Genomic DNA, 59,889 nt, shown 5'->3' on the forward strand with positions numbered 1-59,889 from the left:
GATCCTAGCTTTTCCTTATCTAAATTTGTTTAAATTACTACACAGAATATGTCCTAGAACACACTTAATTGTGTGGCAGTTTATAATTTTTTTCTGAGCATTGGCAATGGCCATTGCCAAGTCCAAATTCTGGCTAGAACTTCAAGTTTTAGCTATAGCCAAAACCTTTGGCTAGGTTAATCCACATTAGACTAGCCACTTTAAAGTTAAAATAATAATATAATATTATATATTTAATAATATTTTTTTTAAAAATTAATATTTTGTAAATACATTTTATATATTAATTAATAATTTAATTTTTACTTAAAATTGACCTATTACATACTACTTAATACTTTTATTAACCAATAACTGCCAAAAACCTCCTGTTCTTTGGTTCATAACAGCACATGTTAGCTTTGTATCACTCTTGTATACACAGCTTTAAAACATCAATAACCCTCTAAAAGCAGAATTGCAAAACAGTAATTAGTTCTTCACCAGGCATGTTGCTCTTGCTCATGAATTGGCACTTGAATAAGGTGAAATGCCAACTGCTAATATGATGAATGAGCTCTGGCTCTTGCTCCAGCATGTTAATATCATACTGACCTTCCACGAAAGATCTTGGGCCATGCAATTCAGGATCATCTCTTTCAAGGTAGGGGTGCCATAGGTTGCAAGAGCTCTCTTGACAGTTGTTGCTATTGCATTCACATCAGCTGGATCAACTGCAACTATTATCCAACAAGAATAATTCAAGTTATAATTTTTCTATTGCATTCACACAACAACTATAGTCCAACAGTTGTTGCAATTGCATTCACACGAATTTTTCTAAAACAGGATGTGATGATGCATGAAATTATAATTTTATAGTTCAACTACATATGACTTATCACCCAGTTTGCTGTCCAGTTTGCTTTTTGGGACTCAATCAGATGGCACCCATTATCAAATAAGTTTGATCTTATTACCTCAACAACATGAATCTTTTTTTATCATTACACAGCTCATGTAGGATGTAAGATAAGCCTTGATACAAAGGTAGCAAAAAACAAAGAAGTTTGATCTCGTATGCAAAAAAGATAAACAGGGCTCATGAAATTCTAGTGTGTCCATATATATGTGTTCTGTTTTGCACAATTTCAATCAACTAATGTCCAATAATGCACAAACAGGCTACTAGACTTCAACTCCGATTGAATAACTGAATTGAATTGAATTGAATTAAGAAGGGCATGCACAAACTTCCTGAAAACTCTGATTTTTTGGATAAACTCTTCAATAAGAGGATTTAAACAAAAGAACATTAAACGACCAACACTAGAGCAACTACAACTGATGCCGCCCTTCACACTTTTCTGAATACAAGGTCAATCAAAGGGGATCCATAGCAAATCAAAAACTGCAAATTATCACAAACTACATCCCCTAGGCTCCATCTAAAAACATTAAAACGATGGTGGAAGGAATATAAAGACGATAATCTAAAGAAAGTTTTAAAAAAATCAATCTTCCAGTTAAACTGGACCCAACAGCACCTTCTGACCCAGATAAAATCTCAATCGAATATGAAGTTCACAACAGATAAAATATATTACCATTGCATACTAAATTGGATATATACTGACTTTAAATGCAAAAATATAGAAATAATTAAATCTCAGAGTCCACACAATTTTTGCAATTTGACTATGCTATATCCTCAGTGGTATGATAGACGACAGAAAAGACACTAAGTGCCCTGGCTTATCATTCATTGAATGAAAATTATCCTATAATTTACTAATAAAATATGCAAAATCATATGAAACGTAGGATTTGAAGTTGTAAAACTTATCCATTTCTTCATATAGACTAATAAACCTCCATTACATTAATGAAACCTTGAAAAAGAAAGATGGCAGTACATTTTAACGACTAGCGCAAACCAAGTGTTGGAAAAAAGGGCGAAACTTCCATTTATTTTTCAGGACGAATTATCAGCAGCCAAACCGGGAGAACATAATTATCAAGCTAATTGATTGGAAAGCCACCATAATTTCATACATTGCACATGCCAAACGAAATAAAGGTGTTCAGATATTATCTATCAAATAAAAAACTAGAAATTGTAAAGACAATAAGAAAACTCAAGGCAAACGGAAGGTGTAAAATCGCAAATATTTTTCAAAAGAAGAAGGGATTTTGGGGAGGAACAAATGACAAAACTGTGAGAATTAAGATTTGAGACTCGTGGCTTCGATTTCTCTCTACCTGTAAAGTGTGTTTGAAGCGACGATTATAGAAGAAAGCACTGAAAACCCTAGGAATCGCAAAACAGAAGGAAGAGAAATGTGAGGGAAAGAGAGAAGGCAATTGGACGGAAAGAACAAAATAAAGGTTTGGTCCTTTTACAGTGCCAATGTAGGAATTTTTTTACCTCACAAAAATGTAAAATTTAGAGTTCACTGGCACTTGGCAAGATGCCAGTGCTGTTAAACAAAATATGTCACAGAATGGCTAGGGGTGTTCAAATTTCCAACTCTTCCTATTCCGACTCGTTCCCTCTGAATCCGATTTCTGAACACTCCAACTTCCGACTATTTATTTTTTTTAAATTTAGATGCAATGGATGTCATTTTGCATCTGAAATTTTTTCAATTGATTGACTGGAACGACACAATTCCATTTAAATGGGAGCAAAGCCGTTTTGCACACCTCCAAGCCACTCCTCAAATTTCCTCATTCCCATCTTTCTTTCTCACTCGGTCACTCAGCTCTCAGCCTCTCACCATGATTCTCCTCTCACGCCGCACAATGCCACATCCCACGACCAAGCACGATTCCACCGCTAACGTCACTCCGCCGTAGATTGCTTCACACTGTCGTCGCCACAGTGCATTCTTCCCCCCAGTTTTGGCCAATTGGTAATTTTAATTTTTAGGGTTTTAAATTTAGGAATTTGCTATGAATTTTGGATATTATTTCTTATTTAAATTGAAAATTCGATTGTGTAGATTATATAATTGTGTAAACGAATGTATTAAGAAAATGGTCGTGATGTTTCATTTGTTAAAGTTCTTGATTTTAGAATATGAACGTAAGGTATTTATGGAAATGTCACAAACAAAAAATAAACATGTTTGTCTCTTTTGATCTATTTTCCCATTATTATTATTATTATTATTATTATTATTATTTTGTTCATTTTTCCATACGGATGAGCATCCAAGCATGGCCATCATTTTTTCCCATTTTTTGTTCATTATTATTTATTCTTTTTCCTCATTTGTCAACGCAAAATAAGATTAAATTTTTTGAATGTCCTCCCAGTTTTCTTTCATATAATACTAACATGTATAGATGCCCAATTAGCCTTTATTATTTTAATTTGCATGTACATTAATGAATGAATACTAGTATGCAGATCATGTCTATATATATGAATACAGTAGTATGCAGATCATGTATGAATGAAAATGTATGTCTTTTATATTTTTACGACATGAAATTATACTTATTGAATATTAAAGAAGGAAAGCTCTTATCGACTATATTTGGTTAGAAAAACAAATTCATCATCATTTCAATTATCATCTTCTAAACATCTCATGATGTGTCATTAAATAATTTACAAATAAGTGAAATATAACAAATAGTTTTTCAATCATTTAATAACACAATCATTTAATAGTACATTATGAAATGTTAAGAGTATAATGATACCAATATAACATGATATTGATAAAATAATATTGTTAGAATATTATTTTTTTAATATTATAACTGTTAAATAGTTTAGTATATTTTGTGCGGGAATTTGAAAAAGTTATAATAATAAGATAAAATAAAATAAGATGAGATGCTTTCTAAATCCATATGAGTGAGGCTGGAGGGGTTGATAGTGAGAGAGCGTGAGACTATTCTCCGTGGAAATAAAAGAAAATAAGGAGCGAAAGTGACAAAGTTGGAATAGGTGAGAGTTGATGGAATTTGTCGCGGAAAATAAGTTTGGAAAAATGTGTTTGAAGTCAAAATTTTTCAAAATTTATAAGGCATACGTGAATGATACGGTAGGGTAAACGACACCAAGTATATATTTGAATGTGTCCCATATTTATTTTCCCATATTAATATACATTTTGCTGCACGCAAATTGCATTCGTTGATTGAGTTGGATTAAATTCAAAGAATTTGTAGTGAAAATTGGACATTCAGTCTAAACCCATTTTAGACGATGCATTCTTACTTTTTAACAAATTCTCTCCTAAAACTGGTTCACAAATTTTTTAGAATCTCAATTGGTACACATTAATTCTCTTTTATTTTGGCAGATAGTGAAATCGTGCATCAAATTTATTTTGGCACTTTATATATTTTTATTTATATATATTTAAAAGTTCACATAATAAGTTCTACCATGCGACAACGGATGACATGAAAGGCGTCTATTTTTCCGAGCAAAAACAAAATTTGCAAATAGAATTGATTGCATTGGTCCCCTGGAATTAAAAAGTCACTCTTGTCGCCATCTTGCTAAATAGACCTAAGATTGATTTGTTTTTAAAAATAATCTATCTCTTCTCATCTAATGTATATAATTTTTTTAGACTTCCAAACAAAATACATTAAATAATTCAAATTTCTTAAATCTTAAAAAAAAATTTAAAAATAATATTCTTACAAACCATCTATCTAATCTCATTTAATCTTTATAACTTTTCTAAACTTTCAAATAAAATACAATAAATAATTCAAATTTCTTAAATCTAAAAAAAATTAAAAAATAATATTCTGTCAAGATTTTATTTAATTTTCAATTTTTAACTTTCATTTCATCTTATTACATTCGTGTAAGCAAGTGTAGCCTTAATTTCTCTAATTTATCTACCAAGCCAATTTTTACCACCTGGCTAAGGAAGGCATCTCTAAGCAAGCGACCGGTAGTTCAAGAGTATTAATAAAGAGGAAATTAGAAGAAAAAATAAAAAGTTTAAAGAAATTAGAAGAAATAAAAACTTGATCCCAAGGAGACAACCAAATATGGAAATTAGCAATAAGCTATTTTTTATTTGAATTGAATTAAGAATTAATCCTCGTTGCTCTTCTTCTATAATTATGAATTAATCCTTATCACTCTAAAAAAATTTTATCATAATAATTTTTCAGATTACTAAAATTATTGTGGATCATGAAGTTTTGTCCCTTAACTTTTTGTCCCTTTATGTTCCTTATCAGTGACGACCATTGACCAAAATTATTGATGACCCAAGTCCCACATTGATCATATACTTTTCAACATTAAAGAAGGAAAGCTCTTATTGACTATACTTTGTTCGAAAAAATTATAATAATGAGATAAAATAAGATGAGATGCTTTCCGAATCCAAGTGAGGCTGGAGTGGTTGAGAGTGAGAGTGTGAGACTATTCTTCATGGAAATAAAAGAAAATAAGGAGCGAAAGTGTCAAAGTTGGAATATGTGAGAGTTGATGGAATTTGTCGTGAAAAATAAGTTTGGAAAAAAGTGTTTGAAATCAAAATTTTCCAAAATTTATAAGGCATACGTGAATGATACGGTAGGGTAAACGGATGATGTGAGTAAACATCATGAAAATGACACCAAGTATATATTTGAATGTGTCCTATATTTATTTTACAATATTAATTGACCTTCTGTTGCACGCAACTTGATTTGTTGATTGAGTTGGATTAAATTCAAAGAATTTGTAGAGAAAATTGGACATTCAGTCTAAAACCACTTTATACGTTGCATTCTTACTTTTTAAAAAATTCTCTCCTAAAACCGGTTCACAAATTTTTTAGAATCTCAATTGGTACACATTAATTCCCTTTTATTTTGGCAGATGGTGAAATCGTGCATCAAATTTATTTTGGCACTTTATATATTTTTATTTATATATATTTAAAAGTTCACATAATAAGTTCTACCATGCGACAACGGATGACATGAAAGGCATCTAATTTTCCGAGCAAAAACAAAATTTGCAAATAGAATTGATTGCATTGGTCCCCTGGAATTAAAAAGTCACTCTTGTCGCCATCTTGCTAAATAGACCTAAGATTGATTTGTTTTTAAAAATCATCTATCACTTCTCATCTAATGTATATAATTTTTTTAGACTTCCAAACAAAATACATTAAATAATTCAAATTTCTTAAATCTTAAAAAAAAATTGTAAAAATAATATCCTCATAAACCATCTATCTAATCTCATCTAATCTTTATAATTTTTCTAAACTTCCAAATAAAATACAGTAAATAATTCAAATTTCTTAAATCTAAAAAACATTAAAAAATAATATTCTGTCAATATTTTATTCAACTTTCAACTTTTAACTTTCATTTCATCTCATTACATTTGTGTAAGCAAGCGTAACCCTAATTTCTCTAATTTATCTAGCCAGCCAATTTTTACCACCTAGCTAAGGTTGGCATCTCTAAGCAAGCGACCGGTAGTTCAAGCGTATTAATAAAGAGGAAATTAGAAGAAAAAATAAAAAGTTTAAAGAAATTAGAAGAAATAAAAAGTTGATCCCAAGGAGACAACCAAATATGGAAATTAGCAATAAGCTATTTTTTATTTGAATTGAATTAAGAATTAATCCTCGTTGCTCTTCTTCTATAATTATGAATTAATCCTTATCACTCTAAAAAAATTTTATCATAATAATTTTTCAGATTACTAAAATTATTGTGGATCATGAAGTTTTGTCCCTTAACTTTTTGTCCCTTTATGTTCCTTATCAGTGACGACCATTGACCAAAATTATTGATGACCCAAGTCCCACATTGATCATATACTTTTCAACATTAAAGAAGGAAAGCTCTTATTGACTATACTTTGTTCGAAAAAATTATAATAATGAGATAAAATAAGATGAGATGCTTTCCGAATCCAAGTGAGGCTGGAGTGGTTGAGAGTGAGAGTGTGAGACTATTCTTCATGGAAATAAAAGAAAATAAGGAGCGAAAGTGTCAAAGTTGGAATATGTGAGAGTTGATGGAATTTGTCGTGAAAAATAAGTTTGGAAAAAAGTGTTTGAAATCAAAATTTTCCAAAATTTATAAGGCATACGTGAATGATACGGTAGGGTAAACGGATGATGTGAGTAAACATCATGAAAATGACACCAAGTATATATTTGAATGTGTCCTATATTTATTTTACAATATTAATTGACCTTCTGTTGCACGCAACTTGATTTGTTGATTGAGTTGGATTAAATTCAAAGAATTTGTAGAGAAAATTGGACATTCAGTCTAAAACCACTTTATACGTTGCATTCTTACTTTTTAAAAAATTCTCTCCTAAAACCGGTTCACAAATTTTTTAGAATCTCAATTGGTACACATTAATTCCCTTTTATTTTGGCAGATGGTGAAATCGTGCATCAAATTTATTTTGGCACTTTATATATTTTTATTTATATATATTTAAAAGTTCACATAATAAGTTCTACCATGCGACAACGGATGACATGAAAGGCATCTAATTTTCCGAGCAAAAACAAAATTTGCAAATAGAATTGATTGCATTGGTCCCCTGGAATTAAAAAGTCACTCTTGTCGCCATCTTGCTAAATAGACCTAAGATTGATTTGTTTTTAAAAATCATCTATCACTTCTCATCTAATGTATATAATTTTTTTAGACTTCCAAACAAAATACATTAAATAATTCAAATTTCTTAAATCTTAAAAAAAAATTGTAAAAATAATATTCTCATAAACCATCTATCTAATCTCATCTAATCTTTATAATTTTTCTAAACTTCCAAATAAAATACAGTAAATAATTCAAATTTCTTAAATCTAAAAAACATTAAAAAATAATATTCTGTCAATATTTTATTCAACTTTCAACTTTTAACTTTCATTTCATCTCATTACATTTGTGTAAGCAAGCGTAACCCTAATTTCTCTAATTTATCTAGCCAGCCAATTTTTACCACCTAGCTAAGGTTGGCATCTCTAAGCAAGCGACCGGTAGTTCAAGCGTATTAATAAAGAGGAAATTAGAAGAAAAAATAAAAAGTTTAAAGAAATTAGAAGAAATAAAAAGTTGATCCCAAGGAGACAACCAAATATGGAAATTAGCAATAAGCTATTTTTTATTTGAATTGAATTAAGAATTAATCCTCGTTGCTCTTCTTCTATAATTATGAATTAATCCTTATCACTCTAAAAAAATTTTATCATAATAATTTTTCAGATTACTAAAATTATTGTGGATCATGAAGTTTTGTCCCTTAACTTTTTGTCCCTTTATGTTCCTTATCAGTGACGACCATTGACCAAAATTATTGATGACCCAAGTCCCACATTGATCATATACTTTTCAACATTAAAGAAGGAAAGCTCTTATTGACTATACTTTGTTCGAAAAAATTATAATAATGAGATAAAATAAGATGAGATGCTTTCCGAATCCAAGTGAGGCTGGAGTGGTTGAGAGTGAGAGTGTGAGACTATTCTTCATGGAAATATAAAGAAAATAAGGAGCGAAAGTGTCAAAGTTGGAATATGTGAGAGTTGATGGAATTTGTCGTGAAAAATAAGTTTGGAAAAAAGTGTTTGAAATCAAAATTTTCCAAAATTTATAAGGCATACGTGAATGATACGGTAGGGTAAACGGATGATGTGAGTAAACATCATGAAAACGACACCAAGTATATATTTGAATGTGTCCTATATTTATTTTACAATATTAATTGACCTTCTGCTGCACGCAAATTGATTCGTTGATTGAGTTGGATTAAATTCAAAGAATTTGTAGTGAAAATTGGACATTCAGTCTAAACCCACTTTAGACGTTGCATTCTTACTTTTTAAAAAATTCTCTCCTAAAACCGGTTCACAAATTTTTTAGAATCTCAATTGGTACACATTAATTCCCTTTTATTTTGGCAGATGGTGAAATCGTGCATCAAATTTATTTTGGCACTTTATATATTTTTATTTATATATATTTAAAAGTTCACATAATAAGTTCTACCATGCGACAACGGATGACATGAAAGGCGTCTATTTTTTCGAGCAAAAACAAAATTTGCAAATAGAATTGATTGCATTGGTCCCCTGGAATTAAAAAGTCACTCTTGTCGCCATCTTGCTAAATAGACCTAAGATTGATTTGTTTTTAAAAATCATCTATCACTTCTCATCTAATGTATATAAGTTTTTTAGACTTCCAAACAAAATACATTAAATAATTCAAATTTCTTAAATCTTAAAAAAAAAATTGTAAAAATAATAGTCTCATAAACCATCTATCTAATCTCATCTAATCTTTATAACTTTTCTAAACTTCTAAATAAAATATAGTAAATAATTCAAATTTCTTAAATCTAAAAAATATTAAAAAATAATATTCTGTCAATATTTTATTCAACTTTCAACTTTTAACTTTCATTTCATCTCATTACATTTGTGTAAGCAAGCGTAACCCTAATTTCTCTAATTTATCTAGCCAGCCAATTTTTACCACCTAGCTAAGGTTGGCATCTCTAAGCAAGCGACCGGTAGTTCAAGCGTATTAATAAAGAGGAAATTAGAAGAAAAAATAAAAAGTTTAAAGAAATTAGAAGAAATAAAAAGTTGATCCCAAGGAGACAACCAAATATGGAAATTAGCAATAAGGTATTTTTTATTTGAATTGAATTATGAATTAATCCTTGTTGCTCTTCTTCTATAATTATGAATTAATCCTTGTCACTCTAAAAAAAATTTATCATAATAATTTTTCAGATTACTAAAATTATTGTGGATCATGAAGCTTTGTCCCTTAACTTTTTGTCCATTTATGCACCTTGTTAGAAAAAATTAAAATAATGAGATAAAATAAGATTAGATACTTTCCGAATCCAAGTGAGGCTGGAGTGGTTAAGAGTGAGAGTGTGAGACTATTCTCCATGATAATAAAAGAAAATAAGGAGCGAAAGTGTCAAAGTTGGAATAGGTGAGAGTTGACGGAATTTGTCGTGAAAATTAAGTTTGGAAAAAAGTGTTTGAAATCAAAATTTTCCAAAATTTATAAGGCATACGTGAATGATACGGTACGGTAAACGGATGATGTGAGTGAACATCATGAAAACGGCACCAAGTATATATTTCAATGTGTCCCATATTTATTTTACAATATTAATTGACCTTCTGCTGCACGCAAATTGATTCGTTGATTGAGTTGGATTAAATTCAAAGAATTTGTAGTGAAAATTGGACATTCAGTCTAAACCCACTTTAGACGTTGCATTCTTACTTTTTAAAAAATTCTCTCCTAAAACCGGTTCACAAATTTTTTAGAATCTCAATTGGTACACATTAATTCCCTTTTATTTTGGCAGATGGTGATATCGTGCATCAAATTTATTTTGGCACTTTATATATTTTTATTTATATATATTTAAAAGTTCACATAATAAGTTCTACCATGCGACAACGGATGACATGAAAGGCGTCTATTTTTCCGAGCAAAAACAAAATTTGCAAATAGAATTGATTGCATTGGTCCCCTGGAATTAAAAAGTCACTCTTGTCGCCATCTTGCTAAATAGACCTAAGATTGATTTGTTTTTAAAAATCATCTATCACTTCTCATCTAATGTATATAATTTTTTTAGACTTCCAAACAAAATACATTAAATAATTCAAATTTCTTAAATCTTAAAAAAAATTGTAAAAATAATATTCTCATAAACCATCTATCTAATCTCATCTAATCTTTATAATTTTTCTAAACTTCCAAATAAAATACAGTAAATAATTCAAATTTCTTAAATCTAAAAAACATTAAAAAATAATATTCTGTCAATATTTTATTCAACTTTCAACTTTTAACTTTCATTTCATCTCATTACATTTGTGTAAGCAAGCGTAACCCTAATTTCTCTAATTTATCTAGCCAGCCAATTTTTACCACCTAGCTAAGGTTGGCATCTCTAAGCAAGCGACCGGTAGTTTAAGCGTATTAATAAAGAGGAAATTAGAAGAAAAAATAAAAAGTTTAAAGAAATTAGAAGAAATAAAAAGTTGATCCCAAGGATGTGATGACCCGCTTTTAAATGTATTTTCGCTTAAATAATTGTTTTTATTTTAATTAATATATCAGTTATTTATTTTAATTTATTTGCGTTTTAAAATTTGTTTTTAATTTATTTGAGGTTGTGTTTTATTTCTTTTAGATGTTTTGTGGTTTTTAATCCCTTTTCGGCGGTTTGTTTTGTTTTCCGGAGTGAGGATTGGACCTCATTTCTTTTTGTGCATCTTTTCCTTTTTTTCTCTTTTTCCTTTTTCTTTTTCCCTTCTTTTCTTTTTTCCTTTCTTTTTCTTTTTTCTTCTTTTTCTTTTTTCTTCTTTTTCTTTTTTTCTTTCCTCTCCCCCGCGTCCGAACCCCCCCCCTGAGCTCTCTCTCTCTTCCCTCTCCCTCACGCCGGACGTCCCTTCAACAGCCCAGACCGCCGCCGTCCGGCCACCGTTTGGCCCACCACCAGTCCCATTCTCTTCCCCTCCCTCCGGCGCACCACCCCTCCAAAGCCCACCCCCAACCGGCCGGCCGTTTGGCCGGAAAGGCTCCAAGAAGGGAGCACGGATTTTGCTCCGTTCCGCCACTGTCGCTCTACCTCTGGCCACCACTTCATCACCGACTCCTTTCCATCCTAACCCACCCATTTCCGGCCTCCAACGACCACCGGAACAGCTCATACGAGCTTAGTTTCCGATTTGGGTTTTTTGGCCATTTTCCTGCGATTCCGCCGCCACCCACGGCCGTTCATCACTTCCAATAGCTTCACAACCATCCCTAGGCCATTCCCTATCAATTTTGTGTCCTAGATTGTCCCCGTTCAAAAGTGGGTTTTTCAAACCCACGGCCACAGTGAATTTTCACTGTGACGTTGCTGTTTTTCCGCCGTTTGCAACGCCGCTTATTTTCTAAAATTGCCATATAGCGCTGTAAGTATTTTCCAAACCCTATTTTCAGATTTAAATATATATCGCTCATACAATTTATTTATTGTTGTTGGTTGTTGATTCCGGACTGAGTCCGAGGAGTTTCGGGGGTCGGATGGATGGAGGACGGAGTTGTCTGTTTAATTGATTTATGTTGTTTGATCATTTTATTATGCATTGTTATGGCATTGCATGGTGCATGCACGTGTGTTTGTGGAATTGTGTGAAAAGCCTGTGTATTGGCGTGAGTGGTTTTACAGGTGCGTGTGTATCACGAGCCCAAGCCGGGATGGGTTATTATCTCGGTGGAGCTCCTCTGGTCACTCGGGAGCGGAATAAACTGAGTGATGTCCCCTGAGTTGTCGCTAGACAACGGGAGCGGGGGCTAGGGGTTGCTTGGCTACGAACGCGCCGGGCGCGGAACCGGGCATCGCCCTACGCACCGACTCCGTGGCCCTTCGCTGGTGAGGGCTAGAGGATGCTTGGCTACGCACCCGCGGGGCGCGGAACTGGGCATCGCTTGTTAGGTGTCACACGCGCGGTGGTACTCTACGGTGTGGCACTGGAGCCAGGGTGTGCGGATGACCCCTAGGGGAGGTCATGGTGCACGCGGTTAAAATTGGATAATGGTTTGAGAGGCCAAATGGGACTTTTGGCGTGGTATTGGGCCAAATGGACTTTTGGCGAGATATTGGGCCAAATGTGACTTTTGTCATGTTTTTGGGCCAAATGGGTTTTTGGCGTGTGTGGAAAACTTGCGTTTTATGGGCTTTGTGCATTGGGCATGTTTCATGCATCTTGTTTGAGTTTTATGTGTTTTTATCTGGTAGTGTTTGGGTTTACTTACCTGCGGTACCATTCTTGGTTCCGTAGCTTTTGGTGCAGAGTTAGAGGACGAAGAGGAGGAGGCTGAGCCCGAGGATGCGGCTCCGCTGGGTTGCTGATGCTATGTTTTATATTTTGTTTAAAACTGTATTTGTGTTTTTGTAATATTTTATCTATGTACGTTTTAAACAGCTTGTATTACGTTAAGAAAAATTCTGGTACTTAGTTCTGACTTTCGTTATCCGCTGCGTGTTCTTTCGTGCACATTTGTTGCATTTGCACACACTTGGCTCCCGTCGATAGGATGGTGATCCGGGTTGTCACCATCCGGACGTCTCGATTTCCCCGTGTTCGGGCGTGGGGATTTGGGGGCGTCACAAGTGGTATCAGAGCGGTTTGGCTCTGGGTAAAACCACATGTCCCGTAGGTAGTACCAGAATGTTTTTTAAAGTTGTGTTTTGAAAATTATGTTAAGTATAGTTGTTTTATTTGTTTTATTTGTTTGGGCTTGTTTGCTTGTTTTTATTTTATTTAGTTATGTTTTGGCATGCTGGTTTCTTTTGTTTCTTGCTGTGTAGTGCTGTTTTTGTTTTTGTTGGTTTTATGATGATTTTATTTGTTTTCTTAAAGGAGGGTCAAGAGTGGTGTTGTGACAGGAATATGGGGAGACCGGGGAGACCAAGGAAAAATACTCAGGAGCCACGAGACAATACCTCCAGGGATGACTCCATAGCCGAAGCAATTTGGCAGATGACGGAGTTTATGCAACAGAGTGCGAGGTCTCAACAGGCAGGGCCTTGGCCACCACAAGGACCTTGGCCAGCACAAGGGGGTCCTTGGCCACCATCAGGAGGGCCTTGTCCACCATCAGGAGGGCCTTATCCACCGTCAAGAGAGCCTTGTCCGCAACAAGGAGGGTATTGGCCACAACCAGGAGGTCCCTGGCCATATCAGGGAGGGCCTTGGATGTATCCAGGAGGGTCCAGTAGCATGGTGCAAGCCGGATGCACCTATGAGCGCTTCCTGGCGCATAGGACTCCACACTTCACTGGAAATGAGGATCCACTTCAGGCTGGAAAATGGATCAAAGATCTGGAGAAGACTTTTGAGGTGTGTGGGTGCACTGAGGCACAGCAAGTACTTTACGCCAGCTATCTCTTGCAAGATACCGCTTCTGATTGGTGGGATACCAAGAGGGTGCTGTTGGAATCTGAACTGGGATCTTTCGCTGCGGTGACCTGGCAGCGTTTCAAGAAGGAGTTCAATGACCGCTTCTTTCCTGCATCGGTAAGGAAGCAAAAGGCAAGAGAGTTCTCCAATCTGGTCCAAGGGGGCGCGACAGTGGAGCTGTACGCCCGGAGGTTCATAGAACTTGAGCGGTTTGCTCCTCACCTTGTCGCCACTGAGGAGATGCGAGCAGATCGTTTCCAGGAGGGGCTGCGTCATGACATACGCCGTATGGTGGTCAGCCATCGGATATCCACTTTTCAGGAGTTAGTGGATGTGGCCACCCTTATAGAGCGGGAAAATAATCTGAGTATGGGCTCCCCTCCAGGGCAAAAGAGGCGGAGTTTTTCTGGTGAAGGAAGCAGCTCGGGTTCGCCTCAGAAGTTTGTTCAGCGGACCGGAACTCGACCTCAAGCATCCTCAAGTGTTCGCATGGGAGGACGTGTGCCTGTTTGTGGAGCTTGTAATAGAGCTCATGAGGGCGAGTGTCGGACGAGTAGCGGACCCCAGTGTTATCGGTGCGGCCAAGTGGGACATATTGCTCGGGATTGCCCCGTCAGAGTTCAAGGAAGCCGTGGAGGTAGACACGGTGGAAGAACCAACCCGAGACAAGCAGTGCAAGCCCGGGTTTATGCTGTCACACCCGGAGAGGTGGATGATGAGGCACCAGCGACCCATGATGCTGGAGTAATCACAGGTATAGATTAATTTAATTTTTAAGTTGGATTTAATTTTTGGTGTTTGTGGTTTATTCTTTGCTTTTTGGATTTCATGGGTTGATGTGTTTGGTTCAGGAAGAGTCCGTTTGTATGAGTTTTATGCTTGTACTTTGTTTGATTCCGGTGCTTCACGATCGTTTGTGTCTTCCACGTTTGCTCGGGTGTGTAACTTGGTCACGGAATTGTTGCCGAAGGCTATGGTAGTGGCTCTACCCGATGGTGAGATGGTGTGGTGTTCCAAGGTTGCTTTGGGATGCCCGTTAAATTTTGAGGGAAGGTTCTTGGATGCTGATTTGGTGGTGTTCAAGCTGTTGGGTTTTGATATCATCCTCGGGATGGATTGGCTATACCGATATTCTGCGAGTATTAATTGCAGAAGTCGGATAATTAGCTTTCAGCTTCCAGATGGTGATCGTCTGGAATTTGTGGGGAGTAGATTAAAAGAGAAACCGATAATTATATCGGCGATTCAGGCAAGACGAGAGATTGCATGGGGAGCGGATGCATTCTTGGTGCAGATGGTGTCCACGCCGTCTGAGAAGAAGTCTTTGGCAAACATTCCAGTTGTGGAAGAATTCCCCGATGTGTTTGTGGATGACTTGCCCGGACTACCTCCTGTTCGGGAGATGGAGTTTGTTATAGACTTGGAACCTGGAGCGGCTCCTGTGCATAAAGCTCCTTATCGCATGGCACCGGCTGAATTGAAAGAGTTGAAGACTCAGTTGCAAGAACTGGTAGAGAAGGGATTTATTCAGCCTAGTACGTCGCCGTGGGGTGCACCAGTTTTATTTGTTAAGAAGAAAGATGGAACCCTCCGTATGTGCATTGACTATCGGGAATTGAATAAGGTGACCATCAAAAATAAATACCCTCTCCCGCGGATTGATGATTTGTTTGACCAGCTTCAAGGAGCAGCCGTGTTCTCTAAGATTGATCTGAGGTCGGGATACTACCAGCTGAGAATCAGGGACCAGGATGTGCCTAAAACTGCTTTCAGGTCGAGGTATGGGCATTATGAATTTAAGGTGATGCCGTTTGGGTTAGCTAATGCCCCTGCAGCGTTCATGGATTTGATGAATCGAGTGTTTCGACCTTATCTGGATTCCTTTGTGGTAGTATTTATTGATGATATACTGATTTATTCCCGAGATGTTGAAGAGCATGTGTATCATCTTAGTCTGGTACTTGAGAGATTGAGAGAACACCAGCTATACGCCAAGCTCAGCAAGTGTGAGTTCTGGTTGGAAGAAGTTAAATTTCTTGGGCATGTAATTTCCCGGGGCGGAGTGGCAATTGATCCTAGTAAGGTAGAAGCCATATTGTCATGGCAGCGCCCGACAACAGTGCGCGAGGTCAGGAGTTTCTTGGGGCTCGCCGGTTACTACCGAAGATTTGTAGAGGGTTTTGCTCGCCTATCCGGACCTCTCACAGCTTTGACTCGGAAGAATACAGAATTTGTTTAGTCAGAGAAATGTGAGAGAAGCTTCCAGGAATTGAAGAACAGGTTGACAACGGCACCAGTGTTAGCACTCCCAGAACCGCATAAGCCATTCGTAGTCTTCAGTGATGCGTCTAAGTTTGGTTTGGGTTGTGTCCTTATGCAGGAAGGACGGGTTGTAGCCTATGCATCTCGTCAGCTAAAGGACCATGAAAAGAATTATCCGACGCATGATCTAGAATTGGCTGCGATTGTTTTTGCCCTTAAGATCTGGCGGCACTTCTTGTATGGGGAAGCTTGCGAGGTATTTACTGATCATAAGAGCTTGAAGCATTTGTTTTCCCAGAAAAATCTGAATATGAGGCAAAGGCGTTGGCTGGAGCTAATCAGTGACTATCAGTGTGAGATCAAGTACCACCCGGGGAAGGCTAATATAGTTGCTGATGCTTTGAGCCGGAAGTCTCATTTGGAAGATGAAGCCGAGCCGTCAGAATTAGAATCGTTGCTTTGTGGGATGAGAAGGCTCCTTATAGAAAGTTCGCAGCAAGTAGAGATTTTGTCTTCAGTTCTTGATATTCGGGTAACTGATTTTGAAGAATTGAAAGCTCTCCAAAGAAAGGATCCGAAGCTGCTGAACATCAGGAAAAGAGTCCAAAAGTCTCGAGGGCCGTTGCACTATAGCATGGATAGTGATGGGATACTTCGGTTCCGAGATCGCAGAGCGGTCCCAAAGGACTCAGATTTCAAAGAACGGATCATGGCGGAAGCTCATGCGGCCCCGTATTCAGTTCATCCCGGCAGTACAAAGATGTATCGAGACTTGAAGAAAAATTACTGGTGGGATGGAATGAAGAAGGACGTTGCCTTATATGTGGAGAAATGCCACACGTGCCGTCAGGTAAAGGCCGAGCATCAGAGACCTGCAGGTATGCTCCAACCCCTCCCTATTCCTGAGTGGAAATGGGATGATATCACGATGGACTTCGTGGTGGGTTTGCCGAGAACGCCTAGTGGGAAGAATTCTGTTTGGGTGATTGTGGACCGGTTAACGAAGAGTGCTCATTTTCTGCCTGTTAATAACACCGACTCTTTGGGTAAGTTGACCCGTTTGTATGTCAAAGAGATAGTGCGACTACACGGCGTACCAAAGAGTATAGTGTCGGATCGAGACCCGAGGTTTACGTCGCAGTTCTGGAAGAGTTTGCAGGCAGCTTTGGGTACTAAGTTGAAGTTCAGTACTGCTTATCACCCGCAGACAGACGGCCAGTCAGAGCGTACCATTCAGACCCTGGAAGACATGATGCGAGCATGTGTCCTGGAATTCCAAGGGAGTTGGGAAAATCATTTGCCGCTCATTGAGTTTGCCTACAATAACAGCTACCATGCGACCATTCAGATGGCTCCCTATGAAACTCTTTATGGGAGAAAGTGTAGGTCGCCCTTATGTTGGGATGAAGTTGGGGAGAGTAGGGTAATTGGACCCGAAATAATTCAAGAAATGCAAAGCCAAGTCCGGATCATTAGAGATAAAATGGCGGCAGCTCAGAGTCGCCAGAAAAGCTACGCTGATATCAGGAGGAGAGAATTGTCGTTTGAAGTTGGTGATTGGGTTTATCTTAAAGTCTCTCCCATGAGAGGTGTTAAGCATTTTGGTAAGAAGAGGAAACTAGATCCGAGGTACGTCGGCCCTTTTCAGATTCTGGAGAGAGTAGGGTCCATCACCTACAGAGTTGCTTTGCCAGATTATTTTGGGGATGTTCATGATGTCTTCCACGTATCATCCCTGAAGAAGAGCTTTGGACAGCAAGAGCCACGTTTCGTCGACCCAGCAGGTATTCAGTTGCAACCGGATCTCACTTACGAAGTTGTTCCGTCGCAGATTTTGGATTGGAATGAGCAACAGTTGAGGTCCAAGACGATACCTTTGGTTAAAGTGGCTTGGGGAGATCCGTTAGCACAAGACTTCTCTTGGGAGCGAGCAGCGGACATGAGGGAGCAGTACCCGTATTTGTTCGAATAAGGAAGGTATGTGTTTTAATCTTGATCTCAGTTGGTTTATGAGCGTTTATGTGGCTTGCTTTAAGTTGGTGGTTGATTTGCAATTTCGAGGACGAAATTGTTTTTAAGGAGGGGAGGATGTGATGACCCGCTTTTAAGTGTATTTTCGCTTAAATAATTGTTTTTATTTTAATTAATATATCAGTTATTTATTTTAATTTATTTGCATTTTAAAATTTGTTTTTAATTTATTTGAGGTTGTGTTTTATTTCTTTTAGATGTTTTGTGGTTTTTAATCCCTTTTCGGCAGTTTGTTTTGTTTTCCGGAGTGAGGATTGGACCTCATTTCTTTTTTTGCATCTTTTTCTTTTTTTCTCTTTTTCCTTTTTCTTTTTCCCTTCTTTTCTTTTTTCCTTTCTTTTTCTTTTTTCTTCTTTTTCTTTTTTCTTCTTTTTCTTTTTTTCTTTCCTCTCCCCCGCGTCCAAACCCCCCCCGAGCTCTCTCTCTCTTCCCTCTCTCTCACGCCGGACGTCCCTTCAACAGCCCAGACCGCCGCCGTCCGGCCACCGTTTGGCCCACCACCGGTCCCATTCTCTTCCCCTCCCTCCGGCGCACCACCCCTCCAAAGCCCACCCCCAACCGGCCGGTCGTTTGGCCGGAAAAGCTCCAAGAAGGGCGCACGGATTTTGCTCCGATCCTCCGCCGTCGCTCCACCTCCGGCCACCACTTCTTCACCACTTCATCACCGACTCCTTGCCGTCCTAACCCACCCATTTCCGGCCTCCAACGACCACCGGAACAGCTCATACGAGCTTAGTTTCCGATTTGGGTTTTTTGGCCATTTTCCGGCAATTCCGCCGCCACCCACGGCCGTTCATCACTTCCAATAGCTTCACAACCATCCCTAGGCCATTCCCTATCAATTTCGTATCCTAGATTGTCCCCGTTCAAAAGTGAGTTTTTCAAACCCACGGCCACAGTGAATTTTCACTGTGACGTTGCTGTTTTTCCGCCGTTTGCAACGCCGCTTGTTTTCTAAAATTGCCATATAGCGCTGTAAGTATTTTCCAAACCCTATTTTCAGATTTAAATATATATCGCTCATACAATTTATTTATTGTTGTTGGTTGTTGATTCCGGACTGAGTCCGAGGAGTTTCGGGGGTCGGATGGATGGAGGACGGAGTTGTCTGTTTAATTGATTTATGTTGTTTGATCATTTTATTATGCATTGTTATGGCATTTCATGGTGCATGTACGTGTGTTTGTGGAATTGTGTGAAAAGCCTGTGTATTGGCGTGAGTGGTTTTACGGGTGCGTGTGTATCACGAGCCCAAGCCGGGATGGGTTATTATCTCGGTGGAGCTCCTCTGGTCACTCGGGAGCGGAATAAACTAAGTGATGTCCCCTGAGTTGTCGCTAGACGACGGGAGCGGGGGCTAGGGGTTGCTTGGCTACGAACGCGCCGGGCGCGGAATCGGGCATCGCCCTACGCACCAACTCCGTGGCCCTTCGCTGGTGAGGGCTAGAGGATGCTTGGCTACGCGCGCGCGGGGCGCGGAACTGGGCATCGCTTGTTAGGTGTCACACGCGCGGTGGTACTCTACGGTGTGGCACTGGAGCCAGGGTGTGCGGATGACCCCTAGGGGAGGTCATGGTGCACGCGGTTAAAATTGGATAATGGTTTGAGAGGCCAAATGGGACTTTTGGCGTGGTATTGGGCCAAATGGACTTTTGGCGAGATATTGGGCCAAATGTGACTTTTGGCGTGTTTTTGGGCCAAATGGGTTTTTGGCGTGTGTGGAAAACTTGTGTTTTATGTACTTTGTGCATTGGGCATGTTTCATGCATCTTGTTTGAGTTTTATGTGTTTTTATCTGGTAGTGTTTGGGTTTACTTACCTGTGATACCATTCTTGGTTCCGTAGCTTTTGGTGCAGAGTTAGAGGACGAAGAGGAGGAGGCTGAGCCCGAGGATGCGGCTCCGCCGGGTTGCTGATGCTATGTTTTATATTTTGTTTAAAACTGTATTTGTGTTTTTGTAATATTTTATCTATGTACGTTTTAAACAGCTTGTATTACGTTAAGAAAAATTCTGGTACTTCGTTCTGACTTTCGTTATCCGCTGCGTGTTCTTTCGTGCACATTTCTTGCCTTTGCACACACTTGGCACCCGTCGATAGGATGGTGATCCGGGTTGTCACCATCCGGACGTCTCGATTTTCTCGTGTTCGGGCGTGGGGATTTGGGGGCGTCACAAAGGAGACAACCAAATATGGAAATTAGCAATAAGGTATTTTTTATTTGAATTGAATTATGAATTAATCCTTGTTGCTCTTCTTCTATAATTATGAATTAATCCTTGTCACTCTAAAAAAATTTTATCATAATAATTTTTCAGATTACTAAAATTATTGTGGATCATGAAGCTTTGTCCCTTAACTTTTTGTCCATTTATGCACCTTGTTAGAAAAAGTTAAAATAATGAGATAAAATAAGATTAGATACTTTCCGAATCCAAGTGAGGCTGGAGTGGTTAAGAGTGAGAGTGTGAGACTATTCTCCATGGAAATAAAAGAAAATAAGGAGCGAAAGTGTCAAAGTTGGAATAGGTGAGAGTTGACGGAATTTGTCGTGAAAATTAAGTTCGGAAAAAAGTGTTTGAAATCAAAATTTTCTAAAATTTATAAGGCATACGTCAATGATACGGTAGGGTAAACCGATGATGTAAGTGAACATCATGAAAACGGCACCAAGTATATATTTCAATGTGTCCCATATTTATTTTACAATATTAATTGACCTTCTGCTGCACGCAAATTGATTCGTTGATTGAGTTGGATTAAATTCAAAGAATTTGTAGTGAAAATTGGACATTCAGTCTAAACCCATTTTAGACGATGCATTCTTACTTTTTAACAAATTCTCTCCTAAAACTGGTTCACAAATTTTTTAGAATCTCAATTGGTACACATTAATTCTCTTTTATTTTGGCAGATAGTGAAATCGTGCATCAACTTTATTTTGGCACTTTATATATTTTTATTTATATATATTTAAAAGTTCACATAATAAGTTCTACCATGCGACAACGGATGACATGAAAGGCGTCTATTTTTCCGAGCAAAAACAAAATTTGCAAATAGAATTGATTGCATTGGTCCCCTGGAATTAAAAAGCCACTCTTGTCGCCATCTTGCTAAATAGACCTAAGATTGATTTGTTTTTAAAAATAATCTATCTCTTCTCATCTAATGTATATAATTTTTTTAGACTTCCAAACAAAATACATTAAATAATTCAAATTTCTTAAATCTTAAAAAACAAATTTAAAAATAATACTCTTACAAACCATCTATCTAATCTCATTTAATCTTTATAATTTTTCTAAACCTTCAAATAAAATACAATAAATAATTCAAATTTCTTAAATCTAAAAAAAATTAAAAAATAATATTTTGTAAAGATTTTATTCAATTTTCAATTTTTAACTTTCATTTCATCTTATTACATTCGTGTAAGCAAGTGTAGCCTTAATTTCTCTAATTTATCTACCGAGCCAGTTTTTACCACCTGGCTAAGGTTGGCATCTCTAAGCAAGCGACCGGTAGTTCAAGAGTATTAATAAAGAGGAAATTAGAAGAAAAAATAAAAAGTTTAAAGAAATTAGAAGAAATAAAAACTTGATCCCAAGGAGACAACGAAATATGGAAATTAGCAATAAGCTATTTTTTATTTGAATTGAATTAAGAATTAATCCTCATTGCTCTTCTTCTATAATTATGAATTAATCCTTATCACTCTAAAAAAATTTTATCATAATAATTTTTCAGATTACTAAAATTATTGTGGATCATGAAGTTTTGTCCCTTAACTTTTTGTCCCTTTATGCTCCTAATCAATGACGACCATTGACCAAAATTATTGATGACCCAAGTCCCACATTGATCATATACTTTTCAGCATTAAAGAAGGAAAGCTCTTATTGACTATACTTGGTTAGAAAAAATTATAATAATGAGATAAAATAAGATGAGATGCTTTCCGAATCCAAGTGAGGCTGGAGTGGTTGAGAGTGAGAGTGTGAGACTGTTCTCCATGGAAATAAAAGAAAATAAGGAGCGAAAGTGTCAAAGTTGGAATATGTGAGAGTTGATGGAATTTGTCGTGAAAAATAAGTTTGGAAAAAAGTGTTTGAAATCAAAATTTTCCAAAATTTATAAGGCATACGTGAATGATACGGTAGGTTAAACGGATGATGTGAGTAAACATCATGAAAACGACACCAAGTATATATTTGAATGTGTCCTATATTTATTTTACAATATTAATTGACCTTCTGTTGCACGCAAATTGATTTGTTGATTGAGTTGGATTAAATTCAAAGAATTTGTAGTGAAAATTGGACATTCGGTCTAAACCCACTTTAGACGTTGCATTCTTACTTTTTAAAAAATTCTCTCCTAAAACCGGTTCACAAATTTTTTAGAATCTCAATTGGTACACATTAATTCCCTTTTATTTTGGTAGATGGTGAAATCGTGCATCAAATTTATTTTGGCACTTTATATATTTTTATTTATATATATTTAAAAGTTCACATAATAAGTTCTACCATGCGACAACGGATGACATGAAAGGCGTCTATTTTTCCGAGCAAAAACAAAATTTGCAAATAGAATTGATTGCATTGGTCCCCTGGAATTAAAAAGTCACTCTTGTCGCCATCTTGCTAAATAGACCTAAGATTGATTTGTTTTTAAAAATCACCTATCTCTTCTCATCTAATGTATATAATTTTTTTAGACTTCCGAACAAAATACATTAAATAATTCAAATTTCTTAAATCTTAAAAAAAAATTTAAAAATAATATTCTTACAAACCATCTATCTAATCTCATTTAATCTTTATAATTTTGCTAAACTTTCAAATAAAATACAATAAATAATTCAAATTTCTTAAATCTAAAAAAAATTAAAAAATAATATTCTGTCAAGGTTTTATTCAATTTTCAATTTTTAACTTTCATTTCATCTTATTACATTCGTGTAAGCAAGTGTAGCCTTAATTTCTCTAATTTATCTACCGAGCCAATTTTTACCACCTGGCTAAGGTTGGCATCTCTAAGCAAGCGACCGGTAGTTCAAGAGTATTAATAAAGAGGAAATTAGAAGAAAAAATAAAAAGTTTAAAGAAATTAGAAGAAATAAAAAGTTGATCCCAAGGAGACAACCAAATATGGAAATTAGCAATAAGTTATTTTTTATTTGAATTGAATTATGAATTAATCCTTGTTGCTCTTCTTCTATAATTATGAATTAATCCTTGTCACTCTAAAAAACTTTTATCATAATAATTTTTCAGATTACTAAAATTATTGTGGATCATGAAGCTTTGTCCCTTAACTTTTTGTCCCTTTATGCACCTTGTTAGAAAAAATTAAAATAATGAGATAAAATAAGATGAGATGCTTTCCGAATCCAAGTGAGGCTGGAGTGGTTAAGAGTGAGAGTGTGAGACTATTCTCCATGGAAATAAAAGAATATAAGGAGCGAAAGTGTCAAAGTTGGAATAGGTGAGAGTTGATGGAATTTGTCGTGAAAAATAAGTTTGGAAAAAAGTGTTTGAAATAAAAAATTTCCAAAATTTATAAGGCATACATGAATGATACGGTAGGGTAAACGGATGTTGTGAGTGAACATCATGAAAACGGCACCAAGTATATATTTGAATGTGTCCCATATTTATTTGACAATATTAATTGACCTTCTGCTGCACGCAAATTGATTCGTTGATTGAGTTTGATTAAATTCAAATAATTTGTAGTGAAAATTGGACATTCAGACTAAACCCATTTCAGACGTTGCATTCTTACTTTTTAACAAATTCTCTCCTAAGACCAGTTCACAAATTTTTTAGAATCTCAATTGGTACACATTAATTCTCTTTTATTTTGGCAGATGGTGAAATCGTGCATCAAATTTATTTTGGCACTTTATATATTTTTATTTATATATATTTAAAAGTTCACATAATAAGTTCTACCATGCGACAATGGATGACATGAAAGGCGTCTATTTTTCCGAGCAAAAACAAAATTTGCAAATAGAATTGACGGCATTGGTCCCCTGGAATTAAAAAGTCACTCTTGTCGCCATCTTGCTAAATAGACCTAAGATTGATTTGTTTTTAAAAATCACCTATCTCTTCTCATCTAATGTATATAATTTTTTTAGACTTCCAAACAAAATACATTAAATAATTCAAATTTCTTAAATATTAAAAAAAAATTGTAAAAATAATATTCTCATAAACCATCTATCTAATCTCATCTAATCTTTATGATTTTTCTAAACTTCCAAATAAAATACAACAAATAATTCAAATTTCTTAAATCTAAAAAAAATTAAAAAATAATATTCTGTCAATATTTTATTCAACTTTCAACTTTTAACTTTCATTTCATCTCATTGCATTCGTGTAAGCAAGCATAGCCTTAATTTCTATGAATTTATCTGGCCAAACAATTTTTACCAGCTGGCTAAGGTTGGCATCTCTCAACAAGCGACCGGTAGTTCAAGAGTATTAATAAAGAGGAAATTAGAGGAAAAAATTAAAAGTTAAATGGAATTAGAAGAAATAAAAAGTTGATCCCAAGGAGACAACCAAATATGGAAATTAGCAATAAGGTATTTTTTATTTGAATTGAATTATGAATTAATCCTTGTTGCTCTTCTTCTATTATTATGAATTAATCCTTGTCACTCTAAAAAAAATTTTATCAATTGAAATAATTTTTCAAATGACTAATATTATTGTGGAGCTTGAAGTTTTGTCCCTTAACTTTTTGTCCCTTTATGCTCCTCAGTAGTGATGACTATTGATCAAAATTATTGTGGACCCAACTCCCACATTGATCATATATTTTTCAGCATTAAAGAAGGAAATCTCTTATCGACTATACTTGGTTAGAAAAAATTGTAATAATGAGATAAGATAAGATAAGATGAGAGATGCTTTCCGAATCCAAGTGAGGCTGGAGTGGTTGAGAGTGAGAGTGTGAGACTATTCTCCGTGGAAGTAAAAGAAAATAACGAGCGAAAGTGACAAAGTTGGAATAGGTGAGAGTTGATGGAATTTGTCTCGCAAAATAAGTTTGGAAAAAAGTGTTTGAAATCAAAATTTTCCAAAATTTATAAGGCATACGTGAATGATACGGTAGGGTAAACGGATGATGTGAGTAAACATCATGAAAACGACACCAAGTATATATTTGAATGTGTCCCATATTTATTTTCCAATATTAATTGACCTTCTACCGCACGCAAATTGATTCGGTGATTGAGTTGGATTAAATTCAAAGAATTTGTAGTGAAAATTGGACATTCAGTCTAACCCCTTACTTTTTAAAAAATTCTCTCCTAAAACTGGTTCACAAATTTTTTAGAATCTCAATTCGTACACATTAATTCTATTTTATTTTGGCAGATGATGAAACCGTGCATCAAATTTATTTTGGCAGTTTTATATATTTTTATTTATATATATTTAAAAGTCCACATAATAAGTTCTACCATGCAACAACGGATGACATGAAAGGTGTCTCTTTTTCCGAGCAAAAACAAAATTTCCAAATAGAATTGATTGCATTGGTCCCCTATAATTAAAAAGTCTCTCTTGTTGCCATCTTGCTAAATAGACCTAAGACTGATTTGTTTTTACAAATCATCTATCTCTTCTCATCTAATGTTTGTAATTTTTTTAAACTTCTAAATAAAATACAATAAATAATTCAAATTTCTCAAATCTTAAAAAAATATATTAAAAAATAATATTCTTACAAACCTTCTATCTCATCTCATCTTTATAATTTTTTTTAAACTTCCAATAAAATACAGTAAATAATTCAAATTTCTTAAATCTAAAAAATATATATATATATTTTATTAATATTTTATTCAACTTTCACTTCCATATCATCACATTTCATTTGTGTAATCAAGTATAGTCTTAATTTCTCTAATTTATCCGGCCAACCAATTTTGGCCACCTGGCTAAGGTTGACATCTTTCAGTAGGCGGCTAGTAGTTCAAGAGTATTAATAAAAAGGAAATTCAAAAAAATAAAAAGTGAAAACTACTGGTCTAGTTAAAAGAAATTAGAAGAAATAAACGTCGATCTCAAGAAGACTACCAATTATGGAAATCAGCGATAAGGTGTTTTTTATTCAAATTGATTTATAAATTAATCACTATTGCTCTTCCTTTATAATTTTTAACGTAGAATAATTCACTCTAAAAAATTTTTTATCAATTGAAATAATTTTTCAAATGACTAAAATTACTGCAGAGCATGAAGTTTATTGACCAAAATTATTGTGGACCCAACTCCCACGTTGATCATATATTTTTCAGCACTAAAGAAGGAAAGCTCTTATCTATATTTGGTTAGAAAAATAAACTCATCATCCTTTTAATTATCATCCTCTAAACATTCTATGATGTGTCATTAAATGATTTACAAATACATGCAATATAACAAATAGTTTTCCATTCATTTAATAACACAAAATTATTTAATAGTACATCATGAAATGCTAAGAGCATAATGATACCGATACAACATGACATAAAAAAATAATATCATGTGTAATTGAAGATGAAAAGAAACATATAAGATGAACAAAACTTCTTTTCAACTTCATAAAGTGATCAAAGATTGAGGTGGCCTTAGCCTTGGGTGATTAATTAAAGCTGGACGTACCAGTATTGAGCACATACACGCCCCTGTTTTCCCACACCCCTATTAATAAACCAAACTAGTACGGTTGATCAAAACGTGCGTTTCTACATCTATCCATTAATGTCTTTTGAGAAAATTAGTAGAAACTTTGGACATGCTAGTACCTATGGATAGTTTAGAGAATATTCGAGGATTTTGATAATTTTTTGAGATTGTGTGTTTGAAAATGATAGCAAATTTTAAATAATTAAAAAAAAAAAAGTTTTGCAATGAAGTTTGTGAAATTCGATAGATAAAGTTGAAAGCTTATTTGAGTAAAATAATTTACCGATTGATTTAAGGACTGAAATAAGTTGGAAAAAGTTGCAACGAGACTTCTAATGGGGTTGGCTCACCGATTCATTTGATTTTCTGGGCAGCGTGAGGGATCTCGATGTGGATGGTTGGAAGACTGGTTTTCCCGGCTAGGTGTTGATTATTCTGATCTGTGAAAGAAGAAATAAGGAGCGAGAGAAAGACAGAGAGAGCTGGAGTGATTGAGAGTGAGAGTGTGAGACTATTCTCCATTGAAATAAAAGAAAATAAGGAGCGAAAGTGACAAAGTTGGAATAGGCGAGAGTTGATAGAACTTGTGCAGAAAATAATTTCGGAAATTAGAGATTGGAAGGCAAAGAGAAAAAGTGAGGGGCGGCTGCACATGGGAGGAAAGATAAGAAAGAAGACAGAAACGGATAAAGCTAGGGTTGTTGGATTTCAATCTACGCCCTTCGTTTTTAGATTTAATCTAACGGTGATGATTTAATCACTTAAAAATAATTAAATAAATAATAGAATAAAATAGAAATACAATATTTGGTCTAAATAAAATTCAAAAAAAAAATTTTATCAAAATTAATAATCTTTATCATAAAATAAAAATAAAATGATGAATTTTATAAATATTTTAGGAGAAATAAAACCATATAAATAATAGAGTTTTTAACATAAAATAAATAATCGTTTATTACAAGGTTAATTGGGAAATTCGAAATAATAAATACATAATTATTTTATGACCTTTACACTACAGCTTTTAATAAAATATTATTATTTCTAGAATTAAAAATTAAACAAAATATATATAAATTTAAAAGATAATTCTTTAAAAATCAAAGCACGCACAAAAACGTGTCGTAGTAGTAGTGTTTGGATATAAAATTGACCTTTAAGTTACACACAAATTGACTTAATCAATCCAATTACATTCGAGTGAGCTTTGCGTGGAAAATCAATGACGACTGCTAAAATTTGAGCAAAACAAACTCATGAAAAGTAGTACTCCTTTAATTTCAATAATCTTGTTACAATTCTGTCCTGTTTAAATAAAATTTATATCAATTTAAAAGATAATATTATTTAAAAATTAAATTAAAATTATAAAATATTTACGTCAGTATCAATCTTAATTGGAGTTTCCCCGGCCCTACCATTTATTCCAACTAAGTTACACGCAAATTGACTTGATCAATCCAACTAAATTCGAGTGAGCTTTGCGTGGAATTGGTCAATGACGACTGCTAATTAAGAATTGTTGCATGTGAATGAGACTGGCATTTGAGCAAAACAAACTCATGACAAGTAGTACTCCTTTAATTTCAATAATCTTGTTACAATTCTGTCCTGTTTTTTCAAACGAATAAAAACTTCGTAGTTTTTTTATTTGGTGGTTTGGTAGGTATCATGTAGGTCCTAGCTTGGAGTTCATGGCCCCACACGGTTTCAAACTACTTTATTTATGTTCCTGGCAAAATCTATCTATACCTACATACATAAAACTAGTATAAATATAAATCGATTAGTTCTCTTTGGGATATCAAATCCATTAGTACTTGCATTAAGATACAATATCTCTTGTGAGTGTTCCAAATAGAGAGTAAAACAATGAGAGCTTGTTATCTCCAATTTCTGCTTCTGCTTGCACTCTTATCATGTAATGCAACAAAATTTGGATTTAGTTTCGATTTGCGTGATTCTAAAGTCAGATGCATAGAAGAAGAGCGGCAAGCACTGCTCCAATTCAAACAACACCTTGTTGATCATTATCATTGGCTGTCGTCTTGGTCTAGTATTGATGAAGATTGTTGCAAGTGGGAAGGAATTAAATGCAACAACAAAACAGGTCATGTTGTTATGCTTGATCTTCCATCAGATTATGGGTGGTATGCTGAACCTGCAACAAAATATCTAGAAGGTGAGATAAGCTCTTCATTACTTGGATTGCAATATTTGACTTACCTGGACTTAAGTTATAATAACTTTTCCGGGAAACCCTTCCCAAATTTTATTGGCTCACTCACTAGATTACAATATCTCAATCTTTCAAGCACCAATATAGCCGGAGCCATTCCACAACAATTTGGAAATCTCTCGAGATTGATTTCTCTTGATCTCAGCCGGAATTATGATATGATCACGGAGGCACATAATCTTGATTGGTTAATTCATCTTTCATCTTTAACACATTTGGACCTGAGTTTGGTCAACCTCAGCCAGGTAGTCAATTGGCCCAACAAAGTTATGATGCTCCCTTCTTTGACACACTTGAGTCTACGTTATTGCAGTCTCTCCACATTCACGACTCCTCCTCAGTTGCTTTCCATCAATGCTAGTACCTCATCACAACTTCTATTTCTAGACCTTTCTGACAATTATGATCTGATGGAGGTTTATAATCTTGATTGGTTAATTCATCTTTCATCTTTAACATATTTGGATATGAGTGGGGTCAACCTCAGCCAGGTAGTCAATTGGCCCAACAAAGTTATGATGCTCCCTTCTTTGACACACTTGAGTCTAAGCAGTTGCAGTCTCTCCACATTAACGACTCCTCAGTTTCTTTCCATCAATGCTAGTACCTCATCACAACTTCTATTTCTAGATCTCTCTGGCAATTATTTCACCTGCTCAATATTTCATTGGTTGTTCAACTCCACTACAAACCTTGTTGATCTTCACCTTAGATATATTAACGGGTTACATGAATGCTCCATTCCGGATGCTTTTGGTAGCCTAAATTCACTTCAAACACTAAATCTTGCTGGAAATATGCTTGTTGGTGGCATTCCAAGATCTTTATGGAATTTATGCTCCTTAGATTCATTGCATCTTGGGTATAACCGTCTCAGTGGAAACCTTTATGAATTTATGAGTAATGCGTCAAGTTGCTTAACGGACTCCTTGCAGCATTTTGTTATAAGCGACAATAGATTCACGGGGCCACTGCCTGAGACTATTGGAAACTTATCCAATCTCGAGACCTTGAATATTGATAACAATTCACTCACTGGGGTGATCTATGAAGCCCATTTTTCAAATCTCAACAAGCTGAAATGGTTAGATTTGGGGTTCAATTTTTTGATTTTGAGATTCAGCCACGATTGGGTTCCACCATTCCAACTGTATGTTATTTCTTTGAGCTCTTGCAGACTGGGATCAGCTTTCCCAAAGTGGCTTCAAAGTCAAAAGAATTATATAGTGCTAGATATTTCTAATGCTGGAATTTCTGACACTATTCCAGTTTGGTTTTGGGACTTTCCTCCGAGGTTACAATATTTAGTGATGTCTAACAATCAGTTGCATGGGAACTTGTCAGACTTGTCATCTCCTAGATTTAATGAGTTGGCTGGTATAGATTTAAGCGCCAACCTTTTTGGCGGTTCAATATCACATTTTCTATTGAATAATGTGTCATCACTAGACCTATCGAATAATAGGTTTTCTGGGCCCATTTCCTTCCTATGTGAACTCAATACTCCAACGTTATTGGAGTCTTTAAACCTCTCAAACAATACACTATCTGGAGAGCTTCCAAATTGCTGGACGTACATTCATCACTTGGTTGTTCTTAATTTGGCCAACAATAATTTTTATGGAAAAATACCAGACTCAATGGGCTCCCTAGTCTCGGTTCAACTTTTGCATTTAAGCAACAATGGACTTGTGGGAAAGATTCCGACGTCCCTTAAAAAATGTAACGAGTTAATAACCCTTGACTTGGGAGCAAATAACTTGTCCGGAACGATACCTCCATGGATTGGTGATAGTTTGCCAAATTTGGTTATTCTTAACCTACGATCTAATCAGCTTTATGGAAGTTTTCCTTTAAGCCTATGTCATCTATCATACATTCAAATCTTGGACATTTCTTTGAACAAGATTGAGGGAACTATTCCAGAATGTATCTACAATTTGACCGCAATGTCTCGTACAATGGATACAATTTCAAGTGCCATTTATGCAAGTGCCATTTATGCAATTGCCATTTCTGCAAGTGTCATTTATCCAAACCTTGGAAGGAATTCTTATATAGACCATGCATCCTTGGTATGGAAAGGAAGGGAGTTTGAGTTCAAAAATTCCTTGGGACTTTTGAAGGTGATTGATCTTTCGAATAACAAATTACGTGGAGAGATTCCAGAAGGAATTACTAACCTTACAGAATTAATTGCCTTGAACTTATCGAGAAACAATTTATCTGGATTAATCACTTCGAAGATCGGTTTGTTGAGAAAATTGGAGTGTCTTGATTTATCTAGAAACCAACTTAATGGTGAAATCCCAATGAGCATTTCCAACTTAAGTTTTCTCAATCAGTTGGACTTGTCCGCCAACAACCTATCAGGCAAAATCCCAATAGGAACTCAAATACAAAGCCTCGATGCTTCTAGATTTTTGGGAAATCCTAAACTATGTGGCTCTCCACTTCCAAACAAGTGTATAGACGATCTTCATCCAAGCTACATTAACACTCGGGGCGACAAGAATCAAAATGTTCAGGAAAATGTTGATGATAGATTTATAACAAAAGGATTTTATGTTGCTGCAACTCTTGGATTCATTGGAGGATTTTGGGGTGTGTGTTTCATATCAGTGCTAAACATACGGTATATAATGAAACATCTCACTTCCAATGCTCGAATGATGCTACATGTGGCAGCAGCTCTATGAATGCTCGCTTTGTAAAGTTAAATTATAAGGTAAAAGTCTTCTCCCTATTTTTTATATTCATATTATTTATAAATTACTGAAATCCTTCACTACATAGAAGAGGAATATATATATATATATGCTATGTCAGTATATTATAGTATGAATATATAATTGTTAGCATGTCTTGATACTTAAAGTCCTCAACTTGCATCCCTTGAATTATCTGTTAAAAATCTCATCAACCTTAGATTATATAGGAAATATTAGTTTTTACATATTCTTATGTTCAATTTGGCTATAGTATATTTAATGGTTCATCTCTTATGCAAAATTATTTTAGTCCCCTTTTTTTATTTGTTCTTTTTGTTCAAAATTGGTAGGTTTTCTAACAAGTTGTGTGGATGCTTATGAGGAATTAATTTTAATTTGTTCTTTAATATACTTTTGAATAGTGTTTATGTTTTACCATTCAAACTAATATTTGTTCATGATTTACCAGTGATCCAGCTAGCAGGAGACAACTACATCATTTCAATAAGCTAGTCATGATACTATATATAGTACATCAAGATCATTTTGTTTTTATTTTTTCTAGTGGATTAGTTGTACTTTTATTTTTGTTCAGTATATTGTATCAATCAAAAGACAATTATTGTATCTTAGGCTAATTATTTCTAAGTATTTTGCAATGGCTATAGTTTTAAATTTAGGCCCGTTTGGATAGGAAAGCATTTTATCTTGTCTCATCTTATCTCATTATTACAACTTTTTTAAATTTTCACACTAAATATAACAAACAATTCAACCTTATCCAACCAACTTGGCAGATAGAATAAATTTATTTAATTTATCCAGCCAGCCAATTTAAACCACCTTGCTAATTAAGGTTGTCATCATCTTTTTGGTTAGAAAAATAAATTCATCAATTTCCTTTCAATTATCATCCTCTTAACATCTCATGTTGTGTCATTAAATGATTCACAAATAAATGAAATATAACAAATAGTTTTCCAATCATTTAATAACACACAATCATTTAATAGTACATCATGAAATGCTGAGAGCATGATGATATCGATATAACATGATACTGATCAAATAATATTAAGTTAACCACTTAAAATGAAGCTACTAATATCAGTATATATAATCTATAATTGAAGATGAAAAGAAACATATAAGATGAACAATACTTCTTTTCAACTTCATATAGTGATAATAGATTGTGGTGGCCTTAGCCCTCGGGTGATTCATTAAAACTAGACGTACCAGTATTGAGCACATGCACACCCTTCTTTTCCTACATTCAAGGCCAAAGCCCTGGTTCATTTAATTCGGCTTATGTTAATTAACTAAACTAGGTACTCCTGGAATACGAACATGTGATACTCGCATCCTATTACAAGATGCCATGCAAATTAAGATCTATACTTATGCAAGTAATTTCAATTACACATCATATTGTGATGCGAGTAGCATGCATGCCATCCAAATTTCAGGAGTATCTAATAATTTTCTATTTGATAAGTATTTATTGTAAGACCATGTAGCTATTATTGAACAGAGAAAGTTGTTGGATGAAAGGTCAAGTACCTAATTGAGAGAAGAAAAATTAACACGAGGAATGGGTCAAAGTTATAAACAGTTGGCATAAAGAAAAGCATATATATCTCTGATAGACAAGGGAACTCATTCATTAATTAGGAATTCAAGCAAGGAAAGATGAGACAACCTTTCGATTGAAATTGTCATTAATATTTAGAAAAATACCTCGAATGTCAATTTTTGTTTTGATGATATGATTTGTCGTCTCATCTCATCATTACAACTTCTAATTGGCTGAGTGTGTGTTACTTATCATGTGCATTAATTATTCATATACTTATCATTATTCATATACTTAATCCTACCATTCAATCGCAACAACCAATCACAATAAATTTGTATGTGATTAAAAATAAAAACTGCCCAAAGTATAAGGAAGATTTGATCACTACATAAGTATTAGTAGCCAAGGAAATGGAAATGAAATTCAGTAACTAATATCTAACAATACGGATCTCTCATCAAAATCGGATCACATGAAATAAATCCTAATCTTTTTTGTACAAGTAGTCATGAAAAAGGCTAAACTTATTTTTTCTTTCAATCATTATTTCTTTCAAAAATAACGATTACTTGGCTGACTAGATCAGTCTCTGGCCTTGTATCTGAACTCTTAGGCATGTTTGGGAAAATATATAATTGTTCTCATATATTTTCAAACTATTTCACTGTCATTTACAAACTATCAACAAACTGTTTTAATATTATTCATAGATATTATGAGATATTTTTAATATCCAAACAAGCCCTTAGACATTACAATATCTTGTACTAAAGTTCCAAAATTTTATTTTTTTGTTATTCAGTTTGGGGTAACTTAGTATGGGATCATATTGGTTGTTGGAACTCCTTTTCCCTGTAGTTAGTTTATATGTAATTATCCAAATAATTGTTAGATTTTTTAATCATGTAGTTCTTCACGTGAAAAACGTTTGGTCTACAAATGGATCTTGTTAGAAACAAATTGATAATTTGATATGACTTGATATGATACGTTACATTGTAAAATACTTTTTTGTTGTAAGGTAGATCTGATTTATCATTTTTTATCCATCTCTTTATGGTGCATATTCAAAGAGAGACTCTAAGAATAAGAATGTAATTCGGCATTAACATCCCTTTTCCACGTCACTGCTGTAAATATTTTTGTTCAAAATTGCATTGTTTCTAAACTATTGGCTCATGTGATGCACACTAGTAAAGGTTTACTGCTCAAATTGAGTCTTTGGACTCGCTGTTTATTTTCCATATTTTTTAGATGACTTTGATGATAATAGTTGGAATAGATGGCACGGAGGCAAAATTAGAAAAGAGTGGTAAGATAATGTCAGGTGGCATAAGTGGATTTGTGAGATTTTAGAGAATATTCATTAGTGTTGAATTTACAGAAGATTATTGTATTTAAATTTTTATTACTTTTGATTTTGGTTAAAAGGTTGAACCCAGGGCAAGGTGGACGACATTTTATTTGATGCATGTGTTAATGTGCCTGGGACAAAAACCTACTTCAAGTTCATGATTTAACAGAAATGGGTCTTTGGTCTCAAGCGCTTAAGAACAAAATGATAATTGTGAATGGCTCGGTTTTGAAGATCCTTGAGATTCACGAGGAGCTGAAAGCTATCTACAAGTATTTATGTTTACTATTTGTTATATAACAACTATGCTAAAATCTTGTTCTGATGCTAAGTCAGTATTGCTACATATCACGACTGTGGGAAATAAAGCATACATTTTCCCCATATATCAGAAGCAACCCGTATCACTTTCTCAGACTGAAAACAGCAGCCACAACTCTATGAACACTAGCAACACCATTTCCAGAGTATGTGTAAATGGTAACACAAACAAAAACCCTCTTGGGAGGAGACGTCCAAGAGGACTCGAGGTTATATGTGCCAAAATATATACACACCTAGATGGCATGCCCCCATATCTACATCAGGGTAAACAATCCTAGAAGCCAGGTCTTAATATTGAAAACCTAAAAATCACAAAGGGGTGTATCCTAATATTTCCCATTTGCTTATCATGTGGATTCCCTAGTTACAATAAAATGCTAGGATTACATTAATCTCAAGAAAGGAAATTGGAGAAGATATAATGAGAACATTAAATGAGAAAAGAAAGAATAATTACAAAGTTTGTATACAGATTGTTCATAGCTATCACTTGATGATCAGTGATCTACGCTAAAAAATTCACTTTGCTCTTATAGTGTTACACATCAAAACGTAGTTACAAGACCTATACCTAGCTCCTCCGCAAGCTCATCCCATACAGGAAGAAGTGTGAAGACGACAAGGAAAATAGACAACAAAACAAGAGTTTTCCTCCATGTTCCGACATCTGTCACGTCATTTAAACATGGTTTTTCTGGATTTCTCTGAAAATAGAACATCCACAATCAATTACAAGAAGGTGATTTATAAGTTGAAAAGCATGGACACTAGAAATTTCCATTTTTCTATTGTTTTAGGCCTCGTTTCATTACAAAAACCATCTCCTCTCATCTTATATAATCATTACAATTTTTCCAAACTCTCCACATACAAAATACAATAAACAATTCAACTTTTTCAAATCACAAAACAAAAATAATATTAAAAAATTATATTCTAATGTTTTTTATTTAACTTCCAACTTTTATCTCATCTCATCTCATCTATGTAACCAAATGGAACCTTATTGTAATTTGAATACCTGACATATTAGCACATATAGTCCCCAAGGAAGTGACAAAGGTCCACCAAGCTGAAATATGAAAAGGATTAAGAGGTCAATATATGTATAGAAATTATAAATTTCAAAGAATCTTATATTGAATAGAGTTACGGAATTGGTGCTAATCGTACAAGGAGGCAAACATATCATAAACCATGGTATCTTAACTTTCTTAATTTTTTTTTTAGTGACCGGTGAAATTTCCTTCTTCAAGACATTTTTAAATAACCAACAAAGTGAGTTAAAAAAACAATATTGGAAATATTCATGCCATTGGGATAATGGCAATAGAATAAGAGCAGATGAACTGTACCACTCCCAATCCAAGCAACGTGTAAGTTGTCAAACCATAACCAATGAGAGCATTTTTACCAAAAGCACCCTGACAAAAAAATTATTGATTTGTCATTATTCGATACATAATTCAAGATGAAAATAGATAGACTCGTATTCAAATACATCATTTATTCCACATGAAAAGCCAATAAATAGACATGCTTTTATCTTTGACTAAGTCCAATATAGCCCTTCTTTCATCAAACAAAATTGCGAAAAATTCTACAGAGATAACGAACCAACATTCTAAACTAAGCAATGTTAATGAATTCGAATGTCAGTGTTCTCACATCCCTTCTTCTCCTTTTGAGAAAATTAAAATTTGAACTGTAAAATGGAATACATAGATACTTCTTTACATTGCATATGAAATGAACAAGAAGTCACCTGAATTTTGAATCTGACTTATGTTCAATGTGAGGAACCGCCTGGTGCAAAAGAGGATAGACCATTCTTCGAATTGAGTAGAAGACAAAGATGAGAAATACTCCGATGATCTAAGGAGTTAGCAACAGGCACTGTAAAGTGCAACCAATCCAACATGTGGGCAAGCAAGCACCTTGCAAACATTCGGCTAACACACCCCACAACAAAGATAAGTGTGCCATTTCACTAAGGCAAGCACGAAAAGGCCACTTATCGAGGGCAAGAACAAACAGCCGAGAAGCCAGTAAATCTGACGAGACAGAGTTACCCGCCAAGGCGAGAGTAGCAATCTAGAAGAGACTGGGTAAGTGAGGAAGCCTTCCGAAAGTACACAAAAGTGCTCAGAAAAATGGCAGTACTATACACAGAAGCCCCACTCCATCTAAAGTGTCACATTTGGAGTGGTTCTGCGATGGAAGGTGAAGGTCTGAAGGATTATGTCATCTGAACGTAGCAATACGACTCAAGCCACGACCTAGACCCTCTTTCGAGGAAAGTCAGAGGACCAAGCATGCAAACCATGCTTGGCAGTATGTCTCTATCATCCTGTAGTATGACAGGGAGTTTGCATGCTTGGCAGTATGTCTCTATCATCCTGTAGTATGACAGGGAAGGATTAAAGAAAATCCTTACCGCAGATTCAGAGTCAGAAAGAACATCTGACATCCCACCCTATTTAAAGGATTAGGACATGGGACAAGATCTCACTTTTGAGACTTTGATCACCAAATAGCTCGTAAAGTCAACTACTTTGGAAAGCAAGGAGCAGAGAGGCAAGAAAAGGATTTCCGACGTAGGAAGGTAGTTTAGCTTCAAGACAATGCTAAGAAAGGTGGGATGAATGTTGAGTAAAAGGCATTGCATTATCTCTATAACTTCTCTCCCCCATTCTACAAGCATGAATAAATAGTTCGATCATTATGTTCATGCCTATATTTACGCATTGATTCCCAATGTTTTGAATGTTTGAATGTGTCAATTGTTTTCAATGCATGAATCTGAATCCCTGTGTGGGAACCCAATATCTCTATGTGAGAATACATATCTCTGTGTGAGAATGTCTATCTCTGTGTGAAAAGTCGATAGAGTGAATCTACAATCATGAGACGGGATTAAGAATTCCCCAAACCATTCCTACAAAACGTTGCGACGTGCTTCACCCAAGAAGGAAAATGCCTCGTGAGGATTGGGGTGGAACAATATCGTATTTGGCCTCACCTGATAGTTGGGAAGTAAGATCCCCCGGGTATTACATGTTGGTGTCCTCAAGTTGGTTGGCCGGGTAAAAGCATCCCCGGTGCAACAAGTATCTCTATGTGACAAATATCTGTCTGTGTGACGAATATCAATTTGATAAGCACCTGTGTGTTGGAAGAATGTTACTGGGGCTAAAACATGCCAAATACTAATTTTTACGAGGTTTTATACTTATATTGGAGATGGATCATTCCTCGCCATATTAATACTAATGTGTTTCTTTACTTTGCATAAGAGTAAAGGGCAATGTCCTCAGAGGGTGATTCTTCAACATGCCTATGTATATACGTGTTATCTGAGAGGGTGATTCCTCGCCACGCATATACATGCCCATCCAATCTTTTCATGAAAGTGTTCACAACATTTTCGGTAGCATTATCTCTCTCATTATTAGTCTTGTCATAGCCGCCTAACTTACCTATGGTTTCATTCTTGAGACCATAGATTTTTATGCAAATCCAGATCCCGGCATGACGCCTGAGGAAGAAAAGTCAAACCCGCCTGAGTCCTGAGTACAAAGATTAGTAGCCGCCGTAGTTACCATGTACCTTCTGTAGGATATACAATGTTAAGTCGAGCGACTACTTGTAATTAGTCCGCCACCTTATGGCGACTAACTTTATGTACATTTGGATTATGTAATATCTCGGGATTTAATGAAGGGTGAGAGACCCCTTTTGTTGTGAAGTTTAGTATGCCGATCACCACAATGTATTCAACCTAAATTTCTGTTTCGATTTCATAGATAAATATATTACCCTCCTAGGTGCTGACCGTTGACCGTTGGTCAGCACCCTTAGCACCACGGATCCTCACCTAGACCTTCATGAGGAACAAGGCACCACATCGAGGCACACAAAAGAATCAATCTCTCCCCCCAGCCCCCTCGGAGGGTAGGCGTCAACATCTACAACAATAGTTCTAGTCAATCCACAAGTTGTGCTGAGAGAGATTTTTGCAGAAACTTGTATGGATACCAAAGAGATGTCCATGGATCACCATAAGATAAAATGATAACTGTAGTGACATCATTAGGATGGAACCTACACTGATTGGATCCCACCCATTAATTGATGCAGGAGCCTTCAAGTCCAAAGCAAAGCTGGTGGTCCAGTGGGCCACTTTGAAGCAGCCCACTAGCAAGTCCATTCTTTATGCCTTCGCTACATCCTGTGTTTTTGTTATTTTATGTTGTAATGTCTTTTTTAGTGTAATATATGAATTAATGTGCCTTTAACAAGCTAGGATAGTTACGGTTAGGGTTGCTGAGGGCTACCATAAACAGCCTCTTTTGAGTAGGGCGCAGCTTTTCTTATCTAATAATATATGGAAATTTACATATAATTTTTTTATTAACCTTAGCAGAAGAGTTTATCTTTTACAGCTCCCAATTCAATCTTGCTCTTTCTTCTGCTATATTATAGTCTGTCATTGCTGAGTGTTTCCTTTTTTGCCTCTGTAGATTAGTAAAAAAGCCAGTTTCTATATGTTTAGAGAAGGCAAAATGTGGATTTAGAAACTTTCAGCTCAAGATTGCAGTAGAATTTGATTGACTCATAGTCAAAGAGGTAAAATGATAATTAGAGAATTGATTTTTGACCAGCAAATTCACTACATGCTATATGTAACTTGTTACTGGCAAAACTGGCAATTGATGCATAAGCATATGTGTGCATCTTTTTACACCATTTTCAAAGAACTAGATCAAATTAACACATCAATTTGGTCAAATATATCTCTAGTTATCTTTTGATTCCTCATATCCTAAAGAAAATCTCCACCCCAGCGAATGTATATATATAAATTCTGTTACTCATCGCAATTCTTCAATAAATTATTGCCAATCATCACAGCACATATTTGGAATGTATTATCCCACAGGTGCATAATCTTCGTAGTAGCCCTTAGATTCATAAGCAAGCATTAAAATGTAGATTTCCCAATTAAAAATCCCAGGAAATTATGTAGAATACCTGCACAGCTCTTCCACCATCAAGGCATCCCACTGGTAGCATATTGAAAGCTGATGTTGTCAAGCCACACCTGCAACAGTTTGTATAGTAAGTAATCTGCACATTGTTGACATGGCTTTAATTCAAAGCTGATTCTCACGGGATTTCATGCACTTCTTATCCAAGCCAAATTTGGTTTTCTTGCTGACTAAAGGATGCTTTCTTGAATTCTTGTTTTAGCCAACTAAGAAGCAATATATTCTTGGTCTACTACGCCCTTTGTGAAAAATGAGTGAGGATAGAAGAACCACTGGCCAGCCGGGTAAAAAGGAACAATTTAAATTTAACTGCTCCTGTGTGTGATTGTCTTGTGGTATTTACTGTGATCGTGATTTATTGCACAATGCATCTCTATAAAGACAATAAGATAGTCTATGAATGGTGTTTACCATCCTGCAATTACAAGAGGATGAATCGAAACTGTTGCAGCATGCATGGCTCTGCACAATGATAATGTCAACTCATCACCAAAATGTTGCATAACAAGAAATGCAAACGAAATTAAATGATCTAACCACTGACTCAATGAGAATTCATGAGACCCTTGGTGGCATTTATTAGATTAATCAAAATGTGCATCACCACCAATGAATCTATGAATGTCTTCTTAATTTGCATATCATAAAGGTTATCAGTTCAACAAAACCATGTATGCAAGCAAGGGACATACGCATAACCAAGAGTAGCTCTACTGACGAGTCCAAGAAGCAAAGAACCTTGAAACAACATGCTTGGAACCTGCACCAAATCTCCCGCAGCATCTTGATTTAAGGAGAGCAATAGCCCAACAGCAAACATTGATAAAGACAGTGCGGCACCAGCAAATGGACCAGCAATTGATATGTCTACTTTTGTACTTCGATCAGGAAGAATAGATTTGAACTGCACCAATTAATAGTTGATAAGCAGCAAATATCCACATAGAGAGCTCTAGACTGTACTGGTAGAAAGTTCCATCTATTGTATCACACATACTAATCATTAGCAGTATCAGAATAGAAACTTCTCTCCGTTTTTGTTTAGTAATTACCTCAGGCATCCAGCAGGATTAGAAACCCTGACCAAAGTGGGTTGAAGTGCCATTAGGCCTAAAAGGAATTGGAGGTGTATAAAATATATCAACATTTTTATACATTTGTTTATCTGTTTTTATATCTGTTTTGGATCTTTGCTTATCTATACAGGGCGCCATTTGTGCCAAAACTGTTTATATATTTTTTTTTATAGGTTAAAAATATATATATATATATATATATATATTACTGATCAAAAAAATATAAATAAAAAGTTTTGGCACAAATGGCGCCCTATATAGATAAGCAAAGACCCAAAAATATTGCAAAATCCCTGGCCATGAATTCAGATTGCATAAAGTTAAGAAAAAAAATTTTGACTAAGAACCAGAGACTAATTCAATGGAAAAAAATGATCTTCCACAACCAAAAAGTCACATCTTGTACATTTAGCCATAGACGGGTCGAAATGGAAAAATGTCATATCACTTCATCACCATCATATGATACATCATAAAGCAAGAACAATCCAAGCATCCCTAGTTAATAGGCTAATAGCTAAGAAGCTCATAATGCATATATCTGAGACACTGATGTTATTCAACTTATTCTAGTAAAGACTACCCTAGTTGAGTCTAAGAGGAGAAAAACAGACTGCCCTAGTTGCCTATAAGAGGAAAATAAAAGACTGCCCTAGTCAATGGAGTATCCAAACTCCCTGTTTCCAAACTCTCTACTTGAGGAACAAATCAATAACTATGTATGCATCACTCGATTTTTCACATCGTTTCTAGAAGGGGGACATTACTGTGTTTGATATACTCCAATCTGGTTAGATATACGATCCAATCTTATGTGTATATATATGCACACCCACGCACAAAGATGATTGATATACTCCAAGTTAATATTGAGAATTTTATCTCGAGCAAAGTGATAGTCAACTTCAATATGCTTTTGCCTTTAATGAAATGCATAATTGGAAGCAATATGCAAAGCAGCTTGATTGCCACAAGATAAAAGAATAGGAGTTGGAACTGGAAGATTAACTAGTGGTGTGAGTCATCTGTACTCAACTTTGGCACTCTACCACTATATCACTATTTGTTTCTTACTTTTCATGTAACCAAATGACCTCACAGAAAGGTGCAACATCTAGTGGTATGTCTTGCATCTAAAGATGATCCTACCCAATTAGCATCGGTGAAACCTTCCACTTGGTGCCCATTTGACTAATTCAATAATTCGAGCCCTGAAGTTTCCAAAGTTTGTCATCTCATCTCACCTCATTCCCAAGACATACAAACATAAAATTCATCTTACTCAAATTTTTAAAAATCTTAAAAAACTCAAAATTTTATCCTTTTAAATCATATTTATAAAAAAAAAATATATGTATTTTAGCCCATGGTGGCCAGGATTTTCTGTTTGCCACGGTCAGCCTTATCTAGGTTGCTCCATGCCGGCCAAACACTATGCCCACAATGGGCAGCTGATCTAGGCCCTTTAGTAGTGGGCAAACACTCTGGCCGCAAAGGGCTGCCCATTGCAGCCAAAGAGTCTGGCCACCAAAGGCAGCCCGGTTTTGGCTACCCCTTTGCTGCCAAGAGTATGACCGCCCATGTTGGCCAGACTCTCCAACAGTGGTGGCAACCATCATGGGGCAGCAGCCGCAAAAACCATCGGACTTTTTTTTTTATATAGAAATATTTTATTTTATTTATTATATTAATAATAAAATTTTTTTTTCACCATTCATCAAACATTTCAAAACCTCATCTTTATAAGATTTACAACTATTCACAAACATATCTCTACCATTCGTGACCTTACCATACATCTAAGCGTACCCTTAAATCACAAGAAATTTAGGGACTATCACAATCTGGCTCACTACATTAATGGCATCCAAAATATCAGGTCAGTTGATTGTACGGTAGTCCAACTTTCCAACTAGTCAACAATCTGCTAGGATCTTCAAATAACTCCCATTCATCCATCATAACTCAGGATGAGCATCCAACATATATGTGTCCTCTAATAGATCACGCACACATTTCTTTTTCTTTTTTCTTTTTTGATTGGCACCAGGTGTCCGGAAAGTATCACTGTCTCAAAAAATTATTTCAACCTGACACCACCCCTCGAACCATTTCTATTAATCACAATATCACCATATAAATACAAAAAGAATGTAACTTGCATCATAATGTAAATGTGATACCAAATAACCTTGTCTGGTATATTTGAGAGTCAATCTATAACAATAATTAGAGAAATTTCTAAACCATACCCTTGCACAAGCTATCCCAATCCCCTCTAGGCAAAAAAACACCTAGTTATTACCCTATGCAGACTTCCTCAAGCAAGTCACCAGGTAGGAAAGCATTCTTTACATCCAACTGAAATATAGGCAAATGGAGGTTAGTAACGTGAGAAACAAAAGCCCTAACGGAGGAGATTTTAGCAACCGAAGAGAAGAATCAATACTATAGTTCTGCCCACACCCTTTTGCTACCAACCAAACTTTCAAATTTTCTATAGACTCAACACAATGAAAGTTTAACCATGTAGACCACTTTGAAACCATCAATTTTCTTACTAGGAGGAAAATGAAGCACTAACGTGAGAAACAAATGCCCTAAAGGATGAGAGTTTAGCAACCAAAGAGAAGAATCAATACTATAGTTCTGCCCACACCCTTTTGCTACCGACCAAACTTTCAAATTTTATATAGACCAACAAAATGAAAGTTTAACCATGTAGACCACTTTGAAACCATCAATTTTCTTACTAGGAGGAAAATGAAGCAAATCCCAAAATATATTTCATAGACCTTACAGCCTAGATCATGCAATCACATCCTCAAAAAATGGGAAAACAAAACTTGCTTCTCCATGGTTCCACTACCATCGAAGTCTTGTTCAAAAGTTCCGTCAATAGCCCATCCAAAATCTAATCTTTCCTTGCTTGGTCTTCCAAAACCATTATCCTACTTGAAGTAGGATTCCATTGTTTGACCTTTGATTTTCATGAAAAACCTTTATGCTCCCAAAAACTTCTTTACATTATGTAGATTGAGGCTAGCTAGATCATTTCTGTAAATTCAACCTTGAACTACATAAAAATATGGCCTTTATCTTGTAAACTCCAAAAGCCAAGCACCTACAGAACAAGAAATGACAACCAAGCCTCTAGTTTTTAAACCAAATTGAATTCTATCAAATACAAGGCTAGTCTCCATGTCCACAACCCTACTTCGCATCTTAGTTTCCTAATTTGTAGTTTTTCTTTTCGGGAAAGTTTCCAATTCCTAATTAGAAACCCTATTTGACCCAGTTTGACCATGTAAGAATCAGGGTGTTACAAGAATAGTCTTTTAAGCTTGGTTCCCTGCTCTAAGCTAAATTTCTGTTTGCACACTTTATAGATTTAAGTGACATTTACTCGTTCCAGAATACAACTGCAAGGCACTCTAATGAAAACTTAAAGCTGATATTTGGCTTGTTACTATACAATATGAGAGACATAATACGGTTACTTTCCTGTTCCGGTATCGAAATCAAATTCTTTGGACCCATCTGATACCAAATGATGACAAGGTCTTTGCCCGCCCCATGAAAAGACTTCAAAAGATTGAACCAAAAAACAGTTTTTCCTATTAAACTTCACAAATGTCATCAACACATTAGATGAAAAGGCATATACAACCAAATTAGCTTTAGAAGCCCAGTATTCCCAAAACCAAATTAATTAACAATGTTGAACCAACTACAAGCAACAACTAGCACAGTTTCTCAAGTACCAAGCCTGATACAAGTGTAAACTGCAAAATTGAAATGAATCGAAACAAAAACTGAAACAAACCAACCCGGAACTGCTAAAAGTCAGACGGAAAGAGGATTGGAATAGACAGATTTAGGCAATATTGATGGATGCCAATCCAAAATCAATCAAACTGGCTGAAGTTCTTGCAGACTTGACCAGGAAAAGAGCGAAAATTGAGATGAATTGACTGAAAAATGTGAAAACCAGCTAAAATTTGACCTCATTCAATCACACCATGGAAATTGGCTGAAATTTTTGGTAGGATGGGTATTGCTTGGGTGATGCCCAAGCAAGTGGTGGATCTTTTTTTTTTATATAAGTAAGGAATTTATTAAAACCACATAATTAGGCATAGCCAAAGTACAAGGAAGTATACAACAGAGAACACCTAATTACAAACTAAAGCAGAAAAACAGCATGAAAGTCATTGGAACTAAACCATCCATTACAATAATCGAAGCCCAAAGCAACAAAGTATGAAAAAAGAAAGCCCTAATCCCATCCACCGAGTGCTCTCTATTGTCAAAACAGCGACCATTCCTCTCATTCCAAATACACCACGTAAGACAGAGGAATCATCTTCCAAACAGCCGCTATTTGACGATTTCCTTGAATCCCTCTCCAACAGGCCAACAGATTCTCCACTCTTAGGCATCACCCAATCAATGCCAAGCCTGACAAAGACCTCATCCCACAAAGCCCTCGACACATCACAATGAAGAAGAAGGTGATCTGCTGATTCTCCACACCTTTTGTACATAAAGCACCAATCCATTGCAACGACACATCGCAATGAAGAAGAAGGTGATCCGCCGATTCTCCACACCTTTTGCACATAAAGCACCAATCCATTGCAACGATACCATGCTTTCTCAGTTTATCAATAGTAAAAATTTTCCCATGAGAAGCCAACCACCCAAAGAATCAGACCTTGAGAGGCACTTTGCATCTCCAAATATTTTTCCAAGGGAAAAAATAGCTAGAAGGATGTGGCACCAAGACTTTGTACAAAGATCTAACCAAAAATTTCTTATTACCAAGCTGATTCCAGATTAATCTATCCTCCCCTCCAGATTTTAAATTTAAAGCATAGAGCAAGCTGTAAAAATCAGTGATTGCCCCCACCTCCCAATCGTGGGCATCTCTAATAAAACTTACCAACCACTGAATAAAACCAGCAGTGTTGCTCATGCAATCAGCTACAGAAGCACCTTTATCCGAAGCAATTATAAAGAGGGAAGGGAAAGCAATCTTCAAGGCCACGTCTCCACACCATAAATCATGCCAAAAACTGATCCGGTCACCCCTACCCACTTCAAACCTGAAATTTCTGAAGAACTACCCCCATCCATTGTGAAAGAATTTCGACACTCCCACTCCATATTCCCTCTTACTTCATTTGACCACCAACCTCGCCAAATATTCCCCTATTTGGCATCAATAACAATCCTCCAAAGAGCATCCCCTTCTTGATGATACTGCCAAAACCATATTTCCCTAAGAGTGCCTTATTGAAAGTTTTCAGCTTTCTAATCCCCAAACCTCCCGAATGTAAAGGAGAACAAATCTTATCCCACTTGAGCAAGTGGAATTTCTTCTCATCCTCCAATCTGCCCCACAAGAAGTCACGGAATATCCTTTCCATTCTATCCGCCACACCTGCAAGCAAAGGAAATAAAGATAGGAAATAGGTTGGGATATTAGATAAAGTGCTCTTGATTAAGGCGATTCTACCACCTTTGGACAAGTAGATCCTTTTCCAGCCAGCCACCCTACATTCAATCTTCTCTAAAACCCTGTCCCAAATTGCCTTTGATTTAAAAGGTGCCCCCCCAAGGTAAGACCCAGATACTTCATAGGCAAAGAAGAAACCTTACAACCCAATACATCAGCCAAATCCCCTAGATTATTGACCAAACCTATGAGGACCATTTCAAATTTAGACAAATTGTCTTTTAAACCAAATACAGCTTCAAAACATAACAAAAGTGCCCTCAATGAGCGGATCTGATCAGAATTTGGCTCACACAGGATCAAAGTATCATTGGCAAAGAGTAAATGAGAAACATTAATGCTGCCATGAACGGAACTGCCTATCGAAAAGCCCAAGATAAAACCCCTATCCACCGCCGCCTTCAACATTCTACTCAACACATCCATAACTAAAACAAAGAGAAAATGGGACAAAGGATCCCCTTGTCTCAGTCCCTGTGAACTGTTAAAAAAACCAGCTGGAGTGACATTAACCAAAACTGAAAATCTAGCTGAAGATATGCAATGCTTCATCCACATACACCATTTTTCCCCAAAACCATACCTACCAAGGATATATATCAAAAAAAACCCAATTGACATGGTCAAAAGCCTTCTCCATATCCAATTTGCTAAGGATGCCTAGAACCCCGCCACTTATTCTACTCTCCAAGTATTCATTAGCTATGAGAACGGAGTCAAGAATTTGTCTACCCTTGACAAAGGCATTTGGGACTTTGTGATGATCTTCCCCATAACCACACCCAAACAGTTAGCTAGCACCTTCAAAATAATCTTGTACACAACTAACAAGACTGATCGGTCAAAAATCCTTTACCTCTATATAGGGGTGATATCCACATATGCGGGGCCAGGATCACCCCGCACCCCGCCCCCAAGAGGCGGGGGCGGACATCCCATCAACCCTGCCCCCCACCCACTTCAAGGGTACTGATGCGCCATTGGGCCTGAAAATTATTTCTGGTCTTTTTTTGACCCAAATTATATAATTTAAATTGTAAATTAAAATTCATATATATAACAATAATTTAAAAACTAATAACATATTTTTTATATTATCAGTTTTATTTGTTAGACTTGTTATACACAACTTGTAAAATATAAATATTTATTTCTATATATAAATATATAAATGGGGGGCAGGGTGGGGTAGGGCCACCTGCTGGCGGATGGGTGCGGGGCCCCACTGCCCACCCCTACCTCTACGGACCCAACTTTTTTAGGGATAAGTGCAATGAACATAGCATTAAGGCTTTTCTCAAATTTCATAAATGAATGAAATTCAAGAAAAACCTTCATGACATCCTCCTTGACAATGTCCCAACATGCCTGAAAAAATGCCATGGAAAAGCCATCAGGACCTGGCGCTTTATCTTTGTCCATACCTCTTATCACATTAAGCATGTTGGATCTTTTGGCAACAGGATTTAAGGACAATCATATTGTTGCAAAATGGAAGATGATTCATTCATGTTTGATGTGGTGCTATGGTTGGAAAGAAATGGGCGATTCTTTGAAGATAGAGAACGCTCGAGGGGAGAACGTAGAGAGTTTTTCTTTAGTACTTCGTGTACTTGAGCTAAATTTCTTGTATTAAATGGAGATAACCTTCATGATTTGCTCTTAGCCTATTCTAGTTCGTAGCTTGTATTTAGGTGTTTTCTCTTGTATACTTCATGTGTACTTGGGCTATGCCTATTTACTTGTCAATAAAATCTCTTATTGCTTATAAAAAAAATAAAAAATAAAAAATAAATTGACTAAAACTTGGAGTTGAGCTGAGTGGTGAACTGACGAGTTGAATCCTGATTAGACAAATTTGGCCTGAATTGAGTTTGAATAACAACTTGTGACAAACCCAAAAATGAGATGTCCTGAAATGGGTGGGACCCTATTAACTTTGCAACCAAACAGGCTAGTCTTATTTGACTAAACCCACATAACTTCGCGAGAGCAATCCCTAGGGGTTGGCTCAAATGGTAAAAGCCTTGATCTTGGTGGTATGCTCCATCCAAGGTCTAAGGTTCAAATCCTCTTGAGTGCAAACAATCTCTAGGGCAATCGGACTAGGAGATTTTTTCCTTGAATTATCTGAGGTGTACTTGCGGGAAACTCCTTGTCAAAGGCCTATGCAACCCCTATTCTCGGACACCCGGTGCCAATAAAAGAAAAACTTCGCGAGAACATCTACAGCCGCCACTGAAACTCAGCAACCACAACCCCCTGACAAACCCAACACAATTGAGTGCTGACAAATGCATACGGAACTAGTTGACTTCTAATCAGCACAATAACCATTTCCTATGACTTATCACAACACAATGCAATCAATCACCAGTTTCACAGGACCAACCTCACAATCACAACTTCAAAGTCATAACACCCACCATGAGCATAAAAAACTGGCCACCAATTAATTAATCATCACAAGAGATTTAACTGCGATGCCACCATGAGTTGCGGGATCACTACAAGTCTCACCACTGACTCTGATAGTCACACCCATGAATGTAAGGCCTTCTTTGCTATCTTACAACAACACACCAGTCAAAATTATGAAAGAAAACATTTAACTTTTAAGCAAGATTCTTGATGAACTTGAAAGATGGCAGAAAAATGTTCCACAAGTATTGGCCTTGATCATGTTAAAGAACCCTTTATTGCTGGATGTGATTGGCGACATAAGGGAATTGGTATTGACCGTGTCAAATAACCTTTCGACATTGGACGTGTCCATGGAGTTATGGAAAATGGTAATGACTGGTTGAATAACCATCCAATGCTCAGATAGTAAATGCTCAAACACTTTCCTGGGTCATAAAGAGACTTCCTTCCATACATGAGGCTAGCATTACTCAAATATCTTTAGAAAAGGAAAACAAAAACTGAACAAGCATGCAAATCATTTGTGCATCATTGACCCAATCATATAAAATCACATTGCAACACCCCCCCACAAGAGAAATAAAATGAAAAATGAAGACCCCACTCAAATCTTGTTACACCCCCAAAATAGAGCTTCCTCCACTTATTGCATTCAGATATGGTACTGGCATACCAAATTAATAAAATATACTCACTTGAGTAATTGCACCGAAGCTGCCAAGGGTAATGTTGGGAATGAAAAAAGGAATGCTGAGCTGTACTTTCTTTGGAAAAGCAGCCAGAAAATGCCCAACTTCCTGCACACAATCACGAAAGACCGGATTTGATATCTCATGTTTGCTTTACATGAAAAAATAAGCAGGCCATGATAGAAGAGATAGGCCATCATGTAGAAATAAAACAAAACAAAACAATCAAAAGAAAAAATCTAACCAAAATTGGTAATACAATATCCTCAAGAAGATAAATAAAGAAATAATTCAAACAAAAGTTGATAAACCCATAAACTCATGTTTGATAATGATATTTCCAATCATTGAAAACACATACACGATATGATTTATCTTTTGGTCAAAATCTGTAGTTATTGTTAGCATATTTCAGAGTTAGCGAAGATGTAAATGTCACCCATTCTGTAGTTAGTCAACTCAAAATAGATGGCTTTTGATGGAGCTTGCAACATTGAATGGGTGATATAAAAATCTGTACCACTTTTCAAACAAAAGACTATCTCAAACCACACCCTACCACCTGTTCCAAACTCGGTGAAAATCCAGCAGTTACCACATTTTCCAGTGTTGGTACTGGCAATTAGATTCTCCAATCAAGATACTGTAAACTAATACACACTACTCGTAAACTATTTGAAATAGAAAATCATCAATCTACAACAACATGTGTCCATAGACACATGCAATATCAAAATTAAAATGTGATTCCCCAATGCTTTTCTGTGGCTTTCAAATATGTGGTTTCAGATGGACTAGGAATTTTCATACTCCAAGAGAACACACACAATCAATATGTGGATACTTGCAGTTCGCAATTTAAAAAAAAAAAAAAAAACTGCACTAAGACTTACTGTGGTAGGACCCTTTCACTACCTATAATACTTGGCACTCAGTATAAGAACGTGGTAATTGGGGATCCCACATTGTTAAGAGGGAGAAATTCTTGCCATTGCCATTTATAATGATACTAATAGACTCCAATTGTAACCTTGACTAGTTGTAACGACCCAAGGAAAGCCCAAAGCCACATCATTTGAAAATACTTTCAAAATGACTAGTCAAGGTTACAATTGAAGCCCATTAAAATCTATAAAAGGCACAGCTCAAGTCCTACACTCTGGCAGGGTATAGCATTTGTGACAATCGTAGGAAAGTCCAGAGCCACATCTGGGCCTATACTCCAAAATGACTATTGTAATGACCCAATGAAATCTAAAAGCAAAAACTGAGCCCATATCCCAAAATGACTAGTGAAGCTTATAATTGGATTATTGGAACCCTTGGAACTATTATAAAGGATAAGAACTTCTCCCTCCCAAACAATATGGGATCTCATCACCACCTTCCTATACTCAATTTGGGGTATTACACTATTTATTTCACCTACCATTACTAACGGAAAAAGGTTGCAATCAGTAAACCACCATGTAGAATGATTAATTTTTGTAAATAATCGACAAATTTTTAAAATAGTAAAACACACAACTCATTTATTTCTTTTTATTCTTTTCATTCCATTGGACTTCTCAAGACTCAAACAAAAATACAAGAAAAAGCTTTTTCTTGTTAAATCAGCCATATAGTTCCAATAGGAGGAATGGATTCTGACTCACATGATAACTAGAAAGATTATGATTTTCAACCTGCAAAGTCGAGATAAATAACAATGAAAAATAAAAAAAGATCAAGAAGTATTTTGTTATTGTTTTTGAGTGGGAGGTTTTGCACCAATGATCAAAACCTGCTCCACCCCGCCTCTCCCTCTGCCACATGAACTAAGGGGTAAAAATGACCAAATGATAATATCTTCGAATGCCACAAGCGGATAATGGAATAGATGTTAGTGTGCAATCAATCCAAATTAACATAAAAGGGGGCATATATAGGACAATCTATGGTAGGTAATTTAAGCCCTAGAAATCTACCAAAAAAATTAGAAGTAGATTACGATTTGCATAATAAGCATAACAAATGTTATAATATGCAATGGGAAGCTTTTTTCATGCCTCTATATTACAATAACAGACAAAAAGTAAGAGATTTTTGCTCACATGAAACAACAGAACTCCCAAGACACCATAAGCTAGAGGCAAAGCCGACTCCACAAATGGAAATAGCAGTTCCATATCTGGTGGTTCAGTGGCATTTGGATCTGTAAAGTACTTTACTACCTCTGGAGGAAGTCGATTGAGCTGCTTAAAAAGAAATATGTGATCAATGGTATATGTCCAAAATGACAAACGAATACATAGTTGAACCATTGTGATGGCCTAAAATACATAACATGAGGATTTTGTAATTACTATCTAGTGGAGAATACTATGATGTAAACTTGTACATGAAATTGTATACCTGAGACGCAATTCCTAACTCCACAGAGGACCCAGTGGTTAGAAGGAATAACAAGAGAGCAATCACATACTGCCAAAGTGTAGTTGGCCCTGGTTCTGAAACCTCTTTAGGCAGCAATCCAAAGCTAACCCGTGGGCCACCACGAGGATCCAGTCCTTCTGAATTGGGTTCTTCGACCATAAAAAGGTTGTATTTATGACCAGTGACCTCAACCAGCTGACTCTGAAGTTTGGCAAACACCTCTTCTCTCTTCCCCCTTAAATTCCCAAGGAAAAGGATGCCCTCGGCAAGGTCTCCAAACGGCTCTTCTTTAGTAACCCAGAATGTAGAATAGCCAAAAAGTTTTTCCTTAATCAACTTTACATCAGCAGGATCAACCTTCTCTGGTCCAAGGAGTTCCATCAGTTTAAAAGAGTCAACTTGGAAGTTGTTGTAAACTGGTCTGACCGGAGATATGTTTTGTGGCTGAAGAAGTAAACATGGACATCCTCACATCAGCAGTCATCTTTTAGAAATATGCATCAGTTTGTCGTCGTATTTTTTTTTTTTTTATTTGATTTTCATTAGCCATCACATTATGTGGTATATATGTTTAGGAATTTAACGCCCACGCCATAAGAATCACCAACCTTGGAACATTGGCAGATAGGAAATCAGGGCTTAGTTGAAACTAATGGTCTCTTAGAGGCCTAATAAGAAGCAGATTACGGAAAGAGAATTTCTTGTCTCCACTAATATCCTACAAAAGTGATTTTACACACTGATGTGCCAGTCATATTTATATTGAGTTGAATTTTTTGGTTAACTTTTTGTTGAACTAAGAGTCGCCAAGTCAGCGTGCAACTTATTTTTTGTTAAAAGCTTGTGCGGATGTGGTAGTTCCTTATTCAATTTAACTCAGAATTCAATTCAAATATCGCGCCAAATTCAATCAATCTTAAAAATAAAAAAAGAGGCCAAGCTTTAACCATAGTTCAGCCAATAAGCATGTAACTTTTTAAATAACAAATAAATTTAAAATAAAACATAAAAATATATAGAGAACTACTATAACTACAAAAAGATTCCACAAAAATAAACCCACAAACTGACATGGTTTCATATGATACGTTAGATTTACTTTACAATAAAAGTAGCTTTACAATCTTATGTATCATATCAAACCACATCAACTTATGGGTTTATTTTTGTAGAATTTCTTTGTGGCTAAAACATTTCTCAATAATATATAGAAATTCCTTACAAAATTACTTTCCGGTAAAGCACTTCAATTTGGCCATTTTACTGGTCGAAACCTACACTGAATTGAGCATTTGACAAGCATTTCCATGTGAATCTTAAGAAACAAATTAATTTAAAAGCTTAAGATATAAACGAACTGTATCATAAAATAAAATGAAGACAATAATCATAAGACCGTGGTTGTTAATTGTAATTTCTAACTCAGAATTCAGCTTTACTTTCGATTCGAAATCAGCCCGGAAATTTATAAAAATCGCCAGCCTGATCATCGTCCAGTCAACAAGTACGCAATTACTTTTAAATGGGACATAAAATTTAAATTAAGCCGCAAAAACAATACCCTTGAAGAAACAGAAGCAGGCGGAGCCGTTTTATCCGAATCGAACTCTTCTGCGGGTTGTTCAGGCAGTGCCGTCTTTGTTGCCTTCGCGTTTGAATCTCTCGATGAGTCACTACTCTCTCCATTGCCATTACTATCATTGTTAGCACTAAAACACCTAAACTCACCAAAATTTGTACACGAACCCGTCCTTTTCAGCTTATACAAACTTTCTCTGCACAAGAAACATGACTTCCTAGATTTTCTAAGCTCCGGGAGTCGAATTCTCTCTCTGTAGGCATCGGAACGAGGGATTGACAGCAAAAAATTGAAAAGCACGGGTGTAAAACTACAGCCCGTGAGCGTTCCCATTTAAAATCAATAAACCTCAAAGAGGAAGACTACTTCGAGACGGCGATATTGACAATTGAAGAATGCGTCTGAAACGTTTCAGTGCAGCATCTGAGAAACGAAACAAGAATCTGGGAACTGAAATTGAAGGAAAATGAGAAGCCGAGAAAATGGAGTAGAGGGAGATGAGTGAAGGGGGGAGAGAGAGATTCTGAGCCCGTATGGTTGTTGACAGTGGCACAATATCTCCTTTCCGCATTTCAAAACAATAATATACATATCTTTTCCGTGTCCTTTTGTTTTTATTCCTGGGCTAATGTAACAGTTGGTGACGAGTCTCGCCTCGTGCTAATTGCATGTTACGGACATACGGTATTTGTCTTCCCATGATACGCTCGTTCGTCCGGGAATTCGAATATGCTCTCCCATCTTCCATTTTGTTCTTAAACACATGGAGAGGGACAATTCGATTTTTAGTTTTCTTCAATTCCTCTTGAAATATTGAGCTGAATTGAAATAAATTAAATTTTTTATAAATAATAATGAGTTGAGATTATAAAATGAGTTTGTGAGACCTATTTAACATGAGTTTAAATGTATTTAAATGTTAAGATAAGTTTAAATATATTTATAAAAAGTTGAAAAATATTGTAAATCATGCATGTAAAGAGGTATTGAGTTAAAAAAAGGTTATGAGTCTTATGTGTAAAGACTTTTTGAATTAAGATGGATTTAATAATTTGAAAATTAAGTATTTAAATATTAGATTCAATTTAAAATTAGATTAAACTGACAATCTAAGATCCAAATAGAGCCTAATGAAAAATCAAGGTGTTGTCTAACCGACCTTGACTCTCCCATCTTCCATTTAAGAGTAATGTTAGATGGTGTTAAAATGTGTAAGTGTCTGTTAAGGACGTGTTACAGTTGGTATGTGAGAACCACGCTGAATAATTACAGATCCCACAGACGGCGCCAAATGCTAAGGACGTGACCCACTTCCACTCCGCAATCGTTCACCTGTATAACGCCAAAAAAGAATCGGTAGGGTTCACCTGAGAACACTCTGATACTTAAGTCAGTAAATTACAACCAAAGCAATTCAGAATGAAAATAGAGTTTTTTTTTTTTACCATCAAGAATTACCTGATATATATAGACTTGTTCACAGTACTTATCTAACTCAAAATTTATCAGTGCAGATCATTACTCAGTATTTTGAATAATCATATAATTGCATGAGGTCCTTATCCTTTCGCGGGAGACGACGTGGTGCATGTTTGACCTTGATCCACTTTGGACTCCTTCATTTCCTTCAACTAGCCTTGACCCCTTCCTTTGGGCTTTTTACCTCTTTGGGTTTTGACAGTAGAATAGGCCTTTTGACAGTTGAAAAACATGTACACTTATACTTACATAACATATGAAACGACCAGCATATTCTTTTATCACATTAACCTCCCCATCGTTCACTTTACGTTATGGCTAACACACTATTACTATTGGTGTCCCACATCGGTTGTTCCTCATTTCTTGAACTAGTTTTTGAGATTGAAAAAACCCCAAATTATCTAACAATTTCAGGCCTAATAGTCTACGAGAGAAACTAGTTGTCGCTGCTCTAACTTAGAGCCCGCTGTGTAAAGAGGAGATTGTTAATATTGTCTCACATCGGTTATAGAATGGGCTGGTAGTTATTTTATAACTGTGAGAAAAAACCTCACATCTTAAGAGAGGTCCAAAATCACCCAACAATTACCCGTGTGTATAAAGGTTGTGCACCGATCCCACCTATTGTTATCACAAGGGAGCTGCTTGATTAAGTTGCTCATAACGTATTCATCTTCAGATCCATTGTTTATGATCACGAGGTGGCCATTTAATATCTAATAAAACTCATATGGACCACATCTTGCTCATGATTGTGTGGCTTACACATCCACTCATAATTTTGCATTGGTATCATGCATATCTTATTGTCATTCTTTAAAAATTCATTTATAACTTATCTATATGTGTGAGGTTTTGAACAAATTCTTAATTTTATTGTGACGGATGGTTCAAGGATATTTATGAGTTGGTCACAAAAGTGAGGAATGCACTAAGATTGATGAAGAATTTATTGACAAGATGCCAGAAGTTCAAGTTTTTGTACAAAATAAAATTATTGATTGTTTTTTTGGATGCTGCTAGTGAGTCACCCAGCTTTGACTGCTGGACGTGCCGACTAATACAAATTACAAATTTTAATTTATATTTTTTAAATATTTTTAAATATTTTTAAAAAAAATTACATAAATATACTAAAAGTCACTTTCTTAACTTTTAAGCAAAAAAATTTTTAAAAAAAATTAAATACATAAACAGTTAAAATGAGAGAATAAACCCATAGAACATACTATTATTTTCTAAAGGATATCGCGTCGTAATGTTAAAACAAGATGGAACGCCATACATCTAACGTGGAAACAATTGACAAACTTCAAGGATTTTGATGACACAGATGGTGAGGGGATGACGCCTCTAGGGCCGACCACCAGTATTTGAAGATTGGGAAAATGTCCTATTTTTTGTATAATTCTTAAGGTTCAATTATGATATCACACATTCCAAAAAAAAAAATTATAATATCACATTAATTGTCTCGAGTTTATTATATATGACATAAAAAAGTACGAGTTTCCCGTTACGTATCTATTTGGCCGCGGAGATGTTAAACCCATTCCTCTTAGTTATGGTCATATCGTGAAATTATTAATGATGCAATAGAAGGATTGCGATTAACTATAATTACTATACCAAAAATAATTACTAAAAAAAAATAACATTTATATATATATATATATATATATTTATTTACACACACCCCCCACCAACCTTCACAAGTACGAATTTACAATACTATGATACTATCCCTTGTCTCCATAGGCATCAACTCGTTAATTTAAAATACATTGTTCCCCAACTCTTTTAAATTACAAAATGTATCTGCTACCATGTTTTATTTAAAAGAAAACCTTCTCATTGGTCACATTATTGGAATATACAAAACCATGTAGAGGAATTGAAATTAAAAGATTTAGAAGCCAAACATAGGGCTTCATAATACACGGCAATTAGCAGTTAAATTAGTTATTTTATCTCTATAATTAAGTGGTCCAGATGGCAACTTGTAAACAATCTCAATTGTATAAATAGTTCATTGTATAGAGTCTGTAAACTCAACTCAGATATTCATTTTCGATAATGAAGAGCTCAATTCATTCCCTTCCTCTGTGTTCCAGTTTTCTAGTTTCCATGCTATGCATAATTTCACATGGTATCATCGAGTAATACAACTCCGATGCAAATTTTCAGTGATCTTTCATCGTTCTTGAATTCTCTTTCTTGTCTCTAAGATGGATTCTGAAAATTCTGAAAACTCTGCTTCTATGGTGAATTCTAGAGTTAATCCCTCTAACGATTCATCTAGCTATTACTACCTCCATCCCTCTGATAATCCTGTTGCACTATTAGTCTCTGAGATCTTTACTGGAGATAACTACACTGCATGGAGTCGAGCCATCTCCATTGCTCTCATAGTAAAGAACAAGATCGCATTCATTGATGGAAGTCTAGTTCCATCCAATCTTGATAATCCTTTGCTTCGAACTGCATGGCTACGAGCAAACAACATTATTCTATCTTGGCTAATGAACTCGATAGCTAAAGAAATTCGTGGTAGTCTACATTATTTCACCACTACATATGATGTTTGGGAAGAAATCAAAACATGGTACCTTCGTAGCGATGGCCCAAGGGTTTTCAATTTAGACAAATATCTTGGTTCAATTTCTCAAGGATCGAAATCTATAACTGAGTATTTTAGTGAATTCAAGACCCTCTGGGATGAATACATCAGTTATAGAACTATTCCAAGTTGTAGATGTGGAATCTTGGAAAAATGTACTTGTAACATTCTCAAGAATCTCACAAATAGGCAACAATCCGATTATGTGATGAAATTTTTAATCGGATTGCATGACTCTTACTCTATGATACGAAGTCAATTGTTGCTTTAATCACCATTGCCTTCTATGAGCAAAGTGTTTCTTTGTTGATGCAAGAAGAAAACCAGAGATCCTTAACAAATGTTGTTGGCATTTCTATGGACTCACATGCCATGCTTGCTACACAAAATCAGAAACAAAATGGGACTCGGATTATAAAGAATAAACCAAAATCTGATGTCACTTGCTCCCATTGTGGATATGCTAGACACCTTGTCGATAAATGCTTTCAGTTGATTGGTTATCCACCTGGATGGAAGGTTGTCCAAGGGGCAAGAGAAATCCCCCCACTCAATCTGGAAATTCGAATACCAAATTACCTATTGCAAATGTTGCTTCTTATTTGGAGAATAATACAAATATCCCAAACATATTTTCTCAAGAGCAAATTCAAAACCTGTTGACACTTGCTAATAGCTTGTCCAATACAAATATAACCTCTAATCATACAGTAGACACCGCTTCCACTTCAAGTATGAAATTCTGTCACACTGCTGTTTCTTCTTCCAAGAATAATTCTCCTTGGATTTTAGATACAGGAGCAACAGATCATATGATCTGTTCTCCTAATTTCTTCATCTCAAATCAATTACCAACAAAAACCTCTTTCTTCTATTTACCAAATGGACAATCTGTTCCCATTTCATTTACTGGAAATGTCCATTTATCCTCTTATTTAATCTTTTAATGTCAATCTTATATCTGCTTCCAAACTGACCAAAGATAACTCAATTGGTTTGTTTTTCTTTAAATCCACTTGTATCTTGCAGAATCTCATCAACTGGAGAATGATTGGTCTTGCTGAAGCAAAATCTGGCTTATACCACCTACAATTTCCTGCTGTTTAATCAAAGAATATACAACCTGATTCAGTTTGTGCATCTTCTACTTCTTTAGCAAATAAATGTACTACCAATGCTAATACTTGGCATCTTCAATTAGGACACATTCCATCTGCTAGATTACAATTCATTACTCAAATAAATTCCAATGTCACTTCTATTGAAAATCATGTATGTGAAATCTGTCCTCTAGCCAAACAGAAGAGGCTTACATTCTCTGTATCAAATAATCATTCAAATAAAGCATTTCAATTGGTCCATTGTGACATTTGGAGTCCTCTCTCTACTATTTCATATTCGGATTTCAGCTATTTTCTAACTATTATAGATGATTATAGCAGATTTGCTTGGCTATATCTCATGAAAACTAAAGCTGAAACTCGCACTATCCTCACAAAATTCATCAGCTATGTCCACACTCAATTCAACACAGTCATTAAAACTCTTTGATTTGACAATGGACAAGAGTTTAATATACCCAACTTCTATCAAGAACATGGAATAGTACATCAATTATCTTGTGTTGAATCACCCCAACAAAATGGTAGGGTTGAAAGAAAACATCAACACTTACTAAATGTGGCTAGAGCATTACTTTTTCAATCCAAATTACCTCTTTCCTATTGGTCTGATTGTGTATTGATAGCCACACATATCATAAACAGAACTCCTTCTTCTGTACTCCAAAATAAAACACCATATTTCCCTTCTATTCCAAAAACATCCAAATTACAATTACCTCAAAGTATTTTGATGCTTGTGTTTTGCTAGCACACTAAAAAATCATAGAGG

The 59,889-nt window shown here is 35.7% G+C and overlaps 2 protein-coding genes and 1 long non-coding RNA gene across 4 annotated transcripts; 1 reads left to right on the forward strand and 2 right to left on the reverse strand.

Moving 5' to 3' along the window:
- Positions 1 to 312: 312 nt before the first annotated feature.
- LOC122275573 lies at positions 313 to 2,870 on the reverse strand. Its single transcript, XR_006228599.1, has 2 exons — positions 2,242 to 2,870; positions 313 to 719 (listed from the first exon to the last, which is right to left on the reverse strand). It is a non-coding gene; the product is annotated as an uncharacterized LOC122275573 (long non-coding RNA).
- A 25,837-nt stretch (positions 2,871 to 28,707) lies between these two features.
- On the forward strand, positions 28,708 to 32,537 carry LOC122275781 (receptor-like protein EIX1). The gene is made up of 2 exons (XM_043085014.1): positions 28,708 to 31,899; positions 32,352 to 32,537. Exon 1 carries the CDS (start codon positions 28,805 to 28,807, stop codon positions 31,868 to 31,870), a length of 3,066 nt encoding a protein of 1,021 aa, XP_042940948.1. The 5' UTR covers positions 28,708 to 28,804; the 3' UTR covers positions 31,871 to 31,899; positions 32,352 to 32,537.
- A 3,009-nt stretch (positions 32,538 to 35,546) lies between these two features.
- On the reverse strand, positions 35,547 to 54,462 carry LOC122275782 (probable zinc metalloprotease EGY1, chloroplastic). 2 transcript variants are annotated; one of them, XM_043085015.1, is made up of 10 exons: positions 53,877 to 54,462; positions 52,295 to 52,759; positions 51,994 to 52,134; positions 49,907 to 50,008; positions 40,883 to 41,094; positions 40,602 to 40,652; positions 40,174 to 40,243; positions 36,495 to 36,563; positions 36,161 to 36,211; positions 35,547 to 35,843 (listed from the first exon to the last, which is right to left on the reverse strand). In XM_043085015.1, the coding sequence occupies exons 1-10, from the start codon at positions 54,225 to 54,227 to the stop codon at positions 35,685 to 35,687; spliced, it is 1,671 nt and encodes a 556-aa protein (XP_042940949.1). In that variant the 5' UTR covers positions 54,228 to 54,462; the 3' UTR covers positions 35,547 to 35,684. The 2 variants fall into 2 exon arrangements, with proteins under 2 accessions (XP_042940949.1, XP_042940950.1); XM_043085016.1 differs by lacking the exon at positions 36,495 to 36,563.
- Between the last annotated feature and the right edge of the window lie 5,427 nt (positions 54,463 to 59,889).

Source organism: Carya illinoinensis, chromosome 9 (genome assembly GCF_018687715.1).
Source record: "Carya illinoinensis cultivar Pawnee chromosome 9, C.illinoinensisPawnee_v1, whole genome shotgun sequence".
In the NCBI taxonomy this organism is placed as follows: domain Eukaryota; kingdom Viridiplantae; phylum Streptophyta; class Magnoliopsida; order Fagales; family Juglandaceae; genus Carya; species Carya illinoinensis.

Excerpts from the sequence above, each read along its gene's own strand:
- LOC122275781 (XM_043085014.1), top strand. The coding sequence starts at position 28,805 with ATGAGAGCTTGTTATCTCCAATTTCTGCTTCTGCTTGCACTCTTATCA.
- LOC122275782 (XM_043085015.1), bottom strand. The coding sequence starts at position 54,227 with ATGGGAACGCTCACGGGCTGTAGTTTTACACCCGTGCTTTTCAATTTT. Across the intron at positions 52,135-52,294 it reads AGTTAGGAATTGCGTCTCAG|CTCAATCGACTTCCTCCAGA; the intron begins GTATACAATTTC and ends CTTTTTAAGCAG. Across the intron at positions 36,212-36,494 it reads CGTTGCTTGGATTGGGAGTG|CTTGGTGGACCTTTGTCACT; the intron begins GTACAGTTCATC and ends TTCATATTTCAG.